The sequence below is a fragment of the Anomaloglossus baeobatrachus genome, chromosome 8 (assembly GCF_048569485.1).
Source record: "Anomaloglossus baeobatrachus isolate aAnoBae1 chromosome 8, aAnoBae1.hap1, whole genome shotgun sequence".
In the NCBI taxonomy this organism is placed as follows: Eukaryota; Metazoa; Chordata; class Amphibia; order Anura; family Aromobatidae; genus Anomaloglossus; species Anomaloglossus baeobatrachus.
In genome coordinates, this window is record NC_134360.1 from 118,507,464 (window position 1) to 118,579,552 (window position 72,089).

At 48.4% G+C, this 72,089-nt stretch overlaps 1 protein-coding gene across 1 annotated transcript; it reads left to right on the forward strand.

The window, feature by feature from the left end:
- The first annotated feature begins 25,324 nt into the window (after positions 1 to 25,324).
- LOC142249286 (uncharacterized) lies at positions 25,325 to 30,173 on the forward strand. Its single transcript, XM_075320914.1, has 2 exons — positions 25,325 to 26,077; positions 29,375 to 30,173. The coding sequence occupies exons 1-2, from the start codon at positions 25,393 to 25,395 to the stop codon at positions 29,959 to 29,961; spliced, it is 1,272 nt and encodes a 423-aa protein (XP_075177029.1). The 5' UTR covers positions 25,325 to 25,392; the 3' UTR covers positions 29,962 to 30,173.
- Positions 30,174 to 72,089: the final 41,916 nt, after the last annotated feature.

Sequence of the window (72,089 nt, forward strand, 5' to 3'; positions counted from 1 at the left end):
AAGCAGAGGTTACTCTCCACAGGAGCATCACTGAGCATGTGTCCCAGATGCAGGAGTGGATGGCAGAGGTGATACCCATCATGATAAAGAGTCTTCTCTGGGCACAAGAGGCACAGGCAAGAGTATATAATTGCTCTGGAAGGGTGAGACAGTTCAGCCCTGGGAATTATGTGTTGGTTTTGATCCCCACTGTGGAAAGTATGTTTCTGGACAAGTGGCAAGTACCCTATGTAGTGGTTGAAAAAACTGTTTGAGGTGAACTACAAGATCCACCAACCGGGTAGATGAAAGCCCTATCAGGTGTACCACATCAACTTGATTAAGCCATGGCGAGATAAGGAAGCGGTGGAAACTCCATGTCTAGCAGCCAAGGTGAAAGCTGACATCAAGGATGTCACAGTGGCAGATACGCAGTCAAGGGCCCAAAAATAGCAATGTCGAGAGTTGCTTCACCGGAATCGAGATCTCTTTTCAGAATTGCCAGGTCAACACAGGTTGTGGAACACGAAGTTCTAACAGGTGAGGGTAAACCTAATGCTGTACCAGATCCCCAAAGCCCACCGAAAAGTGATTTCAAAGGAGGTGAAGAAAATCCTGAGCCTCGGTGTGATTGAGGAATCTAAAAGTGGCTGGTCCAGTCCTATCGTCCTTGTTCCGAAGCCGGAAGAAGAATAGCGATTTTGTATAGCAAGTTAAACAAAGTTTCTAAATTTGATTCCTATCCGATGACCCCTGTCGTTGAGCTCATTGAGAGATTAGGGCCAGCAAGTTATATTACACCCTTGACCTGACAAAAAGGTACTGGCAAATATGCATGTCTCAGAGTGCCAAGGGAAAAACGGCCTTCTCTACACCTGACTGATGTTTCTAGTACACCAGGATGACGCTTGGGTTGCAGTGAGCCACAGCCACCTTCTAGAGGGCCATGGACTGGATCCTAGCATCCCATAAAATATATGCCGCAAATTATCTGGATGATACTGTGATGTTCACCTTGGATTGGGGAAATCATCTGCAGAAGGTCCACGAGGTGCTGGATGTACTGAGGAAGGCGGGGTTTACCATTAACCCAAAAAAGTGTGTAATAGGGAAGGAGGAGGCCAGGTACCTGAGCTATATTGTCAGTAGGGGCCAAATCAAGCCAGAAGTGAAAAAAGTGAAGGCGATCCAGAATTTGCCATGACCACTCTCTAAGAAGTGGGTTAGGGCATTTCTTGGAATTGTCGGATACTATAGCCTGTTTATATCAAATTTTGCCATGATGGCCAACCCCCTCACTTGACCTCCTTAAGGGTACAAAGCCGTTGATGGCTAAGTGCTTTCCAGGAATTAAAGTTAGCTCTGTGTCTGCAACCAGTCATGGTACCACATGACTTCACTAAGGAGTTCATGCTTCAGACCGACGCTTCAGAGGTCGGTTTAGAGGCCATATTATTGTAGGAACTAAATGGCGAGGAACAACCAGTCCTATTTATTAGTAGGAAACTCTCTTCCTGTCAGTAAAAAGTATGCCATTGTGGAGAAAGAGTGCTTGTGTGGTGCCCCTGAGACGTCAGTTGCCACAGGGTAAAGCACCTCACTTAAGGTGTGGTACTCATCTCGGGTAAGGAAGAGGTTAACTGCTGGTGTTTCTCACATTCACAAACCACACATATTTAGGTGCTTTCCCACTGGGATTGGCCTAGGGTAGACGGGGGTTGGCCATCACGAGACATGGCACTTTCCCGGTCACTAGGACAACCACCTGGGGGGCGTGCACTTCTTGGGGAAAAGGGAGGAGCATCTTCACACTTTAGTCAGTTTACCCTAGGCACAGCTTGGGGTGAGGAGGACAGTCGGGACCTCGGTCCAGGCATCACCTTTACACTGCTGGGAGCACTACAAGACCTGTGGCTTGGAGCAGGCAGCTCAGCCCGGGCTCTCTACCTCTACCGGGAATTCAAGGGTCTGTGGAGAGTGCAGGAAACACCCGCAGCCCATTCCACATTTCATCCAAGGGACTGGAGGGACCCCGACTGGAAAGGACACACAGGGGGAGCACCGGCGGTGACCTCTGAATTATCTGGGATCGGCTGGTGCCCATCACGGCAGAGACCGGCCCCTCAGGTGGTTGTCCTAGTGACATGTGCCATGCCTTGTGATGGCCACCCCCCTGTCTATCCTAGGCCAATCCCAGTGGGAAAGTACCTAACTGAATGTGGTTTGTGAATGTGAGAAACACCAGCAGTTAACCTCCTCCTTACCCGGGATTAGTACCACACCTTAGGTGAGGTGCAGTACCCTGTGGCGACTGAAGCCTCAGGGGCGCCACATTCCCCCACAGCAAATTGCAGCACTCCCGTGCTGCAATAAAATAACAATATAACACCGCAATTTTGTTATGCAGAAAAAGAAACATGTAACAATTTTCCCTTTATGGGAGACACCAGTAATTCAAACGGTTCAAATCAGCAGAGTAATTAATTGCAACATATAATAACAATTCTTGGCATAAAAACCAAAAATTACTCTTTCTTGGCTGCTGGTGGTGCCGGAGGGCTGGTCCCAGCTCCCTGGCTCTGTATGCTCAAGGGGCATCCTCGGGCAAAATGTCAAACCTTATTGCAGTGCCAGCAGATCGGTTGCCCATCAGCGTTGTAACGATCAGGAACCTGAGGCAGCAGGTTTCTCCCGCGTCGCTGCCAGGGGAGGTCATCAGCACTGGAAGCCAGTTCAATGGTTGCAGATTGCTGAGCCCCTTGCTTGGATTGCACCGCATTGGTCAGAGTAGCCATACCTTTGATTCATTCTAGGATCTGAAGCAAGCCGCAGTTTTTTTATGGAGTCCAAAGGACAGTGAGTAAAGACCTGGAACCGCAACTATCATGTCAGTACTTCATTGCCGGCGCCCTGCGCTTCAGCGCTAACGGCCGCTACTACATCCATTATCCTCCCTGGGGCCTTACTTCACCTGCGGGAAGCTGACGTATCCTAGCTGTGACACCATCTGCCTCAGAGGACAGCGACCGCAGAGGCGGCTAATCCCTAGCCGCATGCTGCAGGTGGCATCACGAGACAACTACTACTCCCAACCTCTCCAATCCTCATCATCCTCATCCCCTCATCCCTCAATCTCCTTTTTGGTGTACACCTCGGGGCAATGAAGCCGGGCAGGGCTATCCGTGACATCCCAGACCTGACATCACCGGCCCGGCGACAAGTATTTTAACCCCTGCCCTGTGGGTGCTGTGGCGCCCCTGACCTGGTCAGGCACCACTGAGTACTGCACCCATGCTGGGGACAGTACAACACAGGTAATCCAGAAGGCTGACAGGGGTGTGGAACACAGGCGCATAGTGATCAGGTCTCACACATGTACCCATGAGAGGACCCCTGGGGATCCCAGGAGGGGGCAAGCCTTCACCTTCACTGGAATAGTGGAGGGGGTAGAGCCTCCATCTCCTCTCAAGGGGTGTGGTAAGAGAATCTGGTTGCTAGGTGGCGTAGGCAAGAACAGGAGAGGAGGAGCAGTGAGTCGGTTAGAGCAGAACTCCATAGGGCTCAGTGAGGAGCAGACCTGTGGGGCTGTTGCTGTCTAACAGCGCCCGCGCAGTGGCTACAGACGGGGGAGAACGGTCAACTAGGAGTGCTGCCTGAAAGCCAGCTTCAGCTAGAGAGTGCACGGAGTGGGAAGTAAGGAGACTGCTAGAGAGCACCAGGCCCAACCGGGCGGCAGATCCCGAAGCGAGGATAGATTCACCTTTCCCTGCTAAACCTGCCGGTGTGGGGCTCTTAAAGCCCACACCACAACACTACAAAAGCCGCAGCCACGTAACCGCAGTTAGGGCCCATAGGTCATAGGAGGCAAGAGGCTGGAGTGGCCTGGTCCGGGGAACAAGCACACGGCAAACAACAAGGGGAGAGAGGCTGCAGCATCTTCCCTGGGTGGCCCCCATAGGGACTCAAAGTCGGGGTCACCCCAAACCACCAAGGGCTAAGGAAGGCGAGTCAGTAGTCACCCTCATAAAGTCAGCCTGAAGGATACCTGGTTCCTACCTGGTTCATCTCAGCTACGCCCGGGTTACTCACCCTGCCACCTGAAGTGAGTAAAAACCCTGAAAGACATCCTGCCTGTGTGGTCATTCTGCGACTTGTGGTACTACAAACCTACATCGGGCCCTGGGGCTTGCCTCACTCTCAGGAGGCTACTACATCTAACTGCACACACCATCCGCCCCAGGCGACCCTCAACCTGCAGTGGCGGTCCCTACTGGCCGCAATACTGAGAGTGGCGTCACGATCAAACAAGAAGATTTCCTACCAGTGACGGAGATCCAGCAACGTGGAGTCCCTGAAGGTAACGCACCAACACCGACACTACACCTGCGGGGCTTCACATCTGGCGTCACGAACAGGATAAGGACTAGACCTGTTCAGACAGGTGACCATGTGCCTGGGCGGTCCGCTTGAAAAATTGGAAGCGCCGCCATATTGCCACCATGAAAAGCGCGCTGAAAAACAACAGCAGCCCGCGCTGGAAGAAGTTACCGCCCACGAAGAGGTGTGGCTACCCAGAGATCCCCTGCAGAGTTCTGACCTTGCCGGCTGTGAGAGCGGAAGCGTCGAGAAACGGCGAGAGAGAAGGGAAGCCACAAACCTGCTGCTGCGGAGAGCAGAAATGGAATCCAGACGCGGATACCCAGAACCAGGCACTGCTGCCTGGTGGTGCCGGGAGCTTGCCATCTGCTGCGACCGGCTGGAGGCCGGGATTGTGCGACGGCTCAGAGAAGAACGCACGGAGCTCCTGGAAATGGCTGCGGCGGTGCGGACCTATGAGGAGAGTGCCGCGCGGAGCCTGCCGGATCGAGCGGCGACGACGATTCAGACCCCGATGGGTGAGTCCGGTGTTGCCCCGGCTAGAACAAGAGCCCCGACCCTAGCTGCTACGACCGCGGTCCCAGAGGAGGCGCCCGATGCGGCGACGCTGAGTGAGGCCGCAGCCACGCTAGGTGCGGCCCGCCAAGCCCAGGCCGCTGCAGCGATGCCCCGCCTGTCCCGCCGGGCTCCGACCACCACGGCAGTGCTCATCCGTGCTGCAGGTGTGACGCTGACCCAGGCTGCCACCCTGCTGAACCCGGTCCGCCAAGACCCCAACGCAGCAGCGACGCTAGTCCGCGCCGCAAGTGATATGCTGAACCAGGCCGCAGCCCCGCCGGGTGCGGCCCGCCAAGCTCCGATCACTGCAGCGACGCCCGACTCAGCCTGCACGGACTCCATCGAGGCTGCGACGCCAAGTGAGACCGCGGCTGCAGTGTCCAGTCCGGCCCGCCAGGAACCGGCCGCGACAGAAACGCCAATTCAGGCCGCCGCCATACAGGGCGCGGCCCGCCAAGACCAGGCCGCCGCCATGCCAGGCGCGGCCCGCCAAGACCAGGCCGCCGCCATACAAGGCGCGGCCCGCCAAGAAGAGAAGACTACCTCATCATTTACCCCGGCCTGCAAGGCCAGAGCAGACACCGCTCCCCAGTCAGAAGAGGTCCCTGCTGGAAAGCCCACGCTGGGGGAGGACCCCGAATACTGGCGGCTGAAGGCTGACATGGAGGCCAAGTTTCCACAATGGTTGGTGGACCGGTACATGCTCCCTCCGCATACCCCCAAGAGGATTCCAGCAACCCCTGCAGCCGCGCCAGAGAGTCCACCGCCCAGACCGGCTGAAGAAAGCCCATCCCCAGCACTGCCACAACCAGAGTGCAGCGAAGAACTAAGGGGGAGAGGAGGCCAGGAAGCAGAAGGGCTGACTCTGACGCCAACCGCAGCAGACCCCTACCCAGAGCCGGAGATGCTGCCCTATTCCCGCTGGGAGGAGGAAGACTTGACACCGTCAGCAGATGAAGATCAACCCAAAGACCTCACCTGGGAGCCTGCAGGCATGAACCCAGCCCGCAAGACAAGGCGTAGCAGAACAAAGTATCCTCCAACACCACAGTCTCCAGAGCAGAGAAAGGTCACAGCCAGAGACCTGGAGGAGAAAAGGTGCCTAAGAAGGTCCAAAGCCCAGGCTAGAGGACCCCTTTACAGAGGAATAGTAGAGGACTTCAACTTGAAAAGCGGATACGGCTTCATTGTAGTAAAAGGAATAAAAGAGGGCATATTTGTAAATCGGAGAGATGTTCAAGCCCACCTGCCCAGAGGACATTCAGGCAGAAATTTGAAAATTGGGGACTTAGTACAGTTCACCTTGCATCAAGGAGAAAGGGGCTACTATGCCTTAGACGTAGCACCATGTCCCAGACAAGAAAGACAAGAAAGACAAGAAAGACAAGAAAGACAAGAAAGACAAGAAAGACAAGAAAGACAAGAAAGACAAGAAAGAAAAGACAGAGATACAGAAACAGATGCAGAAAAGGAAACAGACGAAGACCAAGAAAGGAAAGATAAAGAACCTACAGATGAAACAACCACAGACAAAGATCCTACAGATGAAACAACCACGGACGACGACGGAGAGCAAGAAAGTCACAGGTGCCGGTGCCCTACATGCCCACGCCCTAGTGAAAAAGAGGAGTAAAGTAAAGGAAAGTAAGAAGTTTTGACCAGTTAAAGTTTGAAAAGTTTTGTTTGCAACGTTTAAGAAATGCGCCCACAAAAACTATTGTGAGAAATAAACTTTAAGGCTATGAACTTGCTATAGCCACAAACTCTCGCAGTGTAAAAAGTTACACCAGTGGCACCACCACCAGGGCCAGCCTGTTTAGGGGCTTGGCTCGTCTGCAACCAGGGGGGCCCGTCCGTAGAAAAGGGCCTTGGCTCACCTGCGACCAGAGAGCACGCCTGTTTATGGGGCCTTGGCTCACCACCACAAAGAGGGTACCTGGTCAGCACCAACTGTGGAGGCCGCCTCTGCATCCTGCCAGAAGAGGCTGACGGCGCGGATCCACCAGGCCAGGTATACCCTGAAACCACCAGCCCATGAAAGCCGCCTCTACATCCTGCCAGAAGTGGCTGAAGTCGCGGCCAACGGGAGAGGAAGTTTGGAGGAAAGGTCTGGGGAAACGGATGGCCCAGACCTGGTTACCAACAGGACCGGTGACCTGCCTCCTGAGAGGGTTTTGGGTGGGTTAACGGACTTGTGGGTGGAGGGAGGTGATGTCTGATATCTGGTGGTTTTAAAAATGTTTTACATGTTTTAATGTTTTATGCATTTTAAAATGTTGTCTTGCAGCCCGAGGACGTGCTGGTGATAACTAAGGGGGAATGTGGCGCCCCTGACCTGGTCAGGCACCACTGAGTACTGCACCCATGCTGGGGACAGTACAACACAGGTAATCCAGAAGGCTGACAGGGGTGTGGAACACAGGCGCATAGTGATCAGGTCTCACACATGTACCCATGAGAGGACCCCTGGGGATCCCAGGAGGGGGCAAGCCTTCACCTTCACTGGAATAGTGGAGGGGGTAGAGCCTCCATCTCCTCTCAAGGGGTGTGGTAAGAGAATCTGGTTGCTAGGTGGCGTAGGCAAGAACAGGAGAGGAGGAGCAGTGAGTCGGTTAGAGCAGAACTCCATAGGGCTCAGTGAGGAGCAGACCTGTGGGGCTGTTGCTGTCTAACAGCGCCCGCGCAGTGGCTACAGACGGGGGAGAACGGTCAACTAGGAGTGCTGCCTGAAAGCCAGCTTCAGCTAGAGAGTGCACGGAGTGGGAAGTAAGGAGACTGCTAGAGAGCACCAGGCCCAACCGGGCGGCAGATCCCGAAGCGAGGATAGATTCACCTTTCCCTGCTAAACCTGCCGGTGTGGGGCTCTTAAAGCCCACACCACAACACTACAAAAGCCGCAGCCACGTAACCGCAGTTAGGGCCCATAGGTCATAGGAGGCAAGAGGCTGGAGTGGCCTGGTCCGGGGAACAAGCACACGGCAAACAACAAGGGGAGAGAGGCTGCAGCATCTTCCCTGGGTGGCCCCCATAGGGACTCAAAGTCGGGGTCACCCCAAACCACCAAGGGCTAAGGAAGGCGAGTCAGTAGTCACCCTCATAAAGTCAGCCTGAAGGATACCTGGTTCCTACCTGGTTCATCTCAGCTACGCCCGGGTTACTCACCCTGCCACCTGAAGTGAGTAAAAACCCTGAAAGACATCCTGCCTGTGTGGTCATTCTGCGACTTGTGGTACTACAAACCTACATCGGGCCCTGGGGCTTGCCTCACTCTCAGGAGGCTACTACATCTAACTGCACACACCATCCGCCCCAGGCGACCCTCAACCTGCAGTGGCGGTCCCTACTGGCCGCAATACTGAGAGTGGCGTCACGATCAAACAAGAAGATTTCCTACCAGTGACGGAGATCCAGCAACGTGGAGTCCCTGAAGGTAACGCACCGACACCGACACTACACCTGCGGGGCTTCACAGTGCTATACTTGGCCATCAGATGGACAGTGGAGATTGAAATATTATCTGCAAGGCCTAAAGTTCAGACGTGTCCGATCATGCGCCACTGACGTAGATGAGAGAAAGAAAGGGGAAGAATTCCAGAGTGACCAAGTGATTCTAGCGCTCCAAGACTTTAACTTCCATGTAGAGCACAGGTCTGGGAAGTTACTTGGGAATACAGATGCCCTTTTGAAGCTCCCCTGTTTAGTGTTTGAAGATGCCAAAACCACTGGGTTTGGGCAGAGGGAGGGAGGAATATGTGATGTAATCAGAGGGGGGAGGATACAGGTATATATCATCAAAAAGTCAATATCATCAAAAAGTTAATTTATTTCAGTAATTCAATAAAATAGGGAAATGCATTTATTATATAGAGTTATTACAAACAGAGTGATCTATTTCAAATGTTTATTTCTGTTAATGTTATTGATTATGGCTTACAGCCAATGAAAACCCAAAAGTCATTGTCATGCTCGCTGGGCGAGCAGAGATGCTAGTGAACACACTGGGCTGTGCCGCCCCCGTGTCAGCAGCCGAGCTGCTCGGATACGGGTTCTCAATGGCTCGAGGGTCTCCGGACCCGGGGGTTGTGCGGCCACTCAAATGAAGGGGGTATTTACAAGGGATTATAGCGTTTGTGATGCCACCCGTGGTGCGCAGTAACTGGGGAGAACACCGCCGCTGCCGCTGGGAAGTACCCGAGATGATGACGGGGGGCAGCCAGGTGTTATAACCCTCCACGGGTAGGGGGGAATGCCCCGGGACTTAGTGTGGGAGGTAAGGCAGGAGATGCAGGGATCACTCTTGTTTTCACTCAGTCCATTAAGAAGACACCGACAACTGGGTAAACCAAGTCTCTGGACACTGCTGCCGCTGAGGGTAGCTAGTTCGGGTTCCGTTCCCAATGGTGCTGCCTGGTGATCTGTGAACTGCCTCCTGGCACTAAGTGTACTTCTCTGGTGGTCCCAGTAGTGTAAAACTTGCCGGGTCCCGCTCCTCACTATAGCTAAGTGTGGGAGCTTGCTCTCAGGGTTCATACTTGGGATTTTCTAGACCGTTTTAGATGGAGAGTCCTATTCCCCTCATTGCGCTAGTGCCCCGATTTTGGAGCGGTTGGGAACAAATCTTCAAGGCTCCGTTCTCCACGGGTAAATTATCGGGTTGCCTGAAGCTACTCCCCAACCTAGGGTCCACGTACCCCGTCGTGCCTCGGTCCCGGACCGGTGATGGTGCAGGCTCGCCAGCTGTCCTGCTCGACAGATCCGAGCCCCTTGCCACGATCCCCTGCGACCGGGGGTCCGATTTTTCTAGGCCCAGACCACTGTCTGCAAACTAGACAGTTTCCTTACAGGAGTCCCCGCTCCCGACCTCCTCGGAGCTCCTCACAGCTCGAGGGTTACTTCCCATCTCTCTCCGACCAACTCACTACATTCCTCACCTCCCCTCCCTGACCCCCCAGGTGGGCGACTCTATTCCACTCAAGCCGTCCACTGGTGTGTCTGGTGGGTGTGGTGCAGGGTGTATCTAGGATTTGATTTGCTGTTGGAGGCAACACCATCTGGTTAGGGACCCATAACCAAGAGGGAGGTGGATACTGCACGGGAGGGTAGATTGTGCAATACCCTGTGACGACCTGATAGTCCAGGGGTGTCACAGGGCCACAGCACACAGAAAACCCAGAGGCACTTGACTACGGATCTACACCTGGTTTTCTCCAGAGTCCTTAATGGTGATGGTGTTACACTGCAGGTGTGAGCCCGGGTGCCACTCGGGAAGACTGGTGCTGCATCGACTGGCCCCAGGGGTACAGGCGCGACAGTCTCTAGCAGTAGGTTACAGCAGCAGCAGGTGTCGTGATTCAACTCAGGGTGGATGGACAGATGGATAGTACAGCAGCTGCGACCAGTGGGGATACTTGCAGAGGCGGGTATCGTGTAAGCCGCCTGGTATGGATGGTAGCGTCAGCAGTGGAACAGTAAAGTAGCACAGCATTGAAATATAAAGAAGTGTCAGCAGCAGCAGACAGCACAATATGAACAACAGCGCTAAGAGACCTGACAACTAAAGGCTGTTTTACATGCTATGATTTACCTGATGATATGTCGCCGGGGTCAGGGTTTTCGTGACGCACTTCCGTCATCGTTAGCAACGTCATTGCTTGTGACACCTACGTGCGACTCCGAACAATCGCAAATAGGGTGAAAATCGTTGATTGTTGACACACTGTTCAGTTTCAAAATATTATTCGTCGTTTGGAATGCAGTAGACATATTGCTAAGTTTGACACCCTGCCAACGACGAACAACATCCATACGACCGCCTTGGTCAAACAATATATTGCTGAACGATGTAGCTTCGTTTGTGAGATGTGTACGTGTGACCGCAACAAAACGACCTATGAGTGATCTCGGCAAATCGTAACAACGATCTGGGCGTGTCACATCGTTAATGAGATCGCTAGCGATATCGTTGTGTGTAAAGCAGCCTTAACAATTCCTCTAACTCATTGCCCAGGCACCTTGCCCAGGGCAAAGGTGCTTTAAGTACCTGCAGACACCCAGCTGACCTAGGAAGCACTTCGGGGCAGAGGCCGGAAGCCTACAAAGTGTACAGACGCTTCAGGAGGCAGTAGCAAGGGACGGGGATGGAACCGTCACCACAGGATGCTCGGACAGGTGAGAAGGCTGACGTCCTCGCCGGGGGAGGAGTGCAGGACAGTGCGAGGATACTGGTATGGGCGTTACAGTCATTATCTCAGATTATTAAAATAATTACCACAAAACACCTGCAAAGGCTTCCTAAGCATTTAAAATGATCCCTTAGTCTGGTTCAGTAGGCTACACAATCATGGAGAAAATATTTCAAAAGACTGACCTGCACATCCTACAAGTGTGTATAGGTGCCAGCTGAAAAAAACTAGCAAATACAAAATGGATACAGCCGCACACTAAATGCCATCAATGTATAAGGGAACTCTGGTACTGTATTACTGCTATATGAAAAAATGAGATTTTTAGTTTATGAATTGTCCAATGCATTTAAGCTCGGAAACCAAACGGCAAGGTAAATCTCAATATTCCGGGTCCCTAACTAAAATGCCACTATCTAGGTTAAAAACATCCATGCCTGGGCAGCTAGACTAAAAATCTAACTTGAAATGCCACTATCTGGACTAACCTCCATGTCTGGGCAGCTAGGACTCCTGGTGTTACGGTTGCTGCGAGCACTGGAGACTATGTCCAGATTTCTTGCTACTGCACATGTGCGAGCGCTGGAGACTAAGTCCAGATTTCTTGCTACTGCACATGTGCGAGCGCTGGAGACTAAGTCCAGATTTCTTGCTACTGCACATGTGCGAGCGCCAGAGACTAAGTCCTATCTTGAAGCCATTGCACATGTGCGGGTGACATCATCGCTGACACGAGGTCACATGTCTCTGACACCTTCTATGCCGATTGGTCGCTGGTCATGTGCTTGTGATGCCTTGCTCAGTGATAGGCCAGCATGACGTCACTTCTGTCGTTCTGGCAGCGGATTGGCTCTGGTGTCCTCCATCTTGGATGAGGCACAGAGTCTATATAAGACCCTGACACACGCCGCATGGCGCTCAGTCCTCTTGGTTCATGCATAAGAGTAGACGCTCTGTGCGCGTTCCTCTAGGCATTCCTCTGTCTATGCTAGGTGAGCGCTACCGGCAGGGTAGCGTTCTTATACCTTACAGCTTCGGCTGCTGTCCGTATCCTTACCTCTTAGGGGAGCGGACATAGGCAGGTGCCTGAGGCACATGGTCTGGCTGGGCCTTGTGGTTCGACTCGTAGGTGGACGTTGCCGCTAGGGTAACGTTCCTTATACTGCGTCTGGCAGTTGTTCGTATCCTCGCACACTAGGGGAGCGAACAGAGGTAGGAGCTTTGTGTGGCTTACGCTGCTGTTCGTCTCTTTTGCACCACTAGAAGAGCGGACCTAGGCAGGTGCCATATCTAGTGGTTCGTGTCCTCGCACACTAGTGGAGCGAACGCAGGTAGGAGCTTTGTGCGGCTTACGCTGCTGTTCGTCTCTTTTGCACCACTAGAAGAGCGGACCTAGGTAGGTGCCATTTCGCACACATTGCCTTTGTCTCTGTGATTATTAACAGAGATCATTCCACACACCCTCCAAGTAAGGGAGGAATTGCTTTACTTTCTTATTATATCCTTCTGTGAGTTAACAGAGGTATTGCACTCTGCCATAGTCTGCAGCAGAGTCTTTGCACGGTGGACCCTGACTGTCTGATACTCATTTAGGTTATTATCAGACAGCCCCCCGTAACACCTGGTATAAGGATTGTGAACACAGCCTGGTTTATAGGGCGGAGTGCTCAGTCAGAAAAAAACTCACTCCACAAGGAGGGTAAATCACAAAAGGTCATTGATAAAGAAGCTGGCTGTTCACAGAGTGCTGTATTCAAGAATAATAATGGAAAGTTGAGTATAAGGAAAAAGTGTGGCAGAAATAGGTACACAAGCGAGCAGGAAAACTGCAGCCTTAATAGGATTGTTAAGAAAAAAACATTCAAAAATTTGGGGGAGATTCACAAGGAGTGGACTGCTGCTGGAGTCCGTGCTTCAAGCCACTCATGACCTATAGACAACGCCAGAAGCGTCTTACCGGGGGAAAGGAGAAAAAGAATGGGACTGTTGCTCAGTGGTCCAAGGTATTGTTTTCACATGAAAGTAAATTTTGCATTTCATTTGGAAATCGCGGCCCCAGAGTCTGGAGGAAGAGTGGAGAGGTCACGATCCAAGCAGCTTGAGGTCCAGTGTGCAGTTTCCACAATCAGTCACTGTGAAGGCCTAGGCTATAAATCGTTTCTCTAGTATGATATTATATTATAACTAGAAGGTGGCCCGATTCTAACGCATCGGGTATTCTAGAATTTATTGTGTAGTTAATGTAGGATTTTTGTTATATATACAGTGCCTACAAGTAGTATTCAACCCCCTGTAGATTTAGCAGGTTTGATAAGATGCAAATACGTTAGAGCCTGCAAACTTCAAACAAGAGCAGGATTTATTAACAGATGCATAAATCTTACAAACCAACAAGTTATGTTGATCAGTTAAATTTTAATAAATTTTCAACATAAAAGTGTGGGTCAATTATTATTCAACCCCTAGGTTTAATATTTTGTGGAATAACCCTTGTTTGCAATTACAGCTAATAATCGTCTTTTATAAGACTTGATCAGGCCGGCACAAGTCTCTGGAGGTATCTTGGCCCACTCCTCCATGCAGATCTTCTCCAAGTTATCTAGGTTCTTTGGGTGTCTCATGTGGACTTTAATCTTGCGCTCCTTCCACAAGTTTTCAATTGGGTTAAGGTCAGGAGACTGACTAGGCCCCTGCAACACCTTGATTTTTTCCCTCTTGAACCAGGCCTTGGTTTTCTTGGCTGTGTGCTTTGGGTCGTTGTCTTGTTGGAAGATGAAATGACGACCCATCTTAAGATCCTTGATGGAGGAGCGGAGGTTCTTGGCCAAAATCTCCAGGTAAGCCGTGCTATCCATCTTCCCATGGATGCGGTCCAGATGGCCAGGCCCTTTGGCTGAGAAACAGCCCCACAGCATGATGCTGCCACCACCATGCTTGACTGTAGGGATGGTATTTTTGGGGTCGTATGCAGTGCCATCCAGTTTCCAAACGTCACGTGTGTGGTTGGCACCAAAGATCTCGATCTTGGTCTCATCAGATCAGAGAACCTTGAACCAGTCTGTCTCAGAGTCCTCCAAGTGATCATGAGCAAACTGTAGACGAGCCTTGACATGACGCTTTGAAAGTAAAGGTACCTTACGGGCTCGTCTGGAACGGAGACCATTGCGGTGGAGTACGTTACTTATGGTATTGACTGAAACCAATGTCCCCACTGCCATGAGATCTTCCCAGAGCTCCTTACTTGTTGTCCTTGGGTTAGCCTTGACTCTTTGGACAAGCCTGGCCTCGGCACGGGTGAAACTTTCAAAGGCTGTCCAGGCCTTGGAAGGCCAACAGTAGTTCCATAAGCCTTCCATTTCCGGATGATGCTCCCAACAGTGGAGACAGGTAGGCCCAACTCCTTGGAAAGGGTTTTGTACCCCTTGCCAGCCTTGTGACCCTCCACGATCTTGTCTCTGATGGCCTTGGCATGCTCCTTTGTCTTTCCCATGTTGACCAAGTATGAGTGCTGTTCACAAGTTTGGGGAGGGTCTTAATTAGTCAGAAAAGGCTGGAAAAAGAGATAATTAATCCAAACATGTGAAGCTCATTGTTCTTTGTGCCTGAAATACTTCTTAATACTTTAGGGGAACCAAACAGAATTCTTGTGGTTTGAGGGGTTGAATAATAAATGACCCTCTGAATAAACTTTTCACAATTTAAAAAAAAAATTAAAAAAAGAAATAACATTCTTTTTTGCTGCAGTGCATTTCACACTTCCAGGCTGATCTACAGTCCAAATGTGACAATGCCAAGTTAATTCCGAATATGTAAACCTGCTAAATCTGCAGGGGGTTGAATACTACTTGTAGGCACTGTATATATAGATGCTGTTGTGTGTAGTTGCCAAGTGTTTGTGTAGGGCGCTGTAAATGTTCTGGGCGTTGTCTGGGTGTAGGGGGGTGGGAGAGCGGTGTTGTTTGTGTGTTGCGTTGTGTGTGTTGCGTTGTTTGTGTAGCGCTGTGTGTCTGCAGCGTTGTGTGTTTGTGGTGCTGTGTGTGTTGCGCGGTTTGTGTGGGTGTGTGTGGTGTGTGTGTGTTTGGGGGGAGGTATGTTTTGTGCAGTGTGTGTGTGTGTGTGTGTTGCGCGGTGTGTGCGTATATTTGTGTGTGCCACGGTGTTTTTGTGTTGGGTGTTGTGTGTGTGCGGCGTTGTCTGTGTTTGGGTGTCTGTGTAGGGCGGTGTTTGTAGTTCCCAGTGTGTGTGGTGTGTTGTGCGGTGCATGTGTGGCGGTGTGTGTGTTTTGGGGGGAGGTGTGCATCCCCATCGTGCTCCATCCCCCATGCTGTGCACCCCCCATCGTGCTCCATCCCCCATGCTGCGCACCCCCATTGTGCTCCATCCCCCATGCTGTGCACCCCCATTGAGCTCCATCCTCCATGCTGCGCATCCCCATCATCCTCCATCCCCCATGCTGCACACCCCTATCGTGCTTCATCCCCCCATGCTGCGCACCCCCCATTGTGCTTCATTCCCCCCATGCTGCGCACCCCCCATGGTGCTTCATCCCCCCCATGCTGCGCACCCCCCATCGTGCTCCATCCCCCATGCTGCGCACCCCTCAGAGAGGAGTATAATAGGAGGACTATAATAGGAGGAGTATAATAGAAGGAGTAGTCCTGGCGAGAGAGGAGTATAATAGGCAGAGTAGACCTGGGGGAGAGGAGTATAATAGGAGTAGTATTCCTGGGGGGAGAGGAGTATAATAGGAGGAGTAGTCCTGGGGAGAGAGGAGTATAATAGGAGGAGTAGTCCTGGAGGTGAGGCGTATAATAGGAGGAGTAGTCCTTGAGGTGAGGAGTATAATAGGAGGAGAAGTTGTGGGGAAAGAGGAGTATAATAGGAGGACTAGTCCTGGGGGGAGAGGAGTATAATAGGATGAGTAGTCCTGGAGAGAGAGGAGTATAATAGGAGGAGTAGTCCTGGAGAGAGAGGAGTATAATAGCAGTAGTCCTGGGGAGAGAGGAGTATAATAGCAGGAGTAGTCCTGGGGGGAGAGGAGTATAATAGGAGTAGTCCTGCGGAGAGAGGAGTATAATAGGAGGAGTAGTCCTGGGGTGGGGGAGAGGAGTATAATAGGAGGAGTAGTCCTGGGGGGAGAGGAGTATAATAGGAGGAGTAGTCCTGGGGGGAGAGGAGTATAATAGGAGGAGTAGTCCTGCGGAGAGAGGAGTATAATAGGAGGAGTAGCCCTGGGGGGAGAGGAGGATAATAGGAGGAGTACTTTTGGAGGCAGAGGAGTATAATAGGAGTAGTAGTCCTGGGGAGAGAGGAGTATAAAAGGAGGAGTAGTCCTGGGGTGGGGGAGAGGAGTATAATAGGAGGAGTAGTCCTGGGGGGAGAGGAGTATAATAGGAGGAGTAGTCCTGGGGGGAGAGGAGGATAATAGGAGGAGTAGTCCTGGGGGGAGAGGAGTATAATAGGAGTAGTAGTCCTGGGGGGAGAGAGTAAAATAGGAGAAGTAGTCTTGGGGGGTGAGGCGTATACTAGGAGGAGTAGACCTGGGGGGAGAGGAGTCTAATAGGAGGAGTAGTCCTGGGGGGAGAGGAGTCTAATAGGAGGAGTAGTCCTGGGGTGAGGTGTATAATAGGTGGAGTAGTCCTGGGGGAGGTGTCTAATAGGTGGAGTAGTCCTGGGGGAGGTGTCTAATAGCTGGAGTAGTCCTGGGAGGGAGGTGTCTAATAGGTAGAGTAGTCCTGGAGGGAGATGTCTAATAGGTGGAGTAGTCCTGGGGGGGAGGTGTATAGGTGCCCAATGTGTGAGTGGAGTGGGGCCAAGCGGCCAGTGTGTTCAGGGGGTGGGGCCGAGCGGCCAATGTGTTCGGGGGGCAGGGCCGAGCGGCCAACGTGTGGGGGGGCGGGGCCGAGCGGCCAACATGTGCGGGGGTGGGGCCGAGCGGCCAATGCATGCGGGGGGCGGGGCCGGGCCGAGACGAGCGGCCAATGCGACGGTTGTCTCTGTAATGATGTCATTTTGGAGCAAGACAGACAGACAGAATAAGGCAATTATATATATATATAGATAAGATTAATCTGTATTTTGAATGTTTTATGTATTGCTTTCTAAATATACCTGACTGAAATGTTGCAAGGATTGTATATGTAAACAAACTATGCTTAGGGCTAAGTAATGAGTTTGTAGTCTCATAAATAAGTAAACTGACATTCTTCAATAGAAAAGGTTATTTGAAAACCGGTTAGACTCATAAATAAGCAAAATTCTTGAGTAGAATCTCTTCTGTTCCCAGACACACCTAAATGACTTAAAGGAATGCTGTTTTACAGGACTGTCCAAAAAGCTGTATAAAATGTTATATTTTTGAATACACGGGCAGAAGACCTCCACTTCTCCCAAACAGAGACACGTTTCTCTGTGTGGTCATTTTCCTGATTCATATACATCTGCACAGTTCTGATTTGAAATCCAACTCCGTGACCCTGGTCTCCCCAAACAGTTTGGCGGCCAATGTGAGGCCCCCATAAGGAGCACTCCGATACCTGGACACCCCGATACTTTGGACGTCACGGACCTGGACCTCCCTCTGCTCCAACAGACCTGATCAACCTACAACCCCGGTAAGTGTTACATACTGTGTATTCACTGCCAACAAGGTTGTTCTTGGAGAGGAGGGGGTGACAAGCCTTGTGTCCCCATCGGAGTTAAAGGTAACCAATAGTTACTCAGTGGTGGTGCCCGCTTGACTCCTACCATGTGGTGTGGATTTCAATTGTCACAAGGGATTCGGAGGATGGATAGTAGGGGGTAAGACGGCAGCAGTTGGATATAGCTGGTTAGACTGACCCGATCCGTAGTTTGAGGATGCAGGGGGGATACCCGTGTTCGAAGATAGGGATCAGGACAATAAATTGGTACAGCTGACCAAGTCCAGAGGGCGGGACATTCTTGTATGTGACATTTTTGTACGTCATCCTCCTTTCACGGGACACCTTTGTTTTTACTTAGCTGAGGGAGCTAGAGTAAGGGTGGAACGCCCCAGTGCCAGCTGGACTGTAGCGTGCATCATATAGTCTTGAATTAGTGTAATCCAACTGCATCCAAGACAGCAACAATGTTTAGGTGGATAAAAAGAAAGTTGAGAAGTTGGAAGGTTCTCAGAATGTTATAGAATTAGTGACTAGAGATGAGCAAGCCTCTGAAAGCTCGAGTTCGGTTCGGTTCGTCAAACGGAGGCCCCGTTCGAGTTCGGTTCGACGAAACTCTCAAGCCCCATTTAAACTAATGGCAGGCAAACACATAAAAAACACATTATAAATGTACAAATACAGTTAATAAACATTGCCATAACACTTACAGGTCCCTGCGACGCATCCTGCACTCTGTTTCCCGCCACTTTTCCTTCTGATAATCGCTTTATCCTCCCGGTAACCAGCACTGATGATAGGACCTTCCGTGACATCAAAAAAAGCACGTGACCAGTCACGTGTCTATTATCTCATTGGCTACAGACTGGTCACATGGCTATGACGTCATGCTAGGTCCTGTCATTGCATCTCTCCGGTACACGATGATAGTTCCAGCATCTCCGTATATTGGCGAAATGCTCTGGCACATGGTCGACTTCCCCGTTCTGCTTCCCTGTTCCGTTAGTCACCGACTGCCACAGCCGGTCAATAACGGAGATCACCATTGCTATAGCAACCCGCCTGTCAGCGGTGACGTCACCGCTTACAGCCTGCAGCCTCTGCTCACTGACTGAGTGATTAGACTGCATGGGGAGCAGCAGCGTCCTCCCATGCAGCGCTGTCTGATGTAGCAGAGCTGCATGGGTTGAAGGAGAAAGAAGACAGAAGACCATGGATCGTGGAGGGATGAGAGGGATTAATAAACATGGAGTCTCTAATGTGTCTGTGTATTTATTTCTATTAAAGTATTTTTTCTCTGTGTGGTGTCTTTTTTTTAACCCTTTATTGGAGATTCTTAATGGCCGGGTCAAACTTGCCTGACATTAGGAATCTCTGACTTAATACTAGCTAGTAAAACAAAGCTAGTATTAACTCATTATTACCCAGCAAGCCACCCGGCTTCAGGTCTCCTGGAAGAGTTGGATACAGCACCAGATGATGGCGCTTCTCTGAAAGCGCCATTTTCTGGGGCGGCTGCGGACTGCAATTCGCAGCAGAGGGGCCCAGAAAGCTCGGGCCAACCTGTGCTGAGGATTCCAATCCCCAGCTGCCTAGTTGTACCTGGCTGGACACAAAAATGTGGCGAAGCTCATGTCGATTTTTTTTTTTTTTAACTATTTCATGAAATTTATGAAATAATTAAAAAAAGGGCTTGCCTATTTTTTTTGTTCCCAGCCGGGTACAAATGGGCAACTGGGGGTTGGGGGCAGCCATACCTGTCTGCTGTACCTGGCTAGCATGCAAAAATATGGCGATAATAATATAAATAAGCCCACGTCATTTTTTTGGTGGGCAAAAAACTCCTGCATTCAGTCCTGGATGGAGTATGCTGAGTCTTGTAGTTCTGAAGCTGCTGTCTGCTCTCCTGAATACACTAGTGAATGGAGCATGCTGAGCCTTGTAGTTCTGCAGCTGCTGTCTGCTCTCCTCCATACAGACAGACAGCAGCTGCAGAACTACAAGGCTCAGTATACTCCATTCAGGACTGTATGCAGGAGTTTTTTGCCCCCCAAAAAATGACGTGGGCTTCGCCATGTTTTTGTATGCTAGCCAGGTACAGCCGGCAGCTACAGGCTGCCCCTAACCCCCAGCTGCCTATTTGTACCCGGCTGGGAATCAAAAATATAGGGAAGCCCTTTTTTTTTTTAATTATTTCATGAATTTCATGAAAGAATAAAAAAAAATGACGTGGGCTTCGCCCAATTTTTGTGTCCAGCTAGGTACAACTAGGCAGCTAGGGATTGGAATCCGCAGCTCAGTGTGCCCAAGCTTTCTGGGCACCCCTGCTGCGAATTGCAATCTGCAGCCGCCCCAGAAAATGGCGCTTTCATAGAAGCGCCATCTTCTGGCGCAGTATCCAACTCTTCCAGCTACCCTGGTGACAGGTGGCTCACTGGGTAATAATGGGGTTAGGGATAGCTGTATATTATCAACTGGCCCTAAGCCTGAAATTCATGGTGTCATGCCAATATTAGACATGGCCACCATGAATTTCTAGTACAGATAAAAAAAAACACAACACACAGAAAAATATTTTTATTAGAAATAAAACACAACACAATTAATGACTCCATCTTTATTGAAATAAAGAACCCCCTCCGCAGTAATCCTGTGTCAAGGGTCCCGCACCGTCCAATTCGGATCAAATATCATCTGATCGGTTTGCTGGAAGGCAAAACGATCAGATCATGTGTCAGGTTCAAGGGCCTGAATCACATGACACAGCAGCTGATTATATAAACGGCTTTTATGCAATCAGATGATGCATCAGTGGAAAAAAAAACAAACAAACTACACACTTCTGTGCAGACTCCTGTCCGACAGCATCAGCTGATAGTTTAGCCGGCTGGCCGGTAAAAAGCGGGCCTCACCGCTCGACTTATAGTGTCAGCTGATCCCGTCAGGTGACCGCATCAGCTGATCATCGCCAGGTCAGAGAGAGAGAAAAGAGAGAGAGAAAAGAGAGCGAAAGAAGAGAGATGAGAGGAGAGAGAGAGAGAGAGACTGACTGACTGAGACTGACTGACTGACTGACAGACTGAGACTGACTGACTCACTGAGACTGACTGACTGAGACTGACTGACAGACTGATACTGACTGACAGACTGAGACTGACTGACTGAGACTGACTGACAGACTGATACTGACTGACTGAGACTGACTGACTGACTGAGACTGACTGACTGAGACTGACTGACTGAGACTGACTGACTGAGACTGACTGACTGACTGAGCCTGACTGACTGACTGAGGCTAAGTTCACACTTCCGTTGTTTTGCATCAGTCACATGCGTTGCTTGACGCATGTGACTGATGCGTTGTACAACGGATGACAACGGTGACAAAGAAAAGAATTTCTTTGTCGGACTCCATTGTGTGCGGGGGGTGGAGTTCGGGGGGGGCAGAGTTCGGGGGGCAGAGCTGAGGACGACGTCAGTGCCGCGGGGACTGCAGGGCTGGGGACAAGTGAATGAGTGTGTGTGAGTGTATGTGTGTGTGTGTGTGTGAGTGTGTGTACACATGCTGAGTGCAGGAGGGGGCAGAGCCGAGTGGTGAAGTGTCGGCCTCCTTGCACACTGTATCCAGTGTAAATATCGGGTAACTAAAAGCAAAGCACTTTTTGCTTGGTTACCCGATATTTATCTTGGATACCAGCTTAGCGCGGGCTCCCTGCACCCGTAACCACTGTAAATATCGGGTAACTAACCAAAGCGCATTGCTTGGTTACCCGATGTTTATCCTGGTTATGGGGGCGGGGAGCCAGAGAGCGCATGCGCAGCGAAATCCTATGGATTGCGCTGCTCAAAAAACGTTACAGGCTGCGTTGCTCCCGCCCGGCGGTCAGTTAAAAAACGACTGACCGCGCTGCAGCGGATGCAACGCAGCATCATCAGTCACAATCCGTCACTAATAGAAGCCTATGGGGAAAAACAGGATTCCTGCAAAATATTTTGCAGGATACCGTAATTCCTCAAGGCTATGGATTGTGACTGATGCAAAACAACGGAAGTGTGAACTTAGCCTGAGACTGACTGACTGACTGAGACTGACTGACTGAGACTGACTGAGACTGACTGAGACTGACTGAGACTGACTGACTGACTGAAACTGACTGACTGAGGCTAAGTTCACATTTCCGTTGTTTTGCATCAGTTACATGCGTTGCTTGACGCATGTGACTGATACGCTGTACAACGGATGACAAAAAAAATAATTTCATTGTCGGACTCCATTGTGTGCGGGGGCGGAGTTCGGGGGGGTGGAGGTCGGGGGGCAGAGCTGAGGACGTCAGTGCCGCAGTCTGCATGGCTGCGGACAGGTGAGTGAGTGTGAGTGAGTGTGAGTGTGAGTTTGTGTGTGTGTCTACATGCGTGTGTACATGCGGAGTGCAGGAGGGGGCGGAGCGTGAGGGGGCGGAGCCGAGCGGGGCCGTGGAGCTGAGGACGTCAGTGCCGCGGGGACTGCAGGGTTGGGGACAAGTGAGTGTGTGTGAGTGTGTGTGTGTGTGTGATTGTGTGTGTGAGTGTACACATGCGGAGTGTGGGAGGGGGCAGAGCCGAGTGGGGAAGTGTCGACCTCCTTGCACACTGTATCCAGGGTAAATATCGGGTAACTAAAAGCAAAGCACTTTTTCCTTGGTTACCCGATATTTATCTTGGATACCAGCGTACACTGATTAGCGCGGGCTCCCTGCACCCGTAACCACTGTAAATATCAGGTAACTAACCAAAGCGCATTGCTTGGTTACCCGATGTGTATCCTGGTTTCGGGTGCAGGGAGCCAGAGAGAGCATGCGCAGCAAAATCCTACGGATCGCGCTGCTCAAAAAACGTTACAGCGGATGCAACGCAGCATCATCAGTCGCAATCCGTCACTGATAGAAGTCTATGGGGAAAAACAGGATTCCTGCAAAATATTTTGCAGGATACCGTAATTCCTCTAGGCGATGGATTGTGACTGATGCAAAACAACGGAAGTGTGAACTTAGCCTGAGACTGACTGAGACTGACTGACTGAGACTGATTGACTGAGACTGATTGACTGAGACTGACTGACTGAGAGAGACTGACTGACTGAGAGAGACTGACTGACTGACTGAGACTGACTGACTGACTGAGACTGACTGAATGACTGAGACTGACTGAATGACTGAGACTGACTGAGACTGACTGAATGACTGAGACTGACTGAATGACTGAGACTGACTGAGACTGACTGAATGACTGAGACTGACTGACTGAGACTGACTGAGACTGACTGACTGAGACTGACTGACTGACTGAGACTGACTGAGACTGACTGACTGAGAGAGACTGACTGACTGACTGAGACTGACTGACTGACTGAGACTGACTGACTGACTGACTGTGACTTACTGACTGAGACTGACTGACTGAAAAAGACTGACTGACTGAGAGAGACTGACTGACTGAGAGAGACTGACTGAGACTGACTGACTGAGAGAGACTGACTGACTGACTGAGACTGACTGACTGACTGAGACTAACTGAGACTGACTGACTGACTCACTGACTGACTGAGACTGACTGACTGACTGAGACTGACTGACTGAGACTGACTGACTGTGACTTACTGATTGACTGAGACTGACTGACTGAGACTGACTGACTGACTGAGACTGACACTGACTGACTGAGAGAGACTGACTGACTGACTGTGACTGACTGACTGACTGAGACTGACTGACTGACTGAGACTGACTGACTGACTGAGACTAACTGAGACTGACTGACTGATTGACTCACTGACTGAGACTGACTGACTGACTGAGACTGACTGAGACTAACTGACTGACAGAGAAAGAGAGAGCAATGCAGCCTCATTCCGTGAAGTGCTCCGATTTTAGAGGTGTGGCTCACAGCTGATGTCCAGCTCCTCCCCTCAGTGCATAATTAAATGAAATTAGAATTATAAATAAATAATTCTAATTTTAAAATTAAAAACAAATTAAATTATTTACTGGGACGCCCGGGGCTAGAACTCGTGAGGTAATGCTTCTTAGGCGAGCGCTCTAACCATTGAGCTACTGGCTCTAATTAAAAACATAAGCAGATTTGGTAATCTTGACTTCTGCATTGCAGACTGAAGTCTCAGATTACAGCGCGTTTCACTTCAGGTGCTACCTGGAGAGGACACAGAACGCTCCCTGTCATCTTCATGTAGCAGTGTCGTGTGGATTACGTCGGACCTGGAGTGGTATTTGGGGATTTTAATAAAATGGTGAAAGAGGATGGTTTTTTGTCTTTTATTCCAAATAAAGGATTTTTCGCTTTGTGTGTTTCTTTACTTTCACTTTCAGTTTAATCATGGAAGGTATCTCGGGGAGACGCCTGGCATGATTAACTCATTATTACTTCGATTGCCACCGCACCAGGGCAATTCGGGATGAGCTGGGTGGAGTCCCGGGACTGTCGCATCTAATGTATGCGGCAATTCCGGACCAGCTGCTGGGTGATATTGTTAGGCTGGAGGGCTCCCCATACCGTGGTGCTCCCCATCCTGACAATACCAGCCTCCATCCGTGTGGCTTTATCCTGGCTGGTATCAAATATGGGAGAAGCGCATTTTTTTTTAATTATTATTTATTTATTTATTTTACTACACGATATGGAACCGCCCGCCAGCAGATTCGTTGCAGTGAGACAGCTGTCACTCATCGTGGGGGCGTGTCTGACTGCAACCAATCATGGGCGCCGGTGTGCGGGGAAAGCACGGAGTAACTGATTGAATAATGAAGCGGCAGCCATTTTCAAAAGAGGAAAAGATGCCGCAGATTCGTGACAGCCGTGCAGCGAGACATCCGTGATCGGTGAGTAGGAAAGAGAGAGGGATTGTGCTGGGGACGCAGGACACATGCAGACAGCAACGTGTGCACAAAGCTACGTTTTTGGTGCTCGAACCGTTCTTGAACGTAACTCGAACTGTCGAGCTTTTAGCAAAAAGCTCGAGTTCGTCGAACGTCTCCAACACCCCCCAAAATCACTCGAACATGAAATTGGCGAACCTCAAGCCTCGAACATCGCTCATCTCTATTAGTGACAGACAGAGAGGAAAAGAAAGTTGTACGCCATACCTTAGAGATTTTTAAGGTGTTAGGTATGCCTCAGAGCAGACGGCTACAGCTGTCACAATGGAATGTGGCGCTGAAGGGAAAGGAAGGAAAGTTGAAAGAAAGGATTGTGGGAAGATGTATAATCACCAGCAGCGTATAGCCTGGTGATTACATGGTGGCATGGGCCCCCTGACAGTATGTTTATAGGTGTTTCAAGTTTAAGTTGTGGCATTGAGCGGTGCCAAATTCAGTATGGGGAATGAAGGGTTAATTCCCTTCATGTGGTAACACGAGCATGCTGCTGTGATTGGTCAGCCTGCTGCGTGGTGGTAATGGAAGTTGTTATGATGGGAATTTATGGGGTTAATCTGCCCCCTGTGAGTAACGCGAGCAGGCTGTGTGATTGGTCAGCCTGCTGCGCGCCAATTTTAAAGTCTGTCATTGGTGGACAGAGGTAAATATGCAGGAGACTTGCCTTTATAAGGAGCCAGCTGTGAGCCAGCTGTGTCAGTTTCCAGCTGTGAAGAAAGAAGAATCCAGATGGAGTCCCTCCTGGAGAAGATGATGGCTCGGGTCGGCGCAGCGGACGGCGAGGAGTGGCTGAAGAGGTGTCTGGCGCCGGTGAACGAAGCCGCCGAAGTGGTCCTGGATCCAGCTTCGGATCTCGCCGGCGTTCCTGCGCGGAGGGAAGAACTTCTGCGGCCCGGAGAAGGAGAAGACGTCCGGAGATCCCTGCGGAAGAAGAGGAAGAAGAGCGACGTCTACTCACCGCCTGCATCATGTTCTCAGCGGTCCGGCGGAGGGAGGAAGAGGTCGGCATCTGCTCGCGGTCGGCGCGGCGATGGGAGGAAGACGCCGGAGACATCGCGAGAGGCGGGAGTTCCGGCGAGAGGAGGGTCCGGAGCATCGCGAGACCGCCCAAGAAGCCGACGAGATTTGGCCGCGTCATCAGGGCGCGACTCCCAGAAGGCTCGGCGGGCGATTATCCCGGAAGTCGCCGTCGGGAGTTCCGCTCCGGCTGTTGTGGCCGGGTATAGCGGAGATCCTGGGTCGCTCACGGGCCTGTACGCGCCGCCAGCCCCATTGCAAAAGAGCTCAGCTGGGGCTTTGGCGGCGGCGACGCAGGTCTGGAGCTCGACAGAAGAATCCGAAGAGGACGTCGCAGCGAGCGGAGGTCGTCAACCCCAGTACAGCGCGTTGGATGGACCCGGGAGCGGAGGACATGGTGAGAGCCCCCTTGCTGGAGCACCCAATGTTAATTGTGTAAAGGACATGGTCATTAGGACTTTGTCTGAACTGCTTGGGGGCCATGTAGTGCTACCCCAGGCACCTGTTGCTGAAGTTTCTATTCAGGACAGGTTCCCTGGGGTGGCAGAGTCTCATTTAAAGGAAGCACTGACATGTGATGTTTCCCCTTTGGGTTTTCATCTCAGTGCTTTCCTTAAGGAAAAGATTTGGAGACAAGAATATGTAGAGATCTTTTCTCTGTTACCGGTTGCTAGGGAACTGCAGCATAAAGTGGAGAAACCGGATGGAAAACAAGAGGTTGAGTCAGAACGAAAGAAAAATTTTAAATCATTTTATTCATGGTTACAGGCTTTCTCCATTTATGCTGCAGTTCTTGGGGAGAAGTTTCCTAAATTGTGTAGTGGTTTGTTTCAGCACCAAGATTGTATTCTGGAGGCTTATCGTAATTTCGGTGGCTTAGCGTGGCTGAATTACGATGAGTCTTTCAGGCAGAAGTTGGCGGTTCATCCTGCTGTCAAGTGGGGTGTTAAGGATGTCGGGTTATGGCTGAATTTAATGCTGCCTCAGCGACAGAACCCTCACAGACAGCAGGTGAATGTCAATTCAAAAAGGGGGGTGTGCTTTGCATTCAATGAGTCCTCGTGCAAGTGGCAGGGTACCTGTCGCTTTCGCCATGAGTGCTCGTTTTGTGGCGGGGCTCACCCCTTGTTTAAATGTTTTAAAAAGCATGGTCAGTCCACGGTACAGCCATCTGGTGTTAGGGAGCAGTTTTTCAAAGGCTCAGACTCCAGTGAGCCTGGAAGGAATGCTCCCGTGGCTAGACCGTTTTCCAGACAGGCCGAAGGCAGCTCTGGTTCGTAGTGGGTTTCAGGCAGGTTTTCCTGTACCTTCTTTTGAAGGTATAGGTTGTAATGTAACTAGGAATTTACAATCAGTTGATAGCCATAAGGAGGTAGTCAGGGCACATATTGAAAAAGAGCTGTTGTTAGGCAGGGTGTCTGGTCCTTTTGAATTTCCTCCGTTTACAAATTTTAGGATATCACCTTTGGGGGTTGTCCCCAAGAAGGAGGTTAATTCTTTTAGGATCATACATCACCTGTCTTATCCAGCAGGTAGCTCACTGAATGATGCTATTGATCCTAATGCATCTTCGGTGAGTTACACATCCTTTGATGAGGCTGTGGATTTGCTACGGAAGTTTGGCCTGGATTGTTTCCTGGCCAAATCTGATATCAAGTCTGCCTTCCGGCTTCTGCCAATTAACCCCTTGGGTTTTAATTCTTTGGGTTTTTGTTTTGAGGGCTCTTTTTATTTTGACAGGTGCCTCCCTATGGGTTTTTTCTTTATCATGTTATTATTTTGAGTCCTTTTCCACGTTTTTGCATTGGTCAGTTCAAGAGGGGTTTACAGAGGGGGGTATGTTACATTATTTGGACGATTTCCTTTTTGTTGGTAGGTCAGGACGTTGTTTGCAATTGCTAAATAAATTTTTGGGTTTGATGAAGTTTTTTGGGGTGCCGTTAGCTCAGGATAAAACAGTTTTCCCTTGTACGGAGCTTGAGTTTTTAGGGATTGTTCTGGATTCACAAAAAATGGAATTGAGGCTCCCTGGCCAGAAGATTACGAAGTTAAAAGGCTGTATTGCGAGTTTTTTAGTGAAGAAAAAGTGTACCCTGCGAGAGCTCCAATCTCTGCTGGGTGGTTTGAACTTTGCATTAAGAATTCTGCCAATGGGGAGAGTGTTTTCCAGACGTTTGTATGATGCAACTAAGGGTGTTAGGTGTTCAGGTTCACACATTAGAATTTCGTGTGAGATGAGGAAGGATTTAAGAATTTGGTATGAATTTTTAGAAAGTTTCAACGGGATTAGCTGCGTTCAACAGGATTTTATGTTGTCTCAGGATCTCCTTTGGTTTACAGGGGTGTCTAAGGAAGTGGGGTTCGGTACGATTTTTCGTACACACTGGTGCTTTTCTTCATGGCCTTCATCTTGGTTGTCGGAAGGTTTGCTGGAGAAGCAGGTGTTATTGGAGCTTTTTCCGGTTTTTGTTTCAGTGCATATTTGGGGTAAGGAACTAGCGAATAGGGGGATTATACTCATATCGCATTGTCAAGGTTTGGTTTTTGCTTTGAACACCTTGGTGGTGAAGTGTAGGTTTCTGGGTGGTGTGTTGCGCAGATTGGTTCTATTGTGTCTGAAGTGGAATATTTGGTTGAAGGCTCGTTTTGCTCCTGAGTGCAATAATGCTTCCGTTTTTTACCTCTCTTCTCAGCGGTTAGAGGAATTCAGGAAGAGTTCAGGAAAGATGGATCCCCTTTTGACTGCATGCCCGTCCCAGTTGTGGGAGGCAATTTTGGATTAGTAGCAGATTCCATTAAAAATTCTATTGCACCAGGGACTTGGAAGGCATACTCGGCTGCTTGGTTGGCATGGAATCAATTTTGTGATTCCAGGAATCTGGTTCCCCGCAAGTGTGATGTGTCGACAGCACTTGGTTTTTTGAATTTTTATGTTGGTTTAGGTTATCGTTATAATTTTTTGTATAAAACATTTTGTGGAATTTCTTTTTTCTTAAAATTATATGGTGAGGAGTCTCTATTAAGCTTATTTGTGGTTCGGCAGGCGCTAAAGGGTTGTAAAAAAGGTTGTGTTGTGCCTGATCGCCGCAGGCCTATATCCGTGAATCTCTTAGAAAGATTATGGTTTATGTTGAGTGAAGTTTGTTTTAACAATTTTGAGTTATGTTTATTTCGTGCAGCTTTTGTGCTTTGTTTCTTCGCAGCACTCAGAATTAGTGAGTTGTTGTCCCATAGTCGGTACAACACCTCGGGTTTATATAGAAAGGATGTTTATGTATCTGACTCTTGTGCGGTGTTATTTATTAGTAGGTCCAAAATGGATCAACTTGGTAAAGGGTGTTCTGTGAAGTTGCGTCCTTTATGGGATTCATGTATATGCCCTGTCACCAATTTATGTAAATGGCTTACTGTACGGGGGGATACCCCGGGTTTGTTGTTTTTACATGTAGACGGTTCGCCTGCCACTAAGTTTCAATTTAATGCAATATTAAAAAAATGTATGGTTAAGTTGCAGCTAGATAGCTCCAACTTCTCATCACATTCTTTTCGGATCGGGGCGGCAACCGAGGCAGCAAGAGCTGGCCTCTCGGGAAAAAGAATTGGTAAAATTGGCAGATGGGCGTCAAAACGCTATCAGTTGTATATACGCCCGAATTTATTATAATTAATTTATTCTGTCTCTCTCCAATTCTAGGCCCAATGGTGATTTGGCTTGTAGGCCATTCGTTTATACACTGGGCGCAGAGGAGAGCGGCTTGTAGAAGTTACACAGAAAACTTATCTTTTCAGTATGAACTGATAAATGTTTTTTGGTACGGTATAAGGGGTCTGAAATTTTCTAATTTACTTGGCACCTTAAAAGGTATGCTGTTGACTCATCCGTATCCTGACCTTATAATTTTACACATTGGAGGGAATGACTTGGGTAAAATAAAGACTTTGGACTTGTTATCTAATTTCCGCAGAGATTTTGCGTTATTAAAGAATCTTTTTCCTTATTCAGCATTGATTTTTTCTGAAATTGTTCCGAGACTGGTTTGGAATGGCCAGCTTGCCTTTTTGGAAAAAATAAGGAAACGTGTCAATCGCGACATGGCAAAATTTTTTGTTAGTTTGGGCGACTTCTCATATCGCCATAGTGATCTGGAAGGTTTTACGGTTGGCCTGTACAGGTCTGATGGGGTACATCTCTCTGACGTTGGTCTGGACATTTTTAATGTGGGTATCCAGAATATGATAGAAAAATGGCTGCGGTGTTTGGGGGGGGCCTCGTATTGTTAATACTCGGCCGTTTGGGAAAAAATCGCCCAACTATGTTGGGTGGATTGTGGTTTTATAAGTGGTTAATGGTACTTTATGGTGGTATTTATGGAATTTTATGGTTATTGAATTTCAATAATATGGTGAATTTAATTTATCAAGTTACCAATAATAAAACACCACGGCCATTTTTATCCAAATGTCATGTGTCTGAGTATTTATTCTTTATTAATGGTAAGTTAATTGGTTATAGTGGGCTTTATGCTACCATGTATAATCACCAGCAGCGTATAGCCTGGTGATTACATGGTGGCATGGGCCCCCTGACAGTATGTTTATAGGTGTTTCAAGTTTAAGTTGTGGCATTGAGCGGTGCCAAATTCAGTATGGGGAATGAAGGGTTAATTCCCTTCATGTGGTAACACGAGCAGGCTGCTGTGATTGGTCAGCCTGCTGCGTGGTGGTAATGGAAGTTGTTATGATGGGAATTTATGGGGTTAATCTGCCCCCTGTGAGTAACGCGAGCAGGCTGTGTGATTGGTCAGCCTGCTGCGCGCCAATTTTAAAGTCTGTCATTGGTGGACAGAGGTAAATATGCAGGAGACTTGCCTTTATAAGGAGCCAGCTGTGAGCCAGCTGTGTCAGTTTCCAGCTGTGAAGAAAGAAGAATCCCCCGCCCGCCCTCCCAGTGTAAAGTCATGGTTTTTAACTGTTTATTATTTTTGTCGTGATGTTTTATTAGTTGGGAAAAAATCGCCCAACTATGTTGGGTGGATTGTGGTTTTATAAGTGGTTAATGGTACTTTATGGTGGTATTTATGGAATTTTATGGTTATTGAATTTCAATAATATGGTGAATTTAATTTATCAAGTTACCAATAATAAAACACCACGGCCATTTTTATCCAAATGTCATGTGTCTGAGTATTTATTCTTTATTAATGGTAAGTTAATTGGTTATAGTGGGCTTTATGCTACCATGCACAGGTGTTTGGTAAAGTGTGGCGCAGATGTTGCAGTCAGAAGGATATGTTGAAATAGAAGAAGAAGGTGTAGGAGACAGGGGTGTATGTTAACCCGGCTAATTAAGATTTACATCATGCTGGGGAAGTGGCCCGGCAAATGGTTTTACAAGGTGGTCAGACGATTCAGTAAGAATTAGAGGAATATGTTGGACAGCCTGGTGAGAATAGAGAGTTTACAAGTACAACATTTGTTACTTTGAATCCTTGAACAATTGGTGTTTTAACAGTCCAGCGGCATTATATCTTAAAATAGAATAGGGGCAGGTAAATACATATTTTTGTACCATGTTAGCTAATCTAAAAATCTTAAAAGACTTGCCCCAATAATGTTGGAAGGTATTATGTCCATTTGTAAAACATTTAAAAAAAAAAAAAAAAAAAGAAAGCTTGTTTAGTTCTGGTTTCAGGAATACAGGTTTTTCCAGTTTTACAGGGGAGATAGTCCTATATAAAAAAAAAAAAAAAAAAAGGGACTTTTCCCTACATTTAGCAATTCATTGTAAATTATAGTGGAAAAAGTAATTGAAAATAGTTTTTTATTTTACTAATTTTATCCCGAAAGAATAAATTAAATTGTGGACATGTTTAGATATATTGGTAGATACTGGAGCATTTTCTAATTTATTAATAATCATAATAATTTGGTTTAAGGTATGTGGATGATTTATGGCATTCTGTTTTTTTTTTTAATGATATTTATGTCTTGAATCATCTGTTTCCTTTTGTAGAAAGAAAGATTGCAATGCAGATTTCTGTGGTTCAAGCGAAGATTAAAAAAAGCCATTGAAATGGTTTTCCATTGTAAGGCGGGCTTTGCACGTTGCGACATCGCAAGCCGATGCTACGATGTCGCACGCGATAGTCCCCGCCTCAGTCGCAGGTACGATATCTTGTGATAGCTGGCGTAGCGAAAATTATCGCTATGCCAGCTTCACATGCACTCACCTGCCCTGCGACCGTCGCTCTGGCCGGCGACCCGCCTCCTTCCTAAGGGGGCGGGTCGTGCGGCGTCATAGCGATGTCACACGGCAGGCGGCCAATAGCGGCAGAGGGGCGGAAATGAGCAGGATGTAAACATCCCGCCCACCTCCTTCCTTCCGTATAGCGGCAGGTAAGGTGAAGTTCCTCGCTCCTGCGGCTTCATACACAGCGATGTGTGCTGCCGCAGGAACGAGGAACTGCATCGTACCTGTCGCGGCAGCATAATTATGGAAAAGTCGGAGCCTGCAACGATGATACGATAACGACGCTTTTGCGCTCGTTAATCGTATCATCTAGAATTTACACACAACGATGTCGAAAGTGACCCCGTATGTGCGTCACTTTCGATTTGACCCCACCGACATCGCACGTGCGATGTTGCAACGTTCAAAGCCGCCCTAAGGCTACACATAACATATTTATGGTATTTCCAGTTAGGTACAATATATACAATGTGACTTTTATTCCTAAATATAGAACTCTGGTGCCACATACTTTTTGAACCTAATTATGCTTTGGATAATGGATTAAAAAAGGAGGGAAAGATGATGTGGAAAGTCACACCTATTTTTAAGTTTTAATTTGTTCATCGATTGAGTTTTTCTATTAAGTTTTTTTTATATTTTTATCTGTAATGGAAGATAAAGCAGACATACATATATCTCATGATTGCTTTCCTTTAACAAGAATTGTCAGGTTTTGAACATGTCTCAGATGAGCCTATTGTGAATGCAGATTTTAAGTTTTGTTTTTCGTAGATGGATCCAGATACCAAGATATTGGTTAATTCTACACTGGATATGCTGAGGTTACACAACATGAGGTAATAAAAATCGAACCACTCGCTCCTCTCCCATCGAAATAGGAGAACAAGATGAAGATTTGCGATTGCTGTGGTTCTTAGAGCGGAAAGGGGTAAGATAGTCATATGTGGATATAGGCAGCAGATCTTTTCTAGTGTAACGTGATAAACCTATAAACACCGTAGAGTGTGTATGAGCCCAGGTGGAGGCTCTCCTGTTATCAAAGGAGTTGGTGACTGATGGAGCCAGAGGAGATGCTCGCACAGGTGCAGACAACAAAGAAGTAGTGAACGAGCCTAGAGTTTAGAGTCCTTTACCAATGCAGACCATTACCATACATCGGTGGCACCTGTCACTCCGTGACATTTGTCACTTCTCGTGTTCTTAAATCCTTTCAGGAACAAGCGATTCAGCAAGAAACGGAGTGTGAGACGCAAGGAGCCAGTGACTGAGGAAGGTCTGTTGATAAAGGGCGGTAATCTTTCTCTGCCATGAGTTCTCTACTCATTAATGGCCCAAGTAACCAATGAACACATGTGACAAAGACCATTATTATAAGTGTGGTGGTGGACAAGATATGGGCGGCACCACTGCTCAGTACTCAGGTGGCCAGACACATCCAGTTTTGTAAGACCTGTGCTTAATACAAGGTAGAGAAACTAAAAAGACCTTGTAGAAACACACCCCTCATCCGCTCTACTGCTCCGGTGATTGCAGATTAGTCATATATACATCTACCATGAGTAGGTTTATGTGAGTTTGTGCGTGTTGTGTAAATTTCTTTCCAGGTTTGGTCAGAGGCATTCCAGTGCAGAAAGTGACGGCTGAAAATCACACGATGGAGGTGGTATGTAAAAAATGGGTTTACAGAAGTAAAAAAAGTGTATATTTTATAGAAACGTGGAAACTGGCAAGTCGTGAACCAAATGTATGTTTTGTTTTCTTTTCGTAATAAACAGGTCTATTTGTAAGATATTTTTTGGTTTATCACAGGCATGTACAATTTTTTATATGATTGACTAAATAGTGTGATAAACAGGTGTCTTCTCCAATTCCAGATTTTAAACCAGAGCTGGTAGCATATGGTCTTCAGTCAGGGGACTGATTGATCCTAAAAGGACAAGCGAGAAAGAGCCATTAGTCAAGACTAGATGAGCTGATCCAGGTTCTCCCAACCACAGAAATTTCGATGAAGCTCGAAGGCAGGACAACGTGGATTCACGCCTCGCATTGCAGAAGGGTCGACTCACCAGAGCTGCACTGAACGTCTTGCTTGTAATTATCCTTTTTAAAAGACCTGTACAGTCTCAGGCCACCATTGCCAAAACAGGTAGAAGTTAGAGAACCATGAGACATGAGAAAGTCCAACAACAAAGGGTGAGGACATATCTAGGAGTCCTTGGTCTCAAACCGGTGAAGAAAACCCTTTCCCCTCTCTGCCCATGCCCCAACGTTCAGTCAGGCAGGTTGGGAACACAGTACCCTTACTAGTCAGAAATGGCAGAAATAAGTCTTTAGGGGGGACACTGTTGAGTGTAAGAATTGAGTAACCTGAAATATTTAATTCAGCGATTTAACAGACTCAGATATAGTTTAGTTGATGTAGCCTAATATATATATTTATAAATGCTTTTGTTTTCTACTAACACATATATAAATATATTCAGTGATTTTCCGTAATACAAAATGCCAGCTGTAAGCCCTTTGATGCTGGGAAAAGTTTTGGGGGAGCCCATCCCACCAAGCTGATGTCTCCCCGGCCTAGTCTGCTGAGCACTGGCAGTGACACGCGAGTTAACGTCTCGCCTCAGAAACCAGTGGACTTGAAACAACTGAAGCAGAGAGTGGCTGCCATTCCAACCATTATCTCAGAAGGCTTCTCTGAGTCATTGCCTCAAACTGTTCACATGAAGCCTCATCCCGCTTTGGCTTTTTATCAAGAGCAGATCACTAAGGTTCACGAGTCGGCCCTGGATAGACTAGCACCAACCAACTATCCTCCTTCTCATTTAACATCTCAAAAAGATTTCATGATGCTAAGGGAAGGGAAGCCCCTTAGCATCATGAAAATCTAGCAGCATACTAGCTGTCATAGGTATATCAGACCACAACAGATTGATATCGGCCTCCTGATGAACCATGAAATGGGGAAACGCGTTGAGGCGTGAGGCAGTATAAGCTAAGTATTATATGTCCCTGCTATAACTGAGGTTCTCACTGAGAACGATTGTAGCCTCCTGATATTTGAGGTTGATTGTGAACTCCATATTTGCACAGTATCACTTTATGTATATGCACTGCACTTTATGTATGCGCACTGCACTTTATCTTTGTGTTTAGGGGTTCACAGGGACATAGCAGGGACAGCCGTCGAGGAGTGGGGGCGCCACTACGTATCTTTAGGGTGCCAACCTCCATGGCTAGTTAGGGCGCAGGAGGGAGTAGATATTGTAGGGATTGTTTTTCCCTCTCTCTTCTGTGCACTAAGTCACTTTATTCACATGAATTGTGGTATTTTACCTTTTAGAATTATCAATAAATGTTAAGTTTTTGCTATCTAAAGAATTGAAAGAAAATTCAGGGGTAACCAATCCTGGGGTGACTAGTTTAGTTGGATGACTTCTCTGAAAGGGATACTAATTCAGATAGGGATTATAACCCTTCTAGTGTTGGTTTTTGCTATAATTATTGTTTACTGTATTTTGCCTTGCTGTAAGAAGATTTGCGATAGGGGGACAAACGAGGCTATAGCCATGGCAATCTTCCCTTCAGTATTATATACAACAGTAGCTCCCTCCAAATCTGACACAATGGTTACCAATCTTAACGACCTAAAGTCAAACTTAAGAGGTTGTTATAGAAGGGGGCCACGGGGCTCGGATCCCCTCTGTGGGAACTGAGGTGAAGAAGTTAGGAAAGACCGTGATTAGCACGCACCTATATACACATAGCTGTGGGACACTGTAGTCTTTGGGTAGCCCCCCCAGAGTAAGTAGACAGATAATCTTATTAAGGGGGGACTGGGAAGGCCTAGGCTATAAATCGTTTCTCCAGTATGATATTATATTATAATAAGATTAATCTGTATTTTTAATGTTTTATGTAGTGCTTTCTAAATATACCTGACTGAAATGTTGCAAGGATTGTATATGTAAACAAACTATGCTTAGGGCTAAGTAATGAGTTTGTAGTCTCATAAATAAGTAAACTGACATTCTTCTGTAGAACAGGTAATTTGAAAACTGGTTAGACTCATGAATAAGCAAAATTCTTGAGTAGAATCTCATCTGTTCCCAGACACACCTGAATGACTTAAAGGAATGCGGTTTTACAGGACTGTCCAAAAATCTGTATAAAACGTTATATTTTTGAATATACGGGCAGAAGACCTCCACTTCTCCCAAATAGAGACACGTTTCTCTGTGTGGTCATTTTCCTGATTCATATACATCTGCGCAGTTCTGATTTGAAATCCAACTCCGTGACCCTGAGGGAGACCCAGAGGTCTCCCCAAAAAGTGATGGTTGGAGGAGCCATGTCATCTGCTGGTGTAGGTCCACTGTGTTATTAAAACCAAAGTCAGAGCAGCCGTCTACCAAGAAATTTTAGAGCACTTCATGCTTCCCTCTGCCGACAAGCTTTTTGGAGATGAAAATGTATTTTCCAGCAGGACTTGGCATCTATCCACACTGCCAAAAGTACCAATATCTGTTTTAATAACCACAGTATCACTGTGCTCGATTGGCCAACAAACTCGCCTGACCTAAACTCCATAGAGAATCTATGGATTATTGTGAAGAGGAAGATGGAGACACCAGACCCAACAATGCAAACAATGCAGACGAGCTGAAGGCTGCTATCAAAGCAACCTGGACTTCTATAACACCTCAGCAGTGCCACAGGCGGATCGCCTCCATGCCATGCCACATTGATGCAGCATTTAATGTACAGACTTTTCAGTAGGCCAACATTTCTGAGTTTAAAATAATTTTTTTCAGTTGGCCTTATATAATGTATTAATTTTTTGAGATAATTACTTTTGGATTTTTATTGGCTGTAAGCCAAAATCATTCACATTAACAGAAATAAACTGCTCTTACTAAAGGCTCTAATGATATATTAACAGCTAAATCCAATGGTCATTACTCTCTGCTGATTCTCCTGGATCTATCTGCTGCATTCAACACTGTGGATCATCGTCTTCTCCTCACTATACTCCGCTCTATCAGACTAAAGAACACCGCTTTCTTATGGTTCTCCTCCTACCTCTCTGACCAATTTGTCACTGTATTTTGTGCCAGCTCCTCTTCCTCTCCTCTTCCTTTTCTCTTCCTTTTACTGTTAGGGCTCCTCAGGGTGCAGTCTTAAGGCTGCTTTACATGTTACAATTAGACATGCGATCTCGTATGCAATCGCACCCGCCCCCATCGTATGTGCGGCACGTTCAATTTGTTGCCCGTGTCGCACAAATGATTAAAAGCTGTCACACGTACTTATCTTCCATACGACCTCGCTGTGGGTGGCGAAAATCCACTTCCTTAAGTGGGAGGGACGTTCGGCATCACAGCGACGTCACACAGCAGCCGGCCAATAGAAGCGGAGGGGTGGAGATGAGCGGGACGTAAACATCCTGCCCACCTCCTTCCTTCCGCATTACAGGCGGGACGCAGGTAAGATGTGTTCATCATTCCCGGGGTGTCACACACTGCGATGTGTGCTGCCTCGGGAACATTGAACAACCGGACGTTCAATTTTTAGCTTTTGAGCGACGTGTATGCGATCAACGATTTTCGTACAATACGAATCGCACGTAGGTGTCACAAGCAACTATGTCACTAACGATGCCGGATGTGCGTCATTTACGACGTGACCCCGCCGAGACATCGTTAGATTTATTGTAGCGTGTAAAGCCTGCATTAGGCCCTCTCCTCTTCTCTCTATACACTGCCCCTTCGACAAACCATCAGTAGATTCAGTTTGAAGTATCATCTGTATGCTGATGACACCCAATTATACACATCTGCTCCTGACATCACCTCTGCATTATTTCAAAATACCAGTTATTGTCTGTCTGCTCTTACTGATATCATGCCCTCACTCTATCTAAAACAGAATCTGACAAAAACTAAACTTCTCATGTTTCCTCCCTCTGTTAACCTTCATAAACCCAATAGGGCCATTTCCATGTGTGGTTTTACCATTACTTCCCAGCAGCATGACCACTGTCTTCTTGGTAGGGGCGTACATAGAAATCGTGGGGCCTCATAGTGGTATTTCTAATTGGGCCCCCCCAAACAAAAGAGCATCTTTCATAATTTTTCAGCCCTTACCAAGTAATTTTCCTCCTATTGAAGCCCCTAGATTCCCCTTTCTTTGCAGCTATAAAGTATAATAATAATAATAATACAAAAAATAATACTATTTATCCACTTATTACTCACGCGGCGCTGAGGAAGACTATCGCACAAAAAGTGCGTTGGGGTTTGTGGCAAGCAGGACCAGCAGACCATCCATTAACCCCTTCACGACCGCGGGCAGTAAAGTTACATCATATTTTATTCGTGACTTAACGACCAGGGACGTAACTTTACTGCCTAAAGTTCATTTGATTGCCGTGGCCATAGCAACGGCTTTCAAATGATGTCCCCTGCTGTTTCTTACAGCAGGGGACCTTTGCTTGACCCCAGGGGGGGGTGGCATTGTCACCCCACCAATGATCGTTGTGATTGGCTGTTCAAATCTGAACCGCCAACCACATCAATTGCCCTGGTTTTGGCTAAAACAATGCCTGAACCAGTGAGTTCTGTGAGATCCTGCTATGAGGGGCTGCAGCAGCTGCAGCAGATTATAGCTGGAGCTCAAACACGGTGTCCCCCAGCCCCTGCAACACTGATTGGAGCGATCGTGCTATGACGCGCAATCGCTCCAATCAGTGTGCAGTGGGGCGGTCTGATCTGCAGGTGACCGCCCTCCCCTGGCTTGTGTTGGTCTGGGGATTCTCCCCCAGAATGTCTGCAGCGTGCACCGGATGGTACTTGTACTACCATGCCGCCGCTGCTGCTGCTGCTGCCGCCGCCTGATCGCCGCTCCATGTGAGTATTGCTGGCTCCTGCGCGCTCTTGTGATGGCCCCTACCCCCCCGTGATCTGCCCCCCCATGCCTTGATCTGCCCCCTGACATCCTGATCTGCTCCCCCTACGATCTGCCTGCCTCCCCCGTGATCTCTATTCTGCTTCCTTGCTTCTGCAGCTCCTTCTCCGGTCTCCCCCTCCCCCTCTCCATCTGCTCTCCCTCTCCGACGTCCTCTTACCTGTTTTCACCGGGTCGTCCGAGGTCTTCACTGGCCCGATCACATCTGCCTCCATCGCTGGGTCCTTCCTAGGTCTTCTGCTGAGCTGTCCAACCTCCTGCCTGCTGTTCCTGTAAAGCTGTCCATCTCGATGCCTTCTATTCCTCCTGCAGTTCCTCTGGTCAGTGATCCTCCTGCTAATCCTCTGGGTCCTGAGAGTATAACTCTTTTTTTTTTTCTGTATCCCTTGTCCATTTTTATACCTCATCGGTCTGTGCGTCCCGCCGAGGGCTGATCAGGGATGCAGATAACGTATCTGCATTCGTGGTCAATTTTCGGTGGAATTTTTTTTTCCATATTTCCGACGCTTTTTGTATCGCATCCGTCTATGCGTCCCGCCGAGCGCTGATCAGGGATGCAGATAACGTATCTGTGGTCAATTTTTGGCGAGACTTTTTTTTCCCGGATCGCCGATGCTTTTTGTATCGCATCCGTCCGTGCGTCCCGCCGAGCGCTGATCAGGGATGCAGAAACGTATCTGCATTCATGGTCAATTTTCGATGGGACTTTTTTTTTTCGTCCGTATCTTGCGTCATTTTTTTGCATCTCATCCGTGTGTGTGTCCTGCAGCGGCCGAGCGCTGATCAGGGATGCAGATAATGGCTCTGCATCTGTGGTCAATTTTCAGCGGGACTTTTTTTTTCCGTATCCCCGACGCTTTTTGTATCTCATCCGACCGTGCGTCCAGCAGCGGCCGATCACTGCACGGTGTCTGAGTTTGAAAAGTCAAATGGCGTTTCTTTTCTTCCGAGCCCTGCCGTGCGCCCAAACAATTACTTTCCACTACATATGAGGTATCTGCGTACTTGGGAAAAATTGCAAAAAAAAAAAATTAAAAATTTTCTGGTGCATTTTTTCCTGGTACCGTTGTAAAAAAAAAAAAGCTACCTGGTTGAAGCAAAAATTTTGTGGTAAAAAAAAAATGTTCATGGTTCAACGTTATCAACTTCTGTGGAACCCCTGGGTGTACAAGGGGCTCACCAAACATCTAGATAAATTCCTTGAGGGGTCTAGTTCCAAAATGGGGTCATTTGTGGGGGAGCTCCACTATTTAATCACCATAAGGGGTCTCCAAACATGACATGGCGTCCGCTAATGATTCCAACCAATTTTGCTGTCAAATGGTGCTCCTTCTCTTCTGAGCCCCGCCATGCACCCAAACAATTACTTTCCACTACATATAAGGTATCTGCGTACTCAGGAAAAATTGCACAATACGTTTTATGGTGCAATTTTTCCTGATACCCTTGTGAAAAAAGCTACCTGGTTCAAGTAACAGTTTTGTGGTAAAAAAAAACAAAATTGTATTCAGGGCTCAACATTATCAACTTCTGTGGAGCCCTTGGCGCTCGCTAAACATCTAGATACATTTCTTGAGGGGTCTAGTTTCCAAAATGGGGTCACTTGTGGGGGAGCTCCATTGTTTAGGCACCTCAGGGGGTCTCCAAATGCAACATTACGTCAGCTAATGATTCCAACCAATTTTGCTGTCAAATGGCGCTCCTTCTCTTCTGAGCCCCACCATGCGCCCAAACAATTACTTTCCACCACATATGAGGTATCGTCATACTCAGGAAAAAATGCACGATAAATTTTATGGTGAATTTTTTCCTGATACCCTTGTGAAAAAAGCTACCTAGTTGAAGCAACAGTTTTGTGGTAAAAAAAAAAAAAAATTTCTTTTCACGGCTCAATGTTATAAACTTCTGTGAAGCCCCCAGGTGTTCAAAATGCTCACCAAACATCTAGAAAAATTATTTGAGAGCTCTAGTTTCCAAAATGAGGACACTTGTGGGGGAGCTCCATTGTTTAGGCACCTCAAGAAGTCTCCAAACCTGACATGGCGTCCGCTAATGAGTCCAGCTAATTTTGCACTCAAAAATTCAAATGGCGCTCCTTGCCTTCCGAGCCCTGCCGTGTGCCCAAACATTTGATTTCCACCACATATGAGGTATCTGCGTAATCAGGAGAAAACGCACAATACATTTTATGGTGAATTTTTTCCTGATACCCTTGTGAAAAAAAGCTACCTAGTTGAAGCAACAGTTTTGTGGTAAATTTTTTTTTTTTTTTTCACGGCTCAACGTTATAAACTTCTGTGAAGCCTCTAGGGGTTCAAAGTGCTCACCAAACATCTAGAAAAATTATTTGAGGGCTCTAGTTTCCAAAATGGGGTCACTTGTGGGGGAGCCCCATTGTTTAGGCACCTCAGGGGGTCTTCAAACCCAACATGGCATCCGCTAATGAGTGCAGCTAATTTTGCGTTCAAAAATTCAAATGGCGCTCCTTCCCTTCTGAGCTCTGCCGTGCACCCAAACAATTGATTTTTACTACATATGGCAAATCAGCGTACTCAGGAGAAAATGCACAATAAATTGTATGGTGCATTTTCTCTTTTCTCCCTTGTGAAAATGAAAATTTTATGGCTAAAGTAACATTTTTGTGTTAAAAAGTAAAATTTTCATTTTTTACTTCCACATTGCTTTGGTTCCTTTGAAACACCTAAAGGGTTAATAGACTTCTTGGATGTGGTTTTGAGCAGTGTGAGGGGTGCAGTTTTTAGAATGGTGTCACTTTTGGGTATTTTCTGCCACCTCGGCCTCTCAAAGTCACTTCAAATGTGATGTGGTCCCTAAAAAAATTATTTTGTAAATTTTGTTGGAAAAATGAGAAATTGCTGATGAACTTTGACCCCTTCTAATTTCCTAACGAAAAAAAAAATGTTTTGAAAATTGCGCTGATGTAAAGTAGACAAGTGGGAAATTTTATGTAGTAATTATTTTGTGTGACATATCTCTCAGATTTATAAGCATACATTTTCAAAGTTTGAAAACTGCGAAATTTTCAAAATGTTCGCAAAATTTCCAAAAATTTTCACAAATAAACGCAAAAAATATCGGCCTAAATTTACCACTGACATGAAGTACAATATGTCACGAAAAAACAGTGTCAGAATCGCCAGGATCCGTTGAAGTGTTCCAGAGTTATAACCTGTCAAAGTGACACTGGTCAGAATTGCAAAAAATGGCCCGGTCATTAGGGTGTTTTAGTGGCCGGGGGTGAAGGCGTTAAGGTATAGAATCGCTCTTATTCCATTTCCTAATTGATCACATTTAGTTTATCATACATACGGTTTATACAATAGGAATAAATTCTGAAACTCTCCTGTATTCTATTATCAAAATATCCATTTTTGGATAAGTAATAACTAGGGATGATCGAATACCCTATTATTCGCTGCAATGGATATCCGACGAATACCTCGCCACTATTCGAGTATTCGCAAATATTCGACCCCCAATATAAGTCGATGGGAAACCAGAATAATTTTACGTCGGACCTGTTGGTGACCTGTGGTGACTGAGGAAAAGGCTGAAATGGATGGGAAAAGGCTGAAACAGTATGGGCACAGGCTGTAGAAGGTGCCTCACTGCAGCACGCGGCGTTTACGTAGTCGCCAGAACAGCTCTGAAACCAAAGTAAAAGAGGGGAATTTGCTAAGAAATAGTTTTTAGTGCCTAATAACTGTAATAAAACGTCAAATCAAGCCCCGACCTCCAAAAAAAAACCACTTTAGCATATGTTCACACGTTTCGTTTTTTATATTTTTCCTTCTTTTTCGATTAGAAAGGGCTGTAACATACATTATATTGGTGTCTGTCTCACACCTCCTTTTTTGGGACATATTTGACAGCACTTTAAAAGGTCAGCTACAATGTGCCCATTGGGATGTTGACCTTGCCCTCCTCCTCCTCCTCCAGCACTACCAGCTCCAGTGGCTCTCTAAGGGCCACTGGCTGTCCTCAAATCTCAGATTTCTTAGGGCTCTCAGGTGGGCCCTGTAACATACATTGGGGAGTGATGGCAGTCATTTGTAGTTTTCTGCGTCCCCTATATCATTAGTGTAAAAGTTGGAATACATACTCCATAACACTTTACAGTGTTATTGCCAATGTGGCCATTTGGGTGTTGGCCTTGCCCTCCTCCTCCTCTACCAACGCCACCGGCTCCAGTGGCACTCTATTCAAATTCTATTCAAATGATTCAGAAATGTATGTTTTATGGACAAATGAACGCCATGCTGGGACATCGAAGCTGATGTCGTTGATGATGATTGCATCTGACTAAAAGCAGGTTGGGAGCAGGAGGCATGATCGCCTGCTGCCTAGACCGCAGTTTATGAAGCATGCAGCACCATGGAAGTAGCAGTTGTTTCACTCTGGAACTCAGGCTATATTCCACCAGCTAACACCGAGGATTTAAAAAAATTCAGTTTCCTCAGGGGGGAATGATTCAAAGACCATGTAGCACAGCATCAGAAATTACTCCTAACAGCTCCCAACAGCTTATTTAAAAAAAATGGTAGGGTAAGCCTAGGAGTTTAATACATTCTGTTGCCCCAGGGGATAATGGTTCAGACACTATGGAGCACTGCATTAGTAGGTACTCCCAACAGCTTCTTTTTTAAAAAAAATTGGCAGGATAAGCAACAAGGCATAACATGCCAAGGAGTTTAATACATTCTGTTTCCCCAGGGGATAATGGCTCAGACACTATGGAGCACTGCATTAGTAGGTACTCCCAACAGCTTTTTTTTAAAAAAATTGGTAGGATAAGAAACAGGGCATAACATGCCAAGGAGTTTAATACATTCTGTTTCCCTAGGGTGTAGTGGTTCAGACACCATGTAGCTAAGCATCGCAAGGTACTCCCAACAGCTCCCAACAGCTTTTTTTTAAAAATTGGTAGGATAAGCAACAGGGCATAACATGCCAAGGAGTTTAATACATTCTGTTTCCCTAGGGTGTAGTGGTTCAGACACCATGTAGCTAAGCATCACAAGGTACTCCGAACAGCTCCCAACAGCTTTTTTTTAAAAAAAATTGTAGGATAAGCAACAGGGCATAGCATGCCAAGGAGTTTAATACATTCAGTTCCCCTAGGGCAGTCATGGCGAACGTTTTACAGGCCGAGTGCCCAAACTGTAGAAGTAAACCCATTTTTTTTTCCGAAGTGCCAACCAATCCTATTATGTAAATAATTAATTGTAACCTTACCTTTGCAGTCTTCTCTTCAGCAGGGGGCATCACACTCATGCGTGCTTACCACACATTGAAGCTGAGCCCCTGCCCTTTCCAGACACAGCAGTTGGATTGATCCCTCTGGAAAAAATTGCAGCATATTAGACAGAGATTTTAGCCTGGAATGCAATCAGATTTCACCCTGTAATCCACATCTACATCTTTCATTGTGTAGTTCTGTCCCCCTTCCTGGCCACTTCCTGGTAAAGATGTCCCCCATCCTGATATATATTTCCTACATTCTGGTATATTTGTCCCCATCATGGCCCCATCCTGGTAAATGTCCCCCATCCTGGTAAATGTACCCCATCATTGAAAATGTATACCATCATTGTAAATGTATCCCATCTTTTCATGTTCCCCCCATGCTGTTAAATGACCCCATCCTGGTAAATGTACCTCATCCAGGCATGTTCCCTTATCCTAGTAAATGTCCCCTTTCCTGGTAAATGTTCCCCATCCTGGCATTTGTCCTCATCCTGGCATGTTCATGTACCCCCATCCTGGCATATTTCCCCCCCTCCTTTCATGTTTCCCCCCCATCCTGGTAAATGTATCCCCCATCTTGGTAAATGTACCCCTTACTGGCATGTTCCCCTTCCTGCTAAATGTACCCCATCCTGGCATGTTTCCCCCCATCCTTGCAGTCATGTTTCCCCCATCCTTGTAGTCATGATTCCCCCCATCCTTGCAGTCATGTTTCCCCCATCCTTGCAGTCATGTTTCCCCCATCCTTGCAGTCATGTTTACCCCCATCCTTGTAGCCATGTTTCCCCCATCTTTGCACGTTTCTCTCCATCTTTGCATATTTCCCCCATCCTTGCAGCCAAGTATGCCCCGTGCTCTGTTTGCTTGCCCCGCGCTCTGTTTGTTTTCCCCGTGCTCTGTTTGTTTGCCCCGCGCTCGTGCACTCCATGATTCCCCCGTGCTCCCATGTTTCCCCCGTGCTCCCATGTTTGCCCCGTGCGCTCCATGTTTGCCCCGTGCGCTCCATGTTTGCCCCGTGCGCTCCATGTTTGCCCCGTGCGCTCCATGTTTGCCCCGTGCGCTCCATGTTTGCCCTGTGTGCTCCATGTTTGCCCCGTGCGCTCCATGTTTCCCCCGTCCGCTCAAGGTTTCCTCCGTGTGCTCCATGTTTCCTCCGTGTGCTCCATGTTTCCTCCGTGCGCTCCATGTTTGCCCCGTGCTCCCATGTCTGGCACACAAGCCATAGGTTCGCCATCACTGCCCTAGAGTGTAGTGGTTCAGACATCATGCAGCACAGCATCACAAGGTACTCTCAACAGCTCCCAACAGCTTTTTTTTAAAAAAATTGGTAGGATAAGTAACAGGGCAAACTCTTTGAGATCTTCAACATAAAGGGACAAACGACCCCATATACCCTCAACACTTGCTCTGGTCATGTCGAGACTTCTGGTAGGAGAGCCTCTGGGTACATAGTCTCTTCAGTCAAAGTAAACATGCATATACCCTTGCCAACCCTAATTGAATGTGAACAGATACCTGATAACAGGGAGGAGATTCCCACTCCGGAAGCCGCCCTTCATCATCGCCACTTGAGGCACCTAGCTAAGGAAATTCCTCCTTTGGACATGAATGCTGAATTCCTAATTTTACTCAGGAGGGACATTCTGAAGGTCCACAAAGTGCGCCAACAATGCAACGGCCCAGATGATGCTCCATATGCCCAAAGACTTGATCTAGGCTGGGGACTCGTGGGCGATGTATGTCTGGATAGACGTCACGAGTAGAGATGAGCGAACCGGTCCCGGTTCGGCTCGAGGTCGGTTCGCCGAACGGAGGTCCCGTTCGAGTTCGGTTCGTCGAACGTTCGACGAACCGAACTCAAACCGTATAGGAAATAATGGCAGGCATTCACAAACACATAAAAACACCTAGAAAACACCCTCAAAAATGTCCAAAAGGTGACAAACAACTCACAACACAACACAAACACATGTGAAAGTGACAAGGACATATACTCATGCGAAAACAAAAGAGCTGGACAAGGAAAAAGAGGAGGACACACAGATATATGAGTATATGCAAGGAAACATCGATGCCATTACTGTGCAACTTGAGCCCTGCTCATTTTAGGCTTCCAATCTGGATAAATTGCCTGAGCTCGACACGTACGCCTTGGGGATCTTGTCGTGTCCTGCAGCCAGCGTTCTCTCGGAACCTGTCTTCAGTGCTGCTGGGGGTCTGCTGGCAGATAAGCACACGTGTCTGTCCACTGACAATGTGGACATGGCTCTCAGAGGACTTTTCTTCCCCTGGGTCAGCCAGGGGACGGGAAAGGCACACGTATTTTTGAGAGTGCTTCATGCAAAGCATCTTTTTCATTTTGAAAATTGGGTCAACTGATGCCAGTCAAGTGGGGTGTGTGGCCCAATTAGTGGCAACGAGGGAGACTGTGGTTGGAGTCCCCTCGCTGTGTTTCTAAAAGAACCAAAATGCACAAATCATGGCTCTCAGAGGACGTTTCTTCCCCTGGGTCAGCCAGGGGACGGGAAAGGCACGCGTATTTTTGAGAGTGCTTCATGCAAAGCATCTTTTTCTTTTTCAAAAGGGGGGTCAACCGATGCCAGTCAAGTGGGGTGTGTGTGGCCCAATTAGTGGCAATGAGGGAGACTGTGGTTGGAGTCCCCTCGCTGTGTTTTACATGCTTTTAGAGGGGCATGACATGGCTTAGAGGTTGACTTTCAGCATCTGGAAACTGTTGGCTACCAAAATGCTGCCTTTCCAACCTTTTTAACCGAGGGTTTTCGAGACCTTATGCTCATCGCAGTGCCCCAAGAGCCGATGCCCAGGCGCCCCTCCTTCTCCAACAAAGGCGTGCACGCGCTACACCAGCATGTCGCACTAAACATCACTGATTCCTTGAGAAACTCTGTGTGACAGGGTGCATTTCACCACAGATAATTGGCCCAGTAAGCATGGACAGGGGCGTTACATGTCGCTGACTGGGCAATGGGTTACTGTGGGGAGAGATGGAGAAGGGTCTGCTGTACAAGTCTTGCCGTCCCCACGAGTTGTGTCAATCCTTCTGTATGTAGAAGTTAATACACTGCTTCTGCCTCTTCAACCTTGTGTGGGTCCTCCACCTTGGCCCAAACCCTGTGTGGTCAGGCCACCCTTCCTTGTAACTGCGCACAAGGAATATCACACACCTCCTTACTATGCTGGCAGCAGAGCTCAATGCCATCAGGCGGTCAAAGGTTTACTTTGAAATGTATGGGAAATGTGAGTCACACCGCTGAGAAGTTGTGGACGGTTAGCTCTGGAGACCGAGTTTCATCAATGGTTGTCTCCACTCAACCAGCAGCCAGGGAAGGCCGGGTGCGACAATGATGCAAACATGGGTGCGGCCCTTCGCTGTGACAATGTGACACACGTGCCTTGTGTGGCTCACGTGTTGAACCTGGTTGTCCAGCAATTTTTAAAGCACTATCCTGGCCCACATGGCATTCTGCAGAGAGCACGGTGTAACGCCTTCCTTGATCCACACACTCAGATGGGCTGTAAATGATAGGCTAGAGGGAAGCCACTCACCAAGCAGGACCCCTAGAACCCTGAAACCCTTTAACCCCTATACAGGGATTAGGAATTACACAGGGCCCAAGGTGATCAATACCTGTGTAAGGCTGCAGTTCCAGAGAATAGTAGTCAGGCAGGGTCAAAACATTAATTGAGTAACAGGAACAGAATGGGACGGCCAGGACTTAATCAGAAAACAAGCAGAGGTGAAATGCGGATCGGCCAACAAGGTACATAAACAGCAAGCAAGAAAAGTAGTCAGGTAACAAGCACACAAAATCATAAAACTGAACTGGGGGTAAAAGTAACCAGAGGTTCATAGCTATGTCTGGCAGTGGTCTGCAGACAGGATGGGCATAAAAAACGGTGTGGTGTCTTCCCATTGGTTGTAGCTGAATGATGGTACTTCATCTGTGAGATACCCACCAGCTACATTCAGCCAGAGATTCTGCATCTGTCAAGGTAATGCAGCCCAGTGGGTGAGCATAACCTGCGTCCACCTGCGCCGCTGGCATCGACTCCTCTCCCATCATCAGCACTATGCATGAAAGGAACACGTTGTCACCTGGCGACCGGAGTACAAATTGACGGAGCGGACTCCGTTGGTGACTTAACAGCCGTGTGCGGCAATGATGCAAACCTGGCTGCGGGCCATCGTCAGGGCAATGTGAGACACGTGCCTTGTATGGCTCACGTGTTGAACCTAATTCTCCAGCAATTTTTAAAACACCATCCCGGCCTACATGGCCTTGTGCAGCGGGCACGCTCGCTATGTGCTCACTTCCATCGTGCGCACACAGCAGCTCAACAACTTTCGTCGCTACAGAAGTCTTTAGGTCTGGTGGTTAAACGCCTGAAATGCGATGTGCCGACACGCAGGAATTTTAATCTGCACATGTTGCAGCGTTTGTGGCAGCACCGCCGAACCCTGCTGCAATACGTTATGACATATAGCCTGGGATAACTTGATCCAGAGGTGGTGCAGATCACGCTGCTGGAGTGGTGTCAGATCAAGGACCTATGCACCCTGCTACACAGTTTACAAATGTCGACGAAGATGTTTAGCACTGGCGATGCCATTCTCAGCGTGACAATTCTGGTCATCTACATGATGGAGCACACTGTAATTATTATTCGGAGTCAGGTGTTGGGACAAGAGGAAGGGGAGGAAGTACAGGAGGAGTCATATGTGGAAGTGATAACAAGATCTACGAGGTCCAGATGGTCAGCGGCACCTAGACGGCAGTCATGGTGAGGGAGAGGGATTAACAAGGGCGCATAGTATCAGCAAAAAGTGTTGAGGAAGGTGCAGGAGCCCATGAAGAAATGGAGGACGAACTGGCGATGGGCATGGAAGACTCAGCAGATGAGTGAGAGATTGCTCACATTTCGGTTGTGCGAGGTTGTGGGGAGAGGGCAGAGGAAGGAGGCACGATTCTCACCTCTCTGCCACCAACACACCAAGGACTTGGTCCTCCTGGATGCACAAGACACATGAGCGCCTTCTTGCTGCACTACCTACAACATGACCCTCGGATTGTACGAATTCAAAGTAATCCTGACTACTGGGTTGCCACACTGTTAGATCCCCGGTACAAGACAAAATTTGGCAAAATAATTCCTGCCATAGAAATGGACGCACGTATACAGGAGTATCTGCAGAAGGTGGTACGCAATCTTAGATCTGCTTTTCCACTAAACACCAGTGCTGCACAGAGTGAATCTCAACGCTTTGTCATGGATAGGAGGAAATGGTCTTTTACTTGTCCACATCTGAGGGACCGAGGGCTGGCTGCTGTGCTGAGATGGCGTTGAGTACGGTGTCCCTGCAGAGTTGCACTTTTGGTCATATACAAAATGAGTTGAAAAAGGACAGATGCTGGTGGAAAGGGGAACAGGTGTGTTGGAAAGGGGAAAAAAGTTTTTGTCCGTGGATTTGGTGGTTAAGCAACAGTAACATTTGCTGAAGAAACACCATCTGTTACAGTGGGACTGGCAGATTTGGATAAGGTGGTATATACTATGTTACCGCTATATACCGAAAATTATTAAGAAAAGAAAGAGAAAGGTATATATCCCCATCAGCAGTCAGTGTCCACCGTGCTCCCAGATGGAAAAGGAGAGGTTGGCAACTGGAAGGTTTGGTGGAGGATACAGAGCTGTGTGGCTATGAAACTAATAGTAGCCTGAACCGAGTTAGACGCCATTCGGATCTGGAGACTGGGAGCCCTGTTAGCGTCACAGGGTCCACATGCCCACCCAGCCCAGGAACTCACTGTTAACAACACAGGGGCCATTGAGTACGCTGACCGTGTGCGTAGGGGCCACACCTGTGGACAGCAGGTGCATCAGCAGCAGCAGGCCTGTTAATGCCACTGGGCTGCACAAGCAGGACTGGTAGGACAGGAGCTGGTCTTAACCGTTCTGCGTTACCAACTGTGGTGGCAGCCTGCATCGACGCCCTATCCCTGCCTACCTCTGGCCTAAAGCCGCAATGGGTTCAACACATGGAGGTGTGCTCTTTCGGAGCATAATAGAAGACTGCGCACCTCCTTGTTGGCTCCAGCCCGTTTTATAACCTGGGTCCGCCCCAAACCAGGGTGAACCACAATGCACCTCCTGGAGACAAAAGCAGAGTGACACGTCATGAGTGGCATAACTAGCGTCCTATTTGGAACCGCAACTTCAATGATGACCTCATGGCTGCCATGACCCAAACACCTCACCAGTCATCGTCTGACCATCAATAATGCGGTGAGAAGTCATAGGGGCGGACCTCTGCAAGCCATTTGGGAGTGGCCTGGCCACATTGTCAGGACACCTGATGCCCTGTGGTCTATATGGGACCCCCACATCAGGGGCAGGGCCAAAGAGTTCATTACCGGACATAGTCTCTGATGCAGTAAGTGCCTGAGCATGCTCAGTAGCATGAAATACAGTGTCTGAAAAAAGACTATCAGCTTTATGGTGTCTAGGCACAACACAGGACCTAGACCCGGCACGGAGTGCAAGTACCTGTGCAAAGAGGCTTTTTGCACTAAGTGTGGGAGCATGCGCTGTATCCCGAAATGAAGACTTAGCCTCAGCAATGGCACAGTCAGGCTGAGCATACTCACTAGGCGAAACACTGTAGTTAGGCTGCGACTGGGGTAAATCGGCACACGCATGCGCACTAGCTGCCTCTCCACACTTAGACGTGGAGGAGAAAGCAGCCAGCTGGACAACCCAAGGCCCAGCCCTAAATGGCAGCTGACGCCTGGGCGCAAATGAAACCGCAGCAGGCTTCAGGTTACAGGTTTTGTAACAACAAATACCATCCAAAAGAACAGGTGTACTTCTTCCCATGGATAATCTGATATGATCCTTTTTTTCACGGACACAACCATCGCTAACAAATGTAGATGAGGCCAAAACAGCAGCTGCTTCAATGGATCTGAAGTGCTCCATAAAGTGGCCTCTCCTCCACCCCAATTTCAAGATCCCAAATACTCCATTCCTCTGTGGTGTCAATCCAATCGCACTTGCTTCCTAACAGCTCTCAAGTTTCCACCAGCCCTGCTGAGTATGGGGTAACAGAGATGGTTGAGTTTGCATAGCTGTTCAGTCGCACTATAGCCTGCGAATCAGAGGTCTGCTCCAAAGCTGCAATGAGTACAGACAAGGAAGTTATTATTATTTTTATTATTATTGATTTATAGTATAATTATTATTATAGATTGATTTATAGAGCACCATTGATTCCATGGTGCTGTACATGAGAAGGGGGTTACATACAGAATACATATACAAGTAACTATAGACAGACTGGTACAGAGGGAAGAGGGACCTGCGCTTGCGGGATTACATTCTAAAGGATTTTTGGGAGGAGACAGTAGGAGTGGTGTAGGTTGAGCGTCAAGTACATATGGTGGTGGTTTCATTGAAGGTTATAGTCATTTCTGAACAGATGAGTTTTCAGATTCAGTTTGAAGCTTGCGGGTGTAGCAGATAATCTGACGTGTTGAGGTAGCGAGTTCCATGAGACAGGGGAAATGATCTGCGCAGATGGCCAGAAGCTTTGTGAGTGGGATCCAGGCCCCAATGAAGAAGGTGCTGAGCCTAATCTACACCCTCATTTCCAAAAAGTCAATCCTCCTGGTGGAGACAATGGGGAACATGATGAGGAGCACAGATACCTGATTGGAATGACAACTTTACTATTCGGTCAGGGCAGGAAGAGGTTTTCTCGGAGGACTCAGGACGAGGGGAATGAAAACACACAGGGTTATTGATGAGGTTGGAGACCACACTTACTGTCAAACCAAAGTCAGCCAGTCGATGAGGTCAGCAGAGGAGGTGGAGGAGGATGCTACTGACGACGAGGTTACGTTTCGTCTTCCTGGCCAGAGACAAAGTACTGGAAGCAAGTCAACAACTGAATCCTGGACCACAACTTTGACTCTGAGCAGAAGTCGTGTTGGCTATGCAGGTCGCATGGGCTGTAAGCCTTGCCTAGCCTGTGAATTTATGGACATCGCAAAGGATCACCCAAGTCATGGAATCTGTAAGATTTGTCAACAATCTGTAAGTAGAAGGCAAAAACTCACACCTTTGAGTAGTTCCTCCTTGAAGTGTCACATGGATATGAATTGATAGCGTGAAGGTGTATTGCTCAGCTTTAGCCACTGTCAATGCAACATGCTTATTTGCCATTGCATGCATTGTTGCAGACTACACACAAGGGGCTGCTGTTTTTTTGGATCTGCGTTGGTTTGGTCACTATAGCAATATCAAATTGCTCTTCGGATGTGGACTTGGAGATGCTGTCTATGAACAGAAGGAAAAGCTAAAGGTGTGTGTTACAGCAAGGAGCCACCGCGGAAACACTTCGTTGAATTGTGAGGGGAGTCATGTTGTACTTTGATGATGAGCCCCGTAATGCCAGTGAGCAACATCCTGAGCCACAGACCAACATTCTTACAGTGCTGTCTATACTGTTTACCGTGAGAGGAGCGTAAAGTCTGTATTTCTGGAAACTGGACATCACAGTACCCGGGTACGGTAGGCTGTGCCCAGACAATAATGCGGGCACGCAACACTTTGTTTTATTAGCAAAACACATATCTGTTCTGGGTAGGCCAACTATATAGACAATAAGACTTGCTGCCTCTGCACTGTCAAATTGTCACGTACAGTTTAAATCATAGAGGGACAGCAACACATGTTTGCATTGACTGTTGCTTTTCAAGATTTCCATGACTGTGTTGCAGAGCTGTGTGGTTTGCATTCACACTGTTATCATCTGCATTATCTGTGAGGCTTCAGCTAACAAGGGTATTCAGGGGGGGGGGTAATGTGTTTTGACTATGTTTAGGTAGATAACTTGGAAGCTCTTGTGATGCGCCACTGGTAAGTCGTGTTCGCGCACACAATCACACACACACATGCACAAACACACAATTACTGCTACGCAGAGGGATTAGCAGGTAGTAGGCAACAGAATAGATTGTTCAATTATTTAAATTGTATGCATGGTTCTTATTGTTTGTTTTGGTAAAGTTAAACAATCATTTATCAACCCAACTGCCTAGAGTCCTTTTCCTGTTGCCTGGTTTTGCTGCATACTGGGGAGCCCACCCTGTACACAACTTAAAATGAAGCATAAGTCGCAATGTGAATTTCACTGTGCTACAATGCGGTCTAGCGTGCCTGTGCAACCACCGCCTGCCCCATCAAGTGCATCTGCGTGCTCTTCATCCTCTGTGACTGTGGGGACAGCAGTCACACATGGTTTTTCACACTGAACTTCCACTCCTTTACCCGCAACAGGGAGTGTGATTGGCAGGTCATCACTTGTTTTGGAAGTGGTAACAGAAGGTATTGTTGAGCTGTCAGACATCGAGAGAACCATCATTGGATGCAGGCTACATTATATCCACGCCTGCACCTTCGTCACAGATTGGCTGGACTACCTGCAGTTAATAATTGCATTCCAGAAATGGAAAGGAGTGTAGAATGCACACGTGTTGTACCTTGCTTGGCAGCAAAGGAACACTATCTTAGTATTCCAGACAATTTTAGGATGGCAGAAAAAGAGTCAGCTCTTTGGGCAAATTAAATAGCGTTGCAAAAGTGGACAGATGGGTACAGTGGCCGTGTTCTGTGGGTACCAGGACAGTAAAAGAAGCCTCACTTTCTATCCCTCCTAATGATCAAATGCAGCAAGGAATTCCCTGAGTTTGCTATAAAATTAGCATAGCTAAATGTGCATGAGGGTAGAATGCAGAGGTGCTTGAGATTGCTTGGCACAAGTGGCACAATAAAGGAGTCCAACAGACACTTTTTGTATGCCACTAAATGGCAGTATTTTTTGCTATCATTATAGCTTATTAAAAACAGAGCAGGAGGGTGTCCTGCACAGGTGCTAGAAATAGCTTGCCACCAGTGGGGCACTAATGGAATACAACAGCCAGTTCTATGATGCCACTAAATGGCAGTATTTTTTGCTATCATTATAGCTTATTAAAAACAGAGCAGGAGGGTGTCCTGCACAGGTGCTAGAAATAGCTTGCCACCAGTGGGGCACTAATGGAATACAACAGCCAGTTCTATGATGCCACCAAATGGCAGTATTTTTTGCTATCATTATAGCTTATTAAAAACAGAGCAGGAGGGTGTCCTGCACAGGTGCTAGAAATAGCTTGCCACCAGTGGGGCACTAATGGAATACAACAGCCAGTTCTATGATGCCACTAAGTTTACTCAATTTTTGGTATTATAACGTCTTAGTAAGTAACAATGAGTTTGAGTGTGCAATGCAGGCAGAGGTGCTGCAAATATCTGTGCACAACTGGGACTATACAGAAGTCCAACAGCCACGTTTAGGATGCCACTAGGTACACTCAGTGTTTGCTAGTATAATGGCTTAGTTATAATGAGTTTGAGTGTGCAATGCAGGCAGACGTGCTGCAAATATCTTTGCACTAGTGGGACTATACAAAAGTCCAACAGCCACTTTTAGGATGCCACTAAGTTTCCTCAGTGTTTGCTAGTATAATGGCTTAGTTATAATGAGTTTGAGTGTGCAATGCAGGCAGACGTGCTGCAAATATCTTTGCACTAGTGGGACTATACAAAAGTCCAATAGCCACGTTTAGGATGCCACTAGGTACACTCAGTGTTTGCTAGTATAATGGCTTAGTTATAATGAGTTGGAGTGTGCAATGCAGGCAGACGTGCTGCAAATATCTTTGCACTAGTGGGACTATACAAAAGTCCAATAGCCACGTTTAGGATGCCACTAGGTACACTCAGTGTTTGCTAGTATAATGGCTTAGTTATAATGAGTTGGAGTGTGCAGAGGATAGGAGGGTACAGTGCCAGGATTGTGGGGCTCTGGGTAGAGGAATGGAAGCCTGCCTTTCTATTCCCTCCTAATGGGGAAATGCAGCGAGGAAATCCCTGACCTTAGCTACACAGACGCTGTCTCTGTTTTCAGGACCTGTCACCTATGGCTCTGACCCTGCCGGTACGAGCCCTTAAAAGGACTGATAGAAAGTGCTATCCCTATGCTGTACAGCGCTGTGTATGGAGCGTAATACAGCTGTATCGGCGATAGGAGCTGCGCCAGTGATGTCTGACACCAAGGACGCAGAAGGCAGATAATGGCGTGCTGGAGGAAAATGTCCGGTTTTATAATGCAGGGACATGTGACATGGACATCCTATCACACATGCCGTTGCTTCTCTGGCTAAAAGTACACTTAGCTGTGTGTGTGTATGGGATTGGCTGACATGCTGGCCCGCCCCACTACACGCGCGCGCTTAGGGAAGGAAGACAAGGAAAAAAAAAAAAAATGGCGATCGCCATTATACAAACAGCAGTGATCTGAAGGCACTGTTCCCGCACACTATACACTGAAATTTCATAATAGTGTGTGACTTACACTATTACAGCGTAAAGCCAGCTAGGAATTAGCTGTTTTTTTGCTGCTAGAACCGTTCTCGAACGTTTCTAGAACTATCGAGCTTTTGCAAAAAGCTCGAGTTCTAGTTCGATCTAGAACAGGCCCCAAAATCACTCGAGCCTAGAACTGGAGAACCGCGAACCGCGCTCAACTCTAGTCACGAGACATCCGAAGTTAACGCCTGTAAAACGTACGTGCTCCACAATGGTCGCACAACTCACTTTAAGCCATGCCCTCATCACTACGAAGTAAAATAAAGGTTCTCAGATTGCATCCAGGAGCCTGACATCATTCCCACCCCCTACGGCGACGGCTTAGGGAGAACAGTGTGTCACACGACAAAGGATGATAACAAGGTCGCCTTATCCATAGAAGACAAGGAGTTTCTTAAAATGATGGACAGTGGATTCTTCAAAAATGAATCTGGCCGCTGGGTTGCTCCCTTACCCTTCAAAGCTACAAGGTCTAAGCTTCCTAACAATTGTGAACAGGCCTTCTCTAGGTTCATCTTACTGCAGAGAGCATTAAAGAACAAGCCTGAAATGAAGGCACATTTCATAGCCTTTATGGACAAGATATTTCGCAATGACCACGCAGAGCCAGCTCCGCCATTGCAAGTCGATAAAGAATGCTGGTACCTACCTTCCTTTGGAGTATATCATCCAAGAAAGCTGAAACAAATCAGAGAGGTGTTTGGTTCAAGCGGCAAACATGACAGTGTATCTCTGAATGATGTTCTCCTCACTGGTCACAACCTGACTAACAAGCTAGTGGGAGTGCTCATGAGATTCAGAAAGGAACCGGTCGCTATTACCGCTGACATCGAACAAATGTTCTATTGTTTCATCGTGCGACAAGACCACAGAAATTATCTCCGTTTCCTATGGCACCGAGACAACGACACCAATGGGGAAATGGTCGAATACCACATGAAGGTGCATGTGTTCGGCAACAGTCCTTCTCCTGCAGTCGCTACATATGGCCTACGCAGGACTGCCTCTGACGGCGAAACAGAGTTCGGGAAGGACGCCCAACAGTTCGTTAAAAAGGACTTCTATGTGGAAGACGGCCTTAAATCCCTGCCCACAACGGAAGAAGCCATAGATCTGCTTAAATGGACGGAAGGTATGCTTTCTAAAGCTCATCTAAGGTTGTATAAAATCGCCTAAAATAGTGCTGTTGTCATAAAGGCCTTTCATGCCACAGAGTTCCGGGACGTGAATCTAGGCTCAGACAATCCACCAGTACAGAGAAGTCTGGGCCTGAGGTGGAACTTGGTAAAGGACTCCTTCAACTTTCAGGTCAATGGCGCCGAAAAACCATTTACTAAGCGTGGGGTTCTGTCGGTGGTGATCACTTGGATTTGTCGCACCCCAGACTATACAAGGCAAGCTTCTACTGAGACAATTCTCAGAATCCATTAAAGACTGGGATGTACCACTCCCTACGGACAAACAAATAAAGTGGAAGTCGTGGAGAGAATCTCTTTGTGCCTTGGATAAGGTCTGCATACCACACTGTTACATTCTGACATCCCTTTCTACGAGTCATAGGAAGGAGATGCATGTATTTGCTGATGCCTCCACTGAAGCTATTGCCGCTGTTGCTTATTTGAAGGTTACGGACTCTAACAATGAAGCCCATGTTGGATTTCTGTTTGGGAAGGCCAAACTGGCACCTAAACCCGGGCTCACTATACCCAGACTTGAGCTTTGTGGGGCTGTACTAGCCATAAAGATTGCAGACTTCATACAAGGCGAACTAGCTATTCATGTGGATGACACAAGATTCTACACAGACAGTAAGGTAGTTCTGGGTTACATATACAACCAGATGAAATGCTTCTATGTCTATGTCAGTAACCGCGTTGAAAGAATAAGGAGATCCTCTAAACCTCAGCAATGGCAGCACGTTCCATCCCATCTGAACCCTGCGGACCTCGCTACCAGACCAGTGTCTGCTGGTGCCTTTGCAAACTCTTCTTGGTTACCCGGACCAGACTTCCTTCACAACCAGTGCGAAAAGACTGCCGTTAAAGACAGCTTCAGCATTCAGGATCCAGATGTCGACCCAGAGATTCGTCCTGATGTCAACACCTTCATCACCAAATCCAAGGAGAATGTTGGCTTGGACTGTTGGCGATTTGAGCGGTTCTCAAGATGGACAAGGCTGGTTCGTACCATTGCAAGGTTAGTCCACATAGTACAATTCTACCGCAATAAGGACAGTAACACTGATTGCCGTGGTTGGCATATCTGCCATAAGCCTCTTTCTGCAGAAGATATCGCTCCGAGTGAACTGTTTGAGATACGCAATGTGAAGCAAAATGTTTTTCACAAGGAACTGGAATGTATACGTAACAAACAAGACATTCCTAAAAACAGCCCCATTGTCGACTTAAACCCAGTAACGGACGAGAGGGGTTTACTGAGAGTCGGTGGTCGTTTAAACAAGGCTAAGTTGTACGAGGCTTGGACGTTTTGGCCCGTGGGCAGTCGCTGCACGTCAGACCAGAGCCGGACATGCGGAAAGTAAACGTTGGGCAGTATTGTTCACATGCATGAGTGTGCGGGCAATACACATAGAAGTCCATGGATTCCTCCAGTTTCATTAACGACTTAAGACAATTCTTCGCCATCAGAGGACCGGTGAAACAATTAACATCCGACTGTGGAACAAATTTTGTAGGCGCCTGTAGAGAATAACAACTGAATTCAACACCGGTCCAGGACTTCCTGACGACCAATGGCTGTTCCTGGGTCTTCAACCCTCTTCACACCTCTCATATGGGCAGATCATGGGAAAGAATGATAGGCATTACTCGGCGGATACTGGAATCTATGCTCAAGGACTCAATCTTTCAAGATTGACACATGAGACCTTGACTACTTTCTTAGCAGAGGTATCTGCTATAGTAAACTCAAGACCTCTTGTTCCCATATCTATGGACCCAGAATCTCCCGTCATTCTCACTCCTGCAACTCTCCTCACTCAGAAACTTGGTACCGTTCCTAACCCACCTGAAGACTCTGTGTCCGGTAACAAATGCCAAAGACGGTGGAAATATGTGCAACATTTAGCAAGTTGTTTTTGGAATAGATGGAAGAAGGAGTACCTGACACTCCTCCAAAAACGAAAAAAGTGGCAACAAGTAAAACCAAATTTCCAAATAAGAGATGTTATTCTCATGAAAGACCAGAAGGAGGAAAGAAATGCATGGCCTATGGGACTTATATCGAAAACTTTTCCAAGTGACGATGGCAAAGTGCGCAAAGTCGAAGTGACAGTTTCCAAGCAAGGTGAACCCAAATCCTTTATTAGACCTATATCAGAGATTATCCTGGTCATACCGGTTGAGGATTAATTATCCATCCAAACAAAGGGAACTCCTCCAAGTAACTTAGGCTTGTATTACAATTGGGTTGGAGACAGTTTGGCCTAGCGCGACTTCTTTAACTGAAGATGGGGTTATCCTTCGGACTACTTCCGGAACTTGTTACAGACATTCATCCACCTTGTTATATTTTGGTTATCATTGCATTGTATGCATTGTTTTCCTTATCTTACAGGTTGAAGTATTGCTTTGTGCACTCCAGGTACATACACCAAATACGGGACTGTTCATATAGTGAAATCCAAATATTTCAGACGGGGAGTGTGCTGCATCCGTCTATCTATTGATTTTCAGCCATAGATGGACATTTGTAACGTTATATATTTATGGTATCATCATTTGCATCTGCTATCCTTCGCTGCCATCTCATGGTCATTGTATTACGCTGTAATTTTATGTTATTGTATTTCCCATAATACATTTGGGCGGTAAGCACTCCTACATTTCAAGCCTGGTTTCCGGTGGTGGGGTTTGTTTTGGACACATTGGAACACATGGACACGTTGGAACCTCATGCTTCAGGACTGGAGAAAGAATTCTCTTGGTACCTTTAATATACAGCTTTAATCTACAGTGCTAACTCCCACCTCATCTTCATCCTTTCATCATCTCTGACATCTCACTTCTTCAAGGTATTGTAAATAAAGATTGTTGACTTATCACTACATCATCCTTCCTACCACCATGCGCAGTCGTTGAGGCCTAGAAGCACCGATTAGTGAGTAGCGCTATCCGCCATTGTTTATATAGAGATCCGTGACCACATCTCTCAGACACATCTCATCCACATATATCGGTGGCAGAATACACCCCCAACATAGCATTACGCACCCCACATAGCATTATGCACCTCCACATAGTATTATACATCCCCCACATACCATTATGCATCCCCCACATATCATTAGGCAGCCCCCACATATCATTATGCAGTCCCACATAGTAATATACACCTCCACATATCATTATACATGCCTAAATAGCATTATACATCCCTCACATGGCATTATGCACCCCCCACATAGTATTATGCAGTCCCACATAGTAATATACACCTCCACATATCATTATACATGCCTAAATAGCATTATACATCCCTCACATGGCATTATGCACCCCCACATAGTATTATGCAGCCCCACATAGTAATATACACCAACACATAGCATTATGCAGCCCCACATAGTATTATGCACCCCCACATAGCATTATATACCCCCACATAGCATTTTTCAGCCCCACATTGCATTATGCACCCCCATATAGTATTATGCACCTCCACATTGCATTATGCACCCCCATATAGTATTATGCAGCCCCACATAGCATTCTACAGCCCCACAAAGTATTATACACCCCCCCATAGCATTATGTGCCCTCACCGTGCACTGAATAAATACATACTCACATCTCCTTGATCTCCCACCACTACTGTTAGGGCCAGGTGGACGGGCAGACCCAGGAGGTGGATCCACTGGGCTGAACACCTCACCGAAGGCAAGGTGCCCGGTAGCCGGAGCACTACGGGTAGCAGGACAGTCCGTTCAGAGGTGTGGAGAGTAGAAGTCCCTGGGACCACGGAGTCACTGAAGGTAGTCACAGGTACTGAAGGTAGTGACAAAGCTCAGGTTCGGAGGCCGAGATGACGTCAGGCAAAGTCCGGAACCGACGGAGTGAGAAGACGGGTCACCACAGGGATCGGAGATGGTATGAACTGACGGGATGGCAGACCGTCACCGTTCGGGGTTCGGGTATCGTCAGGACCGGTTGGCGAGGCAGGAGCGGCTCTAGGAGAGAGATAGGTAAGTATACCACAAGACACAAGGAGACCTGACTCCTAGCTTAGCAAAACACGAAGAACAGGCCCCGCCCACTTGGAAAGGATCTCCCTATATACCCTGTACCTGATTCTTCAATATCCTGTTTGAGGACACTGGCCCTTTAAGAGAGGGTCAATGACCGCGCGCGCGCCCTAATGCACATGCGCGAGGCCCGGTTGCCAGAAGCCAGAGCAGGGAGCGGTGAACAGGAGGCAGGAGAGCCGGGCTGGAGCAGAGTTGCCAAAAAAGAGGATAACCCCGGCACACTAAATCTCCCAATAAGAGTAAAAAGTCACACTGGATAGTAATGCAAAATGATTCTTTATTAGTCCTTTTTTTTAAAAAGTTGCGTATATGGTTTGTGTCCAATTCAAATACAAGTGACGTTTCGGCCTGAGCCTTCGTCAGATTGGACTTATCTAAATACAATAACAAAAATAACAATACTCAGTATCACACAAGGAGTGAGAGGACAGTAAAGGTACCGTCACACTAAGCAACTTACCAGCGATCCCAACAACGATAGGGATCGCTGGTAAGTTGCTAGGAGGTTGCTGGTGAGATGTCACACTGCGACGCTCCAGCGATCCCACCAGCAACCTGACCTGGCAGGGATCGCTGGAGCGTGGCTACACGAGTTGCTGGTGAGCTCACCAGCAACCAGTGACAAGCCCCCAGCGCCGCGTGGAAGATGCTGCGCTTGGTAACTAAGGTAAATATCGGTAACCAACCCGATATTTACCTTGGTTACCAGCGCACGCAGCTACACGTGCAGAGAGCAGGGAGCAGCGCACACTGAGCGCTGGCTCCTTGCTCTCCTAGCTACAGCACACATCGGGTTAATTACCCGATGTGTGCTGCAGCTAAATGTGCACAGAGCAGGGAGCAGCGCACACCGCTTAGCGCTGGCTCCTTGCTCTCCTACTTACAGCACACATCGGGTTAATTACCCGATGTGTGCTGCAGCTAAATGTGCACAGAGCAGGGAGCAGCGCACAATGCTTAGCGCTGGCTCCCTGCTCTCCTAGCTACAGCACACATCAGGTTAATTAACCCGATGTGTCCTGCAGCTAGCTACATGTGCACAGAGCAGGAGCCGGCACTGACAGTGAGAGCGGCGGAGGCTGGTATCGAAGGTAAATATCGGGTAACCAAGGACAGGGCTTCTTGGTTACCCGATGTTTACTGTGGTTACCAGCCTCCGCAGAAGCCGGCTCCTGCTGCCTGCACATTTAGTTGTTGCTGTCTCGCTGTCACACACAGCGATCTGTGCTTCACAGCGGGACAGCAACAACTAAAAAATGGCCCATGACATTCAGCAACAACCAACGACCTCACAGCAGGGGCCAGGTTGTTGCTGGATGTCACACACAGCAACATCGCTAGCAACGTCACAAAAGTTGTTCGTTAGCAGCGATGTTGCTAGCGATGTTGCTAAATGTGACGGGGCCTTAACATACAATGTATTGGTACAGTTGGGATAAAACAATACTGTCACAAACCACCGGGGGGGTCACTCAGAAATCCCCCGCGCTGGCTACCAGTACGTCACAATCGGGGGGTAACAAGTGGGGGTCACCCCTCCTTTATACCTCCCGACCGACAGACAGAGCACGTGACGCGCTCTCTAGCGCCCCTCTTATAGTCAGGCCAATTATGGAATTGCCCGACAATAAGCAGGGAGGCCGCTATACTACTTATGCCGATTATTGAAGGGTCCCCGGTGAGAGTAAGGTATATATTCCCCCGACCTCCGCGGGCGGAATATATAAAATCTCCCCGAATCTCACTGGCCTCCCCACAATAATCCTTGGCACAATTCGCTGCCACCAACCGATTTACGGTAACTATTAGCCGAACACACAGACGTGGGATTCAAGATCGAGATAACAGAACAGCCCAAGATTAATTATATAATTTAATCAGCCTAAAGCACACTAGAAACTACAATATATACAATAGGGAATCTACAGAATATACATATGTCAGAGTACAGTTACAATCAAAGCATGGGTTACAAACAGGCATACACAGTTCCAGCAGTTACCTTGTTGCGTCTGGCCACAGGGGGGCGCTGTACCCAGGTTTCTAGGATCCTTCCCACAGATGTTTCCTACACGTGCCCCCAGCGAAAAGACCACTGGAAAATGGCCGAAGTAGGGTTATCAACCTGGGCAAATCCAGGTCTCCTCCTACCTTCGTGACCTCACAGGGAGCACTGCTCCACCCCTGGCTTGAGTTATGGACAATATCCCAACATGGAATATGGGCCATAACTTTGCCTGGGAGCGTCGTAGGCGGACGCCAACGCTCTCATTGTGACAGTTATGAATTTAGCTACAGAACGAGGGGACTCATGACCTGTCTGCCAGTTCCCCATTGGCTGATATCACGCCTGGGGCATTTCCCAATGTCCTGCTCCCATAAAAAGGGTGTGCCGGCATCGTCCGCATGAAGAGACACCATTTTTATGGTTGCCATATTTATCGGAAATATGGCTTGCGAGATATGAACCATTTTTTACTGGAGTCGTTCTGTCTGGCTATTTCCATAGCCTTGCTAACTAGCTAGCAGCTCCTACTACAGGGTGACGGCAGGGAGTCATCCTGTGTCCATTGTTCCCACACCACCTAATTTCCATATCACAGGACATGGCCATGGAGGTGTAAGTGGAACACTGAGAACAAGAAGGGAGGGGGCACTGCCAGGGAGTGATGAGGGATTATGACTGGAGTCATAATTCATCTTCATATCCCGGGATTTGCCTCACACCTCCCCCCTTTTGAGGGCGCTAGGGGGCAGCACACTCCGGTGTTCCCCCGTGCGCCCGTCCGCGACCTCTCCTTGTCGGGACAGCCCGTCTGCGTTACCGTGGTCACGGCCCCTTTTGTGGCGAATGGTGAAGTTGTATTGCTGGAGCGCAAGGCTCCATCGCAACAATCGCCCATTCGTCCCAGAGACGGTGTGCAACCAGCTGAGGGGATTGTGGTCCGTCTCCACGATGAAGTGGCGCCCGTATAGATAGGGTTGCAGACGCTGCAGGGCCCACACTATGGCCAGGCACTCCTTCTCCATCGTGGAATAGGCAACTTCCCTTGGTAACAGCTTCCCGCTCAGGTACAAGACTGGGTGCTCTTGGCTCGCAGAGTCCACCTGGCTGAGCACCGCACCGAGGCCGAAGTCACTGGCGTCGGTCTGTACTACAAACGGCCGCGTGAAGTCGGCTGCCTGTAGCACGGGCGGGCTGGACAGGGCGTCCTTTAGGGCCCGGAAGGCTGTCTCGCAGTCCATTGTCCAATCGACTGCAGAGGGCAGCTTCTTCTTGGTGAGGTCCGTCAAGGGCTTTGCCAGGCTACTATAGCATGGAACAAACCTCCTATAGTACCCAGCGGTCCCCAAGAAGGACATCACCTGCTTCTTGGTCCTGGGGGTGGGCCAGGATGCGATGGCTTCCACTTTCTCAGGCTCGGGCTTCAGTGTTCTCCCACCTACCCGGTGACCGAGGTACTGGACCTCGCTCATGGCCAGCTGACACTTTCCCGGCTTGATGGTCAAACCTGCCCGGTGGATCCGCCTGAGCACCTGTGCTAGATGCTCTAGGTGGTCCTCCCAGGTGGGACTGAAGACGGCAATGTCATCCAGGTACGCGGCCGCGTACCCTTCAAGTCCCTTGAGCAGGGTGTTGACCATCCGCTGGAAAGTGGCAGGGGCATTCCTCATCCCGAATGGCATCACCGTGGACTCGTACAGTCCAAATGGGGTAATAAAGGCAGAGCGTTCCCTGGCCTTGCGAGTCAGGGGGATCTGCCAATATCCCCGGCTCAGATCCATGATGGTCAGGTACTGAGCCCCGGCCAACTGATCGAGCAGGTCATCGATGTGTGGCATTGGGTACGCATCGGCGACCGTGACCGCATTGAGCCCCCTGTAGTCCACGCAGAACCGAGTGGTTCGGTCCTTCTTAGGGACGAGGACTACAGGCGAGGCCCAAGCGCTGTTGGATGCCTGGATCACCCCCAGCTTCAGCATCTCGTCAATCTCCTGGCGCATGTGTTGCTGCACCTCCAGGGAGACCCGATATGCTGAACGCCGGATCGGGGGATGATCCCCAGTGTCCACGTGATGGACAGCCAAGTCAGTCCTTCCGGGCTGGTTGGTAAACAACCCCCGGAAGGGGAGGAGGGTGGCCCACAGCTGGGACCGTTGGTCTTCCAAGAGCTGGTGGCCAACCTCCACATCCTCAATGGATCCGCCTGCCCTAACCTGGGCTAGCATATCCAAGAGGGTTTCCGCTTCTCCCTCCTCGGGCAGGTTGCACACGGGGAGCGCACATGCCTCCCGCTCATGATGTGCCTTCATCATGTTCACATGGAAGGGCTTCCGCCTTCCACGGGCAGGGTCCAGGGTGACCAGGTACGTTACAGGGTTGAGCTGCTGGTACACGAGGTATGGGCCTTCCCAGGCTGCCTGAAGCTTGTCCTGTGGTACGGGGACCAGTACCCACACCTTTTGACCCACTTGGTAGGTCCTCTCACAAGCGTTCTGGTCGTACCAACGCTTCTGATCGGCCTGGGCTTGAGCCATATTGTCGTGTACCAGTTGCGTCAAGGCCTGCATTTTGTCCCGGAAGCGCATGACATACTCGATAACCGACACTCCAGGGGTGGCCAAATCCCCTTCCCAAGCCTCTTTCACCAGAGCCAGGGGGCCCCGCACACGTCGCCCGTACAGGAGCTCAAACGGTGAGAATCCTGTTGAGGCCTGTGGAACCTCCCGGTAAGCAAATAACAGGTGTGGGAGATACCGCTCCCAGTCACGCCCATGGGAGTCGACCAACATCTTAAGCATCTGCTTTAAGGTGCCATTGAACCGCTCGCACAGGCCATTAGTCTGTGGATGGTACGGGCTGGCCACCAGATGTCGCACCTGGACTTGCTTACAGAGGGCCTCCATCAGCTGGGACATGAATTGGGTCCCCCGGTCAGTGAGCATTTCCTGGGGAAAACCCACTCGGGAGAAAATCTCCAGCAATGCGGTGGCCACCTTGTCAGCCCGAATGGACGACAAGGCCACTGCTTCTGGGTACCGGGTGGCATAGTCCACTACCGTCAGTAGGAAGCGTTTCCCGGAGCTGCTGGGGATGGCCAGCGGGCCGACCAGATCCACAGCCACCCTCCTGAAAGGCTCATCGATGATTGGCAGAGATACTAGTGGGGCTTTGGGGCGTGGCCCCGCCTTCCCCACTCTCTGACAGGTTTCACACGAACGGCAGTAGGCAGCCACATCGGCCCCCATTTTTGGCCAGTAGAAATGCTGGTTTAACCTGGCCTTGGTCTTAGCGATCCCTAGGTGTCCGGCCATCGGAATCTCATGTGCGATCCGCAACAACTCCGTCCGGAACGGATAGGGTACCACCAACTGTCGGTCCCTGGGCCACGCCTCCGGTGAACCCTGCTGGACCGTGGCCCGGTACAGCCGTCCTTGGTCCCAGACCACTCGCTCCGGGTCCGAGTCCGAGGGAGGCTGTGCCGCCTGCTCCTTAAGAGCTTTCAGGCTGTCGTTAGCTTCTAACGCTGCCTGAAACCCCTGACTAGATGTGGCCAGAATCGACGAGACTGTCACATCTTCAGTCAGTACCCCGGGACCTGTGTCCTGGCCTCCACCTGACTCGGCTGCCACTTGGTCAGAAGGGGAAGAGCTATCGGACCTCCGGGAGGCCCCTTGGCTTCCAGCACTCCCACTGCGGGTGACAGCGGCCACAGCCGCTGCGACCGTGGGTCGTGCCTGCTCCTCCTCCGTTCCTGACCAAGTCGCCGGTTCAGGCAGACCTACCTGGCTTCCTGACACCCCGGTTGTGGGGGAACCATGCACCGAGATCTTACCTGGGAGCACTTCCGCTCCTGGACCGGCCCCAATCTCACCTGCCTGTTCCCCTCCTGCAGCAACAGAACCCCGCTGTGAAATCTCTGGGGACCCCACATTTGCTGTGGTAGCCCCCACCCCACACACTGGTCCTCCCCCTGCAGCACCCTGCTCTCTGCTTATCCCTGCAGAGGGCAACAGATCCCAGCTCACAGGCTGATTACTTGTAGAGGCATTGTCACACCTTTCTCTGACCCCCTCCCCTGTCACAGCTGCAGCTGTGTGTGTGTCTATGGTGTCTATGCAAGCAGAAATATCAGAGTTCACTCCCTCCTCCCTCACATCATTCATAGAATACACATTAACATTGTTAGGAGTCATGTCAGTACTGGCTGAAGGTTCAGCCCTTGGGGGGGGCCCAAACTGGGAGGTTATCTGCCCCAAATCTGTCCCAAGTAGCACGTTTGCAGGGATCCGATCAGTTACCCCCACCTCTCTCACCCCTCGCCCTGCGCCCCAGTCCACATAAATGTCAGCAACAGGCAGCGCCGGGTCAATGCCTCCAATCCCGGAGACAGCGAGGGTTTTTCCAGGGATCAAGTCTTGGGGGGACACCATCTCAGGCCGCACCAGAGTCACCTCCGAGGCGCTGTCTCGCAGTCCTATGGTCACAGACCGGCCGACGGTGACAGGTTGGAAGCTGTCCAGGGACCTACCACCACCCCCACCCACACAATACACCTTGGGCGGCCCTTGGGACGGGGACGGAGCCGGGGCCTTGGGACGCTGAGGGCACATGGCCTTGAAGTGTCCAGGTAGGTTGCACTGGTGGCACCGTCTTGGTTCCGCCACGGGCCTGGAGAGGGGAGTTGAGGGGGACACCCCCTGCAGTCTAGGGGCAGGTGGGGCAGTCGCAGAATTCATCTTACCCCCTCTCCAGGTGCTGCTGGTGGCCGCTCTCCTGGCCTCAGGGGCCCGGTTGTTGGTGTAGTCATCGGCAAGGGCAGCTGTAGCCGTGGACCCCTTTGGCTTCTGGTCTCGGATGAACTGGCGGAGATCCTCAGGGCAGTTCCACAAGAGTTGCTCCGTGATGAACAAGTCCAGGATCTCCGGTCCGGTGGAAAGCTGCAGGCCTTGGGTCCAGTGGTCGGCAGCTCGGGCAAGTGCCCGCCGGTGGTCAGCCCAGGAGTCCTTTGGTCCCTTCTGTAGGCTCCGGAACTTCTTGCGGTAGGACTCTGGAGTGAGGTTGTACTGTTGGATCAGGGCCCGCTTGATGGTGTCGTAGCCCTGATCTGCCTCAGCAGGCAAGTCCCCAAGGATATCCAGGGCCTTACCCCTTAAACGGGGGGTCAGGTATTTGGCCCACTGGTCCTTGTTCAGATGGTGCTGCAAGCAAGTCCGTTCAAAAGCAGTCAAGAAAGAGTCCAAGTCTCCATCCTTCTCCAGCACTGGGAAGTCCTCAACACAGACCTTTGGAAGTTTGGTGTCTTGAAGGTCACGTGTGGCTGATGAGGGCCGGAGCTGAGCTAGCTGCAGCTGGTAGTCACGCTCTGCCTGGCGCTCTTCACGCGCTGCCTGCCGCTCCGCAGCCTCAGCCTCACGCGCTGCTTGCCGCTCTGCCCTGCGCTCTGCCAGGAGTCCCTTGTAGCCCTCCTGGTCTCCAGCCTGGAGAAGGGCCATAGCCATTTGAAGAAGGCTATCCGAGCCTCCCAGGCTCGGTGGAATGGCACGTGGTGATCTGCGGCCCGCTGCGGAGCCTGGTGATTCACTGTCCCTTGCAGAGCGGAGGGCTGGCATCTGGCTCGTTGAGGACCCTTGGGTGAGCTGCTCCTCATCTTGTCCATAATTGCCAGCTTGTGCGCTGTCCTCTGCAGAACGGTTTTCTGGCGTCGAGCTCCTGGAGGACTCGTGGGCAACCTCCTCATTACTGCCCACAGCACCGTCCTCCCTCTCTTCGGCTCCTGCTTTAGCATTGGCCAGTTGCATAGCTCTGCTCCTGGTGCCATCAGCCATTCTTGCAGACTTTTGGTCACTGACACAGAACTGACACCTGATGCCTCCACACACCTTACAGTATCTGCACTCTGACACTCTAGTGTTGAGCTAGTCTGAAGACCCCAGCAGCCACAGCTGCTGCAGGCAGTCTTTAGTGTCTGGGAGTATGGGTCTCACACTCACACACACTATTATCTCGATCCCACCGCTATGCCACCAATATGTCACAAACCACCGGGGGGGTCACTCAGAAATCCCCCGCGCTGGCTACCAGTACGTCACAATCGGGGGGTAACAAGTGGGGGTCACCCCTCCTTTATACCTCCCGACCGACAGACAGAGCACGTGACGCGCTCTCTAGCGCCCCTCTTATAGTCAGGCCAATTATGGAATTGCCCGACAATAAGCAGGGAGGCCGCTATACTACTTATGCCGATTATTGAAGGGTCCCCGGTGAGAGTAAGGTATATATTCCCCCGACCTCCGCGGGCGGAATATATAAAATCTCCCCGAATCTCACTGGCCTCCCCACAATAATCCTTGGCACAATTCGCTGCCACCAACCGATTTACGGTAACTATTAGCCGAACACACAGACGTGGGATTCAAGATCGAGATAACAGAACAGCCCAAGATTAATTATATAATTTAATCAGCCTAAAGCACACTAGAAACTACAATATATACAATAGGGAATCTACAGAATATACATATGTCAGAGTACAGTTACAATCAAAGCATGGGTTACAAACAGGCATACACAGTTCCAGCAGTTACCTTGTTGCGTCTGGCCACAGGGGGGCGCTGTACCCAGGTTTCTAGGATCCTTCCCACAGATGTTTCCTACACGTGCCCCCAGCGAAAAGACCAATGGAAAATGGCCGAAGTAGGGTTATCAACCTGGGCAAATCCAGGTCTCCTCCTACCTTCGTGACCTCACAGGGAGCACTGCTCCACCCCTGGCTTGAGTTATGGACAATATCCCAACATGGAATATGGGCCATAACTTTGCCTGGGAGCGTCGTAGGCGGACGCCAACGCTCTCATTGTGACAGTTATGAATTTAGCTACAGAACGAGGGGACTCATGACCTGTCTGCCAGTTCCCCATTGGCTGATATCACGCCTGGGGCATTTCCCAATGTCCTGCTCCCATAAAAAGGGTGTGCCGGCATCGTCCGCATGCAGAGACACCATTTTTATGGTTGCCATATTTATCGGAAATATGGCTTGCGAGATATGAACCATTTTTTACTGGAGTCGTTCTGTCTGGCTATTTCCATAGCCTTGCTAACTAGCTAGCAGCTCCTACTACAGGGTGACGGCAGGGAGTCATCCTGTGTCCATTGTTCCCACACCACCTAATTTCCATATCACAGGACATGGCCATGGAGGTGTAAGTGGAACACTGAGAACAAGAAGGGAGGGGGCACTGCCAGGGAGTGATGAGGGATTATGACTGGAGTCATAATTCATCTTCATATCCCGGGATTTGCCTCACAAATACAATTTAGAAACAGACAAAGCTGATACCATAATACAGGATAAGATAAATACAATGTCATCATGTATAACGGGTCAGAGAAGGTTGGTGAATGACATTAATGAAAACTAAAGTGCAAGGTGAAACTACACTATAGCTGGCAGAGCTGATGGGTAAACCGACCAAAGGAGAAAAGAGAGAAAGAAGACAGAAAGAAAAAGATATAAAGAAGGAGAAAAAGGAGAAAACAGTTATGAAAAAAAGGGGAAGTAGGCGGTGTGTATGACTCACCAGATACATATGGTAGCAAGAAAAGCGTCAATCAAAAGAGCTGAATAATGCAAAACAGCTTATTCTGTAGGATACATAGCTATAAAAAAGAACATATATGTTACGCAAGGAACCACAGGGACAAAGTAAGGACCGATAATCATACGTCCGTGACAAATAACATAGAATACCTGTTACAAGATGGCCCACTAAGGTTATTTAATACTGTTGGTCACTGGTCAAGTGCTAAAAAATGTCACAGCCTAGGGGTACTGGAAGAGAGCGTCAACCATAAAAATCACGCTAAAATGAAAAAACAGATGATAATAGTCACTTAAGCCTTAATAAAATAGAATCCTGTCAATAGGCACAATGTATGTACTACCAAAGTGTACCTGAGTCGTATCCTTGCTGGGTATAGCACTGTCACACGTGCTGATTAAGAGTTACTTAGGACGTTCTCTATAGTGCGCACCTATGGGTAGTGTGCTGTGGAATACAGATAATACTATAAGCTGCGTAGACTAAATAGTAAATAACCAGTAATGGAAGCAAAATTATCCGTCTAAACGGCAATTAGTGAAAAAGCTGATAACATGGCTAAACAATGCACAGCAGCTCATACCATTATGTATCTACTCAGGGGTAAACATATAAGCAAACAGAGGGACCACTATGTCCAGTTTAACAACCAAGAGACATATAGCAGTGTACAAATGAAATAAAATACCTGCTGCTAGAAATCTGTGGAAATAATATTGCAATGGCAACACTGACCAGGTGCCATTAGATCACAGCCAAGGAGTACTGAGGAGAATGTATAAGAAGCGTCTAGTATAATGAAAATAATGTTAGAGATTTATTCAAACCATCACAGAGTAATTTTCCACATATGGGTATATTGTATAAGCTATCATGGTGTACCTGTGAAGTCGCCTTGCAGTATGACTCTGTCACTTGTACTGTGATGTATTACCAAAATAAGCCCTGTAAGTAATGCGCTTGTGGAATGTGGATAGTCACATAAGCCTTATAGATTAGGAACAGGTTAGAAGCAACATTACCCTTGTGGATGGCCCGGGTGTATATAGCCGGTAGCACCGGAGAGGTTAACAGGCCAGGGTCCTAATATATCAAGAGAAAGAAAAGAATGTGGATAGTTAGAGCCAAAGGTAGAGGAGGGACAGAGGGACGGTAGCCATTACTCACCTCGCTGCTGTGGACGTGCATTCAGTGCTCGCGTGCTCCTGTGCAGTGAGCTCCGTCCAGCGTGCGAGGGCTCTTGTAGGAAGTGTGGGTGGGGTTATCAGATCACTTCCTGCGTGTGGAACGCAGGAAGTTAGGAGGTGGAACGCACACCGCGCATGTGCAGTGTGCGTCACATCTCCAGGAGTGTATCTGGGCGTGATTGGAGTGGCGTCCACATGTTATGAATGGGCCAATGCAGAGTGAGGAAGGTATCCACTATATCGGTGCAGGGGGAGTCAGGAGGAGCCGCTGCCAGGTTTTCAAGTGCCAATAACGTTTTTAAAGTAGTAGTGCAGTTATTCTTAGTGGTGTTGGTAAGTGCACTATTTCAGAGTGATTAGCGTTTCTGCAAAG

Excerpts from the sequence above, each read along its gene's own strand:
- LOC142249286 (XM_075320914.1), top strand. The coding sequence starts at position 25,393 with ATGGAGTCCCTCCTGGAGAAGATGATGGCTCGGGTCGGCGCAGCGGAC. Across the intron at positions 26,078-29,374 it reads ACCCGGGAGCGGAGGACATG|GCCCAATGGTGATTTGGCTT; the intron begins GTGAGAGCCCCC and ends CTCCAATTCTAG.